This window comes from Nicotiana sylvestris, chromosome 4, assembly GCF_000393655.2.
Source record: "Nicotiana sylvestris chromosome 4, ASM39365v2, whole genome shotgun sequence".
NCBI lineage: Eukaryota > Viridiplantae > Streptophyta > Magnoliopsida > Solanales > Solanaceae > Nicotiana > Nicotiana sylvestris.
This window is the reverse complement of record NC_091060.1, coordinates 29,131,910-29,203,998: the sequence shown is the minus strand read 5'-3', so window position 1 is coordinate 29,203,998 and position 72,089 is coordinate 29,131,910. Positions and strand designations below refer to the sequence as shown.

Sequence of the window (72,089 nt, the reverse complement as noted above, 5' to 3'; positions counted from 1 at the left end):
TTCCCACCAAGTATGCCTGAAATTTTTCAAAGGCCCACACAACAGCTAACAACTCCTTCTTAGTGGTGGTGTAATTCAGCTGTGCATCATCAAGAGTCTTACTCGCATAGTAGATGGAATAAAACACCTTGCCTTTCTCTGGCCTAGCACTGCCCCAATATCATGGTCACTTGCATCACACATAAGTTCAAATGGTAAGGACTAATCGGGTGCCACAATAATGGGAGCAGACACCAACTTCTTTTTGAGTTCTTCAAATGCCTCGAGGCGGGTGTCATCAAAGTTGAAAGTTACATCTTTTTCAAGCAACCTGCACAAAGGAGTAGCAATTTTAGAAAAATCTTTAATAAAACGTCGATAGAAACCCGCATGTCCTAAGAAACTTCGGACACCCTTCACTGAAATAGGTGGAGGTAATTTTTCAACCGCCTCCACCTTCGCCTTATCAACTTCAATACCGCTCCTAGATACTCTGTGACCCAACACGATACCTTCTTGTACCATAAAATGACACTTTTCCCAATTCAGTACCAGATTTGTTTCTTCACAACGGGCCAGCACCTTGCTTAAATTCCTCAAGAAATCATCATAATAAGACCCAAAAACTGAAAAATCATCCATAAATACTTCCATGAATTTTTCCCCCATATCAGTGAAAATAACCATCATGCACCTCTGGAAAGTGGCTGGTGCATTGCAAAGACCAAACGGCATTCGCTTGAAGGCAAAAGTACCATACGGACAAGTAAAAGTGGTCTTCTCTTGATCCTCTAGGAATATGAAAATTTGATTGTATCCTGAATAACCATCAAGGAAGCAATAGTATTCATGCCCGGCTAATCTGTCTAGCATTTGGTCAATGAATGGAAGTGGGAAGTGGTCCTTGCGGCTTGCTTTGTTGAGCCGTTTATAATCAATGCAGACTCTCCACCCCATCATAGTGCGAGTAGGAATTAGCTCATTCTTAATCACAGTCATTCCTCCCTTTTTGGGCACATATTGAACTGGGCTTACCCAATTGCTGTCAGATAGGAAAAATGATACCTGCATCGAGCAACTTGATTACTTCCTTTTTCACCACCTCTTTCATAATGGGATTTAACCTCCTCTGCTGCTCCACACTATGGTGGTGTCCATCCTCCAAGAAGATTTTATGCATGCGAACCGATGGACTAATTCCCTTTATGTCAGCAATAGTCCACCCAATAGCCCTTTTATGCTCGTGGAGTACTTTGAGCAATTTTTCTTCTTGAGTGTTGGTCAAGCTGGATGAGATAATCACGGGCAATGTCTTAGAGTTCCCCAAATAAGCGTAGTGCAGATGTGTTGGAAGCGGCTTAAGTTCTAGCTTCAGAGCTTCTTCAATAGATGGCTTAGGAGGGGTCAGAGTGACAGGCCTGTCCAACTCCTCAAATTTTTCAAACCCATGGACATAACTGCAGGACATATCCAGTACTTACTCAATTTCTCCCATCATTTCATCTTCACTATCTTCTTCATCCCCAATCAACACTCGTTCAACAGGATCTACAGGGATCATATAAGGCACTAACGATGTGGCATCACTCTCACCACAAAGATCATGGATAACTCTTCATAGTGGGCTGGCAACCTGAGTGCTTTATAAACATTGAATACCTCCACTCGATCACCTACTCTCATTGTCATATTTCCTTCGCAAACATCAATAATATCTCGGCACGTGGCTAGGAATGGATGCCCCAAAATAAATGGGACTTCCTGATCAGGCTTGTAGTCCAAGATAATGAAATCAACAGGGAATATAAAAGACCCCACTTGAACTAGCACATCTTCAATCTCTATTTCAGGATGAGCAAGGGAGCGATCAACTAGCTATAAGATTACCGTTGTTGGGCGTGACTCACCCAACCCTAATTGTTTTGAACACAGATAGCGGCATCAAATTGATGCTCGCTCCAAGATCACATAAGGCTCGCCCAACTGCATGTTTATCAATCGAGATTTGGATAGTGAAACTACCTGGGTCCTTCAATTTCTGAGGTAACTTGCTTTGAATTCTTGAACTACACTCCTCAGTGAGTGCCACAGTTTCGAACTCGATTGGCCTTCTTTTATTTGCCACTATGTCCTTGATGTACTTTGCATATTTGGGCACTTCTTGTATGATGTCAACCAATGGAATATTAATTTGAGCCTGCTTCAAAATATCTAGAAACTTTTTATATGCGGCGTTATCTTTTACTTTCTGCAATCTTTAAGGGAATGGAGGTGGTGGCCTTGCAACCACTGGTGGGAGTTGCTCAGCCACTGCCTCTTCAGCTGGCTTCTCGGACTCCTTAGATTTTTCTGATGTTGATTCTATAATGGCTGGCCTCTCATTAATAGTCATATGTTTGCTCTTTTTCGACTAAACCTCTTCTAATTGTCTCTCATTCCTCAACGACACGGCATTAAGGGATGCCTTAGGATTAGCTTCAGTGTCACTTGGAAGAGCTCCAACGGGTCTAGTGTTTTGAGCGCTGGCAAGTTGTCCCATTTGGCGCTCCAAATTTTTGAAATCGGTCCTGAGCTGTTGATTGTCAAGCAATAACTTCTTCAACAAATCATTCGTATTCTCTTCTACCTATTGAGGTGGCTTCTGCGGTTGATTGAAGTTTCCTTGGGGTCTATAATGAGTCTGATTCGGCTAATTTCCACCCATGAGAAGTTGGGATGATTCTTCCAATTTGGGTTGTAAGTGTTCCCATCTGTTGCATTGTCATTCTATTCACCTAGTTTGCCAATTTCGCTATATCAGCTTTCATGGCCGAGAAGTCATCAAGCTCAATCAACCTGGCTGCTTTTTGTTTAATTGCCTTGCGTGAATCCCCATCTCCTTGCCAGTTATGATCATTAGCAGTGAAGTTATTTAGCAAGAGTTGGATTTCACTATACGGTTTCGCCATGCAACTACCCCTACAAGCTGAATCAAGTTCATCTTTGAGGTCTCATTTAGCCCGTCAACAAAAGTGTGTCCCAATACCTCATCAATCTGACAATGGTGCGGGCAATCTCTGAGTAGCTTCTTGTATCTTTCCCAAGCTTGACGAAGTGTCTTGCCTTCCCGTTGTTCGAACCCAAGAATTTGACTCCTCAATGACTTTATCTTCTTGGTGGGGAAAACTTGATTAAGAATTTCCTTTCTAGATCATCCTAAGTATGGATTGAGTTCTCGGGCTCTTTCTATAACAATTTCTTAGCTTCTCCCAGCAGTGAAAAGGGAAAAGGTTTCAGCCTAACATAGTCCTTGAAAATGTTCGGATAATTGTAGGTATCCGTAATTTTCAAGAAATTCTGAATGTGCCTCTGCGGATCTTCATGAGATAGACCCACATATTGCCCTGTGGACTAAATCAGCTATACCATGTACTGTTTGAGTTCAAAATGCCCTGTGATCTTAGGCTTCACAATAGCCTGAGTCATATTAGCAAGATTGGGCCTTGCGTCTTCTATCACCGCACGCTCTACATTACCTGTCATCTCTATTGGTTGTGGTTGAACTACGATGTCCAACTCTTTTTCTATTCTAGTTCTAGCTTCGACCTTTCTCCTCACTCTGTGAAGTGTCCGTTCAATTTCAGAATCAAGGGGAAGGAGATTGTTTGCGCTTTTACTCCTCCGCATTTAAGAGAAGAGCATGTGTTAACACAAACAAGGTAAACTGAAAATTAAAACTTGAACAAATAACTAATAAAAGCTTAAGTCAGCAAAGTAGCTAATTTTTAAGTCCCCGGCAACTGCGCCAAAAACTTGTTGCTCCCAAACGCACACGCAAGTATACATGATCGTACAAGTAATAAAATGTTAAGTCGAGTGTCGAACCCACAGAGACTTATATCAATTGCTCACTAACTCACCAATATGGTTATTCAAGTTCAAGAGTTTAATTATACTAAACTACAATTCTAAGTAATAACTAAATTATCAAGCAGTAGAATGATTGTTATGTATTCAATAAAGACAAATATTTCAGGGTTGTGATCGATTCACCAATCCTATTGTGTTCTAGTTAACTCTCCCTCTCATACAATTCACTCATGGTTGCTAATTAATCGATAATTTCTCTCATAGCCTTCTCCCAAAGTACTACTCGCCTATTCAAAATAGATTAACGTCTATATTCCTATGGAATCAATCTATTAAGAACACATTAAGATTACGATATTTAATTAAGCATGGTGACTAGGTATATTTCTATCCTAACCACAAATTCGCCCCCTAAGGGTTAAGATCATGCTCTCTTCAATTCTTCTCTAATCTAAACACGGCTTTCCCAAGCATAGCATACGTAGTAAATAGAACCTAATTGTTGGCCAGACAATTAAGCAATTAATCACAGAATTGAAGAAACAACCATATATTAGTGAATTATAATCGAGGTTAAGTCAACGTTAAACAACAATATTCATGGCTTAATCACAACCCCAGAACAATGGGGTTTTAGCCACTCATGATACTAGCAAACAATTGCATAAGTTTTGAATAATTGAAAATACTAGAAAAGATGAAGAAATCTGAGATGTTCTTGCTCCCGGATGTTTCTCGTGTGTATTTTTCCTCCAAAGTGGTATCCCCCCTTCAAAAATAAGCTTAGTCTTTCTTTTATACGTGTTGGGTAGGTTTAGGGACGAATAAACCGTGTCCTAGACAAAATAGGACAAAAATCACGTCAACGGCGCCCTGGACAGCGCCAGGCACCCACCAGGGCGCTGCCCAAAATTCAGCTTCTGTTTCCAGCGCCACAGGTGGTGCCAGGCGCTGCCTATGGCGCCCAAATGCCCAATTTTTTTGGTTTTGTTCGTTTTGGCTCTAATTTTGCGCGTTTCGCCCCCAATTGCTCCCGAATCATTCCTACACATGAAAACACTTTAAATTAATATAAATCATAGCATTTAACATCCCAAATTCACGAAACAAAAGTAAAATATGAGGTGATATACATAGAAATATATATGTTTTAAGCTAAACATCAACCAACAGCTAGAGCCGTACAATCTCGAAGACACTCAAGAAAGAGCGGGAATTTCTCAAGGACACGTGGGTCAGGGCATAAATTAAAGGATAAGATTTGTATGAAATGGTACAGGTCCGTACTAGGTTATTGTACACTTGTACCAATAGAATTCTTTACTACAATTAGGAATGTACTATATTGGGGTTTTTTCCTCCTATATAAAGGGGACCTCAATCATTTTGTAAGGATCATCTCACATTATTCACTGCAATAGAATATTCTACTATGCTTTTCTTGTTTAACGTGCTCAACATTTGTTCTTCGGCTTTATTGTCTTTACTTTATTGTTCATACTTTGTTGTTCTTAGCTGACCTCGAGGTCCCTAGGAATATCAAGCTCGAGGCTCCTTTTGGTTCAACAACATTAATTTGGTTCACCAACTTTTCTTACTTAAGCTTAATACTACTTTTATAATCACTAGTATTATAATATATCACATATCTTTAAAATCATAAATTATCTTTAATTGTTACTCGCATTTTTCGAGGTAAACAATCTTGTTGCACCTCTTTTATCGAACATCTGGACGTCATCTTCAATTACTTTAGTTCGGCTTTCAATTGTATGGAATCTGACAAAAAATACACCCCTGTGTACTTGTGCAATTTTTTCAATTCCCAATCCTCCCCAAATTTTCTTAAAGTATTCTTCAATGGCTGTTTGTGGGGGATTCGATCCCAGCACATAGCATGAACAACCCCTGTTTTTCAGTACTCCACTTCCTCAGGGATATCTTCCATTGTTATTCGTCATGTCCTCCCCCTTCAATGCTATTTTTTAGTTCCGTATTAAGGCAAAACATAATAATCGGCTAAAAAATAGAATTTTTCACAACAAATATGGGAAGCATTTTGTTTCCAAATTCTTGTTCATTCACTCATTACATGGAAACTCAAAGATGATAATATAGAAGATATTCCAGAAGTCACAAGTCCACCCCAAACAAATGCAGATGGGATGTACATCAGGTTCAGGAAATCATGATATTTTGAGTTATCGTCGTTGTAAACAATTTTCTGTAGATCCATTGTTGCACCTAATGCTGTACCGGCTCCTGTTGCTACTATGCCGAAGATAATCTGTATGAATTTCACGGAATTAAATTAAAATCAATATGATACTTATAGTATATATTATCATATAAAATAACTCCTTAATTTGTAGACCTTCAATTTTTCTGAATAATATAATGTAACGCTATATTATACTTCCCTTTTTCCATTTAAGGGAGATATAAATTACTAATTAAGAGTATACATTGTTGGACTATTTAAGAGAAAATTTAACGGTGAATCAAGAAAATAATCTTTATGGTGCTGACCAATCTTTTCTGTACCATTCCTTGTGAATACTTCGCACAAACCATTATACTTTTATTTAGGAATTATTGAACTATTTTTCTAATTTCCAAACTTTGAAAGAAAATAGAAAAAGAAGACTGAAAGAGAAGTTTTACTATATCCGATTATAAAAAAAAATACATAAAACATCATATAATAAGTGGAATTAGCAATTAACATAATTAAAAAAAAAAAGCAAGTAAAATTATGGTAGCAGTGTAAAAATTCTTTACGCCGACGAATAAGACACTCTTCATTTTCTTATGTTAATTTGTTGAAACATGGTGTATTACGGCAATCCATGGTCTGTTAGTGCCTAGTAGAAATATTTCACACAGAAGTTAGAGAAATTGACATAACTGTATCATCCGAGATTAGTCTCTCATGGTATCTTTCTTTAATTTGGGTCCCACCATAACGTGTTGACACGTACTATGATTTTTAATTAGAAAGGAAAATATTTTAGTGAAACCAATCAATTAACAGAAACAAAAAAATTATCACAAGACGAATATAGATCGATTTGACAAGAAGATAACAAAATATTATTATTTTAACTCTCAACATTATTTATTATTGAAGCTTGAAAATGATTAATTTGCATATTTAAAAAAGCAAGTGAACACCAGCTGTAAATGGCAAGGATTAATAATTGTGTTTAATATGTACACGGTATATATAAGACTAGATTTAGAGTACGCATTTTGTGCATGTACCCCATATCAATAAGTATAAATTTTTAAAAATTTATATAAATATTATTAAAGTATGTATATTTGACGTGCAATTGTTAAGTGTCATTTAAAAATCATTTCTAAAGTTTGATGTGAGTTAAAAAGGTATAAAAGTTATGGATATTGGGATAATTTATGTCTAATTGTAATATTTATTAGAATGCATATTTATATTTTGGCAATAAATTTTATAGAAGGATAGTTTGATTAAAAGATAATGGACATATTATTGTATACTTAAAGAATCAAAAATCATTTTTACGAAAAATCTTTCTCTACTTTTTTTTTTGTTAAGTACGATAGTTAAAATGCATATATAACTGATTGATTTTAATTCCATGAACGGTTATAAATCTATAACTAAGAACAAGAAAATTAAAGGAGTCCGCCCAATATTATCGACTTTAGTTATAATTTTTTACTTAGTCTTTCTCTATTTTATTACTAAGATAATAATTATATAGAATTAATTGGTTAGAATTCTATGACAAAAAATAATTCAATCTGCAATAAACAATATCAACATTCTTACTCCGTTCCTATGGATTTGCTATTGCCAGATTTATCTATTTGTGTAAATAATAAATCTAAATATTAGGATTTTCTACATAATATTTCCAACAAAAACATTGAGTAAGCAAAATTTTAGTTGATGTTAGAATTTCAGTTATTAGAGAAAATTAAATGATTTACAATATTATTTTTTATTTTAATAGTGTCAAGTTATTTGAACTGTCAACGAATATGACTGTAAAAAAGGGGGAAAAAGCATTCAAGTAGCATACATGAAGGTAAACTTTGCATAAGTTTTAAATCCAAGATGTTGTATCCAATTTCATCTTCACTAAGAAATTGTTTGTCCATATGTTGTCTTTGATAATTTGACGTACTTTTGTCAGTTTATTTTATTTTTAAAACATTTAACTATTGGCCGATTACATTTATTAGTATCGAATTTACTAGTTTGTTCAAATAATAAGATAGTTTATATAAGGTAAATTTTTAATTGACTTTAAAGTCATTAATATTAGGACGTACTATATAATAGTTCAAATAAAAAAAAAAGATTTAGTAAGTAAATTTTTAGTTAATTTCAATCTCCTAAATATTAGAAAATTAATTTAATTACGATTTTGTCCAATATGAAATTTATTTTTAAAGGGTAAAAATGGCGAATAACATTTTGCTAAGGACTTCGTGCTTTTACTATAGTATATATATATATATATAGATATAGATATAGATAGATATTGATTACCATTTGCCTCCTACGTCATTTAAATATCATACAGAGTGAAAGCAACAACGGATAAAAAATATATCAATAACGTTAGATTTCAAGCGTTTACTTGACCTTTATATTTCTTATTCTCAAACTTTTTCGACTAGAGATGCTTTGAATTTTGTATTCTCTTCATATCTTCTCTCTAGCAATCAAGAAGACACATGAGTTCAACACCAGCCATCAGGTACATCCTTTACTTTTGAATGAGATCCTTTTTATTTGACTTATTTTTTGTGTTTAAAAGGAGAAATTTCACATTTTAGCATCATCGGCGCCTTATGATTGAAAGTACAAGAGGGGTGAATTGTAGCCTTTTTAAATTTCTAGTCGACTACTCTTCAGATTTCGTCGACTTATGCGGAGATAGCCTGCACAGAACTGTTAGTCCTTTCGATTTAAACAAGTGTTAATCACAATAAACAGTAAATGAACAGAATATAGTATAAGAGCGATAAAGTAAATGACACCAGGAATTTTATACTGGTTTGAAACCAATGTGGTATCCTAATTCAGTCCTCTTGGGTTGTAAGAGTGTTGTTTTTTAGAGCTCTTCATAAATTGAATTGAGTACAGCCTTTGTGATTTTCAGCGATCACCACAACGCTGACAGGGTTGGTTTTCACTCGCTCACCAAAGAAACGAACAATGACACAACCTCTAGGACACACTGCCTCTCCAATATTTTTCTGCCTCTCTTCTCTCTTTTGGGTACACAGTAAATCTACTAAAGTGAATTACAATGCTTGTTAAGAGTAGAATAAAGAACTTGTAGTTGGATAGAAAATTGTATAAAAGCCTGCGTACTTTCTTCCTTCATCGAGCTTGTATATTTATAGCCCTTTCAACTTGTTATGGCTATTGCATGACCCAAGGGGATTTGACCGTTGCTCATTTATTTGTTTCCATAATTTGTAGCTCCAGCACTTGTATGATTAAGGATAATATGTTGACTTGGCACTCCTTTGAAGATGGATATCGGCAACTTTGCAATATTGATTTCCTTTCTTTGTTTGACTTCATGTACTTGGACAGATTCTAATTGTCTCCACTTTCCTTTCTTGAATATATAAATTCTTCATTAAGTACCAGCATGAGAATCCTTGTGTAGAGGATTCTTTTCCTTTTATGGTAGTAGAATATTTTCTCTTTATTTGCAAGCAATATCTTGGTTGATCTTCTTTACAGAACTTTGCATTTCATAACTCCATCTCCACGTGCATCTTCTTCAATCTTCTATAGTCTTGATGTATTTCCATAAGAGCAATAGTCATTCTTTATATGGAACTCAACCTTATTTCCATACATTATTTTCTTTCCATATCAAGGGGAAATGTAGTAAGAATATTTTTCCATAAATAATAGTAGCATCTTTGAACTCCTATTGAAAATACTCCTTTGATAATCTTCCATAATAAAATATATTCTTCTCCTATTATATTGAAAATATTCCTTTCTTGATCTTGGAAAATAATCTCTTTCCATAGTATAGATTGTACTATATCCATAATATATTTTCTTTCGATAGAAAATATATTCTTCCTTCCATAATATAGATTGTACTACATACATAATATATTTTCTTTCCATAGAAAATATATTCTTCCTTGGTCTTGTAGTATCTTTTCCATGTAGTATTTTTCTTCCACAGAATAATAGAATCTCTCCATGATTCTAGCAAGCCTCCTTCCATGAAATTGAGAAAATCTTTCCTTCAGTAGAGATTTCTACTAGAAGTGCAGTAAGCCATTTCACATTTGAAATTCAATTCAAATGTTTGAATCTTGAAAGTAATCATGGAATATTTTCCTTTCTAGATTTTCTAAATCATTGCCCTTGATATCTAGAAGATTCTTCTTTCCATATAATAAGAATCATCCCAATATATCTTTAATAGCATCCGTAGTAAATGCTTTCTTCTTCAACTTCATAGTAAATTAAGATTACCATGATTTCCACCAAGTACCTGTACACAAATAAGATTACCACAAGCGAATGTTATTTGATTATTAATTATGTTGGTTTGTTATCATCAAAATTAATTCGTGAAACTTGAAGCTAACAATAATTAAGGGTGTTCAAAATCGAACTGAAATCAAAAACCAAACCGAAACCGAAGCTTAATGGCTTATTGATATCGAGTTAACGGTTTAACGGATGGGGAACGAATTGAAATTTTTTTGGTGGCTGATTATTCAATTTTCTTAACGGATAATCCGTTAACCCTGGATCTTGTGTTAAAATACACAACAACGATAATGTATATTAGTGCTAACTTTTGAAGTAATCACTGTGAGGCTAATACAACTTGTCTTTCATGTATTGCATTTTCTAGGATTAAATTAGAATCCATCTGTGTTTCTAAGACTCTAACGGTGATATATAGGCGTTAACACTGGGCATATGTTAGGCGTTAATAGTAAGCGTTAATGTAGCCTACTTTGGGATGTAATGCACGCAATATAGATTAATGCACGCCGTATAGATTGAATTAGGCCAATAAATCGCCCGATAACCGTCCGATAAGAGCTAAACCGATATCAATCCGCCCTATATCTTATCGGGTGGATAGCAGATTAATACATTTAAAAGCCGATAACCGATAAGTCAAACCGTTAAGAGTAAATAACCGCTCAATCCGCCCGACAAGCAGCCCTACTTATGACATATGCTTATTCTTTTATTCGTTCTTCATAATTATTTCAAATCTTACCATATATATCAATAATCTGTTAAGCTGATCTTATAATGTGGAGTAGTTTCTTTTTCGTAATTTGGTCGAAACTCTTATTAATGTAACTCTTCTTTGCAACAAGTTTTAGTGTTAAAGAGAAAAGGAGAATTACTTAAGATGTTAGAGGTTTCTATTTTTAACAAAATTAAATTTTTAAAACTTCTAAGAGCTTCATCTAGTTTAATATAGGGATTTTTTCGTAGATATATATAAAAGTTCCTTTAAAATAGGGTAGTACTTAAGGAAAAATCTTATTCATTGTTGTTGTTTATTCAAGCCCAACAAATACATGACATGTGTCTTCATATACAAACATGGCCGGCGGAAAGTTTTCACCATAGGATCCATATACTTGAAACCTTCACGAAAAAAAATTTGTACTACTGATTTTCCCTCCTACCATATTTTATATCTGATTTAAAGATATTTCTAGGCTTCTAGCACCGTAGTACGTAGCGATATACAAGTAGCATATTAGATTGAAGTTCAGTTCTTAGCAATTCTACTAGTGTTATATTGACAATATAATGTAACATATTGGTAGTCTATAAATAATGCCAGACTTATTTCATTCCGCTGCATGTAGACTCAACATTAAAACCGAATAGTCAGATTGAATAAGTTTAGCTAGAGTAGTCTTTCTTTCCCTTTACCAATTGATCTTGTTTTTCTTTACTCATCCTCACGATTTAACATTGCTTTCTTTGTTCAATTAGGTAATATCAAGACAAAAGTATCTCTGCCCTCATCACCTCCAGACTTAGAAGTCTACCTAGCGGAAAAAAGATCGAAAGAAAAAGGAGATGGGTGAAACTATTCTTACTGCAATCATCAATAAATCTACTGAAATAGCTGGAAATCTACTCGTTCAAGAAGGGTCGCGCTTATATTGGTTGAAAGAGGACATCTATTGGCTCCGGAGAGAAATGAGACACATTCGATCTTACATAGATGACGCCACGACCAAGGTAGTTGAAGGCGATTCAAGGGTGAAAAACTTTATAAAAGATATTCAAGAACTAGCAGGTGATGTGGAGGACCTCTTGGACGAGTTCCTTCCAAAAATTCATGAATCTCACAAGAGTAAAGGCGCGATTGGTTTCCTTAAGCAAACGGCTTGCATCCCTTTTCATGCTTCCTTTGCGCATAAATTTGCTATGGAGATCGAGAAGATAAAAAGAAGGGTTGTAGAGTTTGATCGTGTGAGGACAACTTACAACATCATGGATACAAGTACCAATAATAATCTGTATGACAACATTCCAATGGACCGGAGAAGATTATTCCTTCATGCTGATGAAACAGAGGTCATTGGTTTGGATGATGACTTCAATATTCTACAAGCCAAACTACTTGATCAAGGGTTGCAGTATGGAGTAATTTCGATCGTTGGCATGCCTGGTTTGGGCAAAACAACTCTTGCCAAGAAACTTTATAGGCATGTTCGTAATCAATTCGTGCTGGTCTATGTTTCACAGCAGCCAAGAGTGGGAGAAATCTTACTTGACATAGCCAAACAAATTGGACTGAGGGAAGAGGAAAGGAAAGATAATTTGGAGAATAGCCTACGATCGTTCTTGAAAAGAAAAAGGTATGTTATACTACTGGATGACATTTGGAACATTGAAATTTGGGATGATCTGAAACTTTTTCTCTCTGTGTGTGAATCAAAAAATGACAGTAAGATAATTATCACATCTCGAAATAATTATGTAGGCAGATACATAGGAGGAGAAAGCTCGCTCCACGTGTTACAACCCTTATATTTCGAGAAAAGCTTTGAACTCTTTACCAAAAATATTTTTACTTTTGATGATAACAATTGGGTGAATGCTCCACTGACATTGAAAAATATTGGTAAAGAAATAGTTAAGAGATGTGCTGGTATACCACTAGCCATTGTGTTGACTGCAGGCATGTTAAGGACGAAGGAGAGGATTGAACATACATGGAACAAGGTACTTGAGAATATGAGTAATAAAATTCAAGATGGATGTGCTAAGATAATGACTTTGAGTTACAACAATTTGCCTAGTGCATTAAGGCCATGTTTCTTGTACTTTGGGCTTTTGCCTGAGGACTATGAAATTCTTGTTGCGGAAGCCAAATGTATAGAGTGTGAATAAGTCACAACTACTATACCAAAAATTATGACAACCACCAAATATTTTATTCCACTCCAAAAATACAAGTGAAATAATACTAAAGAGAGAAGATACAAATGCCTTAAACAGATGAGAAGGCAAATGAGAGGTGTATTTCAATCCTAAACATTAGGCCTTCTTTTATAGGGGAAAAATCCCCCCAAACTTAACTCCCAACCAATGTGGGACTTTGGCATTTTGCCAAACTTCAACAAATCTCCACCTTGGCAAAATTCCACATTTTCAATTCTCTCTCAATAACAAATTTTGGTTGTGTCTTCATCTTCAATCTTCAGTGTTCAACAATGTTGATCAAATCCAAACAATGTTGAAACTTGACCGCAGTCACCACCTTTGTCAGCATATCAGCAGGATTCTCTGTAGTATGAATTTTCTTCACCGTGACTCCACCTTCTTCTATGATTTCTCGTACGAAATGATACCGAACATCAATGTGCTTCGTCCTTGCATGATAAACTTGGTTCTTCGCTAATTGAATAGCACTTTGACTATCACAAAAAATTGTGATACCTTTTTGTTCAACACCAAGCTCCTTTAGCAATCCTTGAAGCCAAATTGCCTCTTTCACAGCATCTGTAATAGCCATGTACTCTGCCTCTGTTGTAGACAAAGCAACTGTTGACTGCAAAGTAGACTTCCAACTAACTGGTGCCTTTGCAAAAGTAAACACATAACCAGTAGTTGATCTTCGTTTGTCCATATCACCCGCAAAATCTGAGTCACAATATCCAACTACAAACTGATTGTCTTCCTGCTCAAAAACTAACCCGACATCTACAGTATTATGAATATACCGTAGAATCCACTTCACAGCTTGTCAATGCTCCTTCCCTGGATTGTGCATATATCTGCTAATAACTCCAACAGCTTGTGAAATGTCAGGCCTTGTGCAAACCATTGCATACATCAAGCTACCAACAGCATTTGCGTATGGTACCTTTGACATATACTCTCGTTCAGCTTCATCCATTGGCGACATAGTAGTACTTAGCTTAAAATGGGAAGCAAGTGGAGTACTAACTGGCTTAGTCTTGTCATCTATGCCAAAACGTTGAAGTACTCTCTTCAAATATTCCTTTTGAGATAAACAGAGTTTCTTTGAACGTCTATCTCTAATTATCTCCATGCCAAGAATTTTCTTTGCCTCACCCAAATCCTTCATCTCGAACTCCTTCTTCAGTTGAATCTTCAACTTATCAATTTCTTCCGAATTCTTGGAAGCTATCAACATATCATCAACATATAGGAGAAGATATACAAAGGAACCATCTTTAAGCTTGTGCAAATACACACAATGATCGTATTTGCTTCTCTTGTACCCTTGCCGCAACATAAACTCGTCAAATCGCTTGTACCATTGTCTAGAAGATTGTTTCAATCCGTACAACGATTTTTCAAGTTTGCACACCATATTTTCTTTTCCAGCAACTTTGAATCCTTCTGGCTGAGTCATGTAGATTTCCTCCTCCAAGTTTCCATGTAAAAACGCAGTTTTTACATCCATCTGAACTAGTTCCAAATCCAATTGTGCTACCAAAGCCAACATAATTCTAATGGAGGAATGTTTTACAACTGGAGAAAACACTTCATTGTAATCAATTCCCTCCTTTTGAGCATATCCTTTGGCCACCAATCTTGCTTTGTAGCGAACATCTACTTGGTTAGGAAATCCTTCCTTCTTTGCAAATACCCATTTGCACCCAATTGCTTTCTTTCCCTTCGGGAGATTGGCCAATCTCCATGTATGATTCTGATGAAGGGACTGTATTTCATCATTCATGGCAATCCTCCACTTATCTTCTTCTGAACTTTGGACAGCGTCTTTATAAGTAGTAGGAACATCATCAGCTACAATTGAGGTTGCACAAGCAACCGTCTCTATGAGACGAACAGGTTTCGTTATTGTTCTTTTTGGCCTGCTGGTTGCTATTGATTCAAGTTGTTGTTGAGGTTCCTGAGTTGGAATCTCCTCTACTGGCTCTCCTTCCAGAGGGTAATCTTCATTTGTTTCCTCCTCTGCTTCTTGTGTAGGAAAAATAAATTTTCCCTCAAACTCCACCTGCTTAGAAGCACCTTCATTTTGTTTGGTATCTTCTGTTACCTTATTTACCATAGCAAATTCATCAAAGGTAACATCTCTGCTGAATATTACTTTCTTTGTCATAGGGCACCATAAGCGATATCCTTTGACTCCAGAAGTAATTCCCATAAAAATAGCCTTCTTTGCCCTTGGATCCAATTTTGACTCCGTCACATGATAATATGCAGTTGAGCCAAACACGTGCAAAGAGTTATAATCTACAGCAGGTTTTCCGTACCATTTTTCAAATGGTGTTTTGCCATCAATAGCAGCAGATGGTAGACGATTAATGAGGTGACATGCATATGTAATTGCCTCAGCCCAAAATTCTTTGCCCAAGCCAGCATTGGACAACATACACCGTACCTTCTCCAGCAAGGTCCGGTTCATACGTTCTGCCACTCCATTCTGTTGTGGTGTATGTCTAACAGTGAAGTGTCGGACGATGCCATCATTTTCACAGACCTTATTGAAATGATCATTTTTGTATTCACCTCCATTGTCTGTGCGAATACACTTGATCCTCTTGCCTGTTTGATTCTCCACCATCGTCTTCCATTTGAGAAAAATTCCCAGCACTTCATCTTTGTTTTTCATTGTATACACCCACACTCTTCGAGAAAAATCATCAACAAAGGTTACAAAATAGTGTTTCCCACCCAATGAAGGTGTTTTGGAAGGACCCCAAACATCAGAGTGTACATAATCCAAAATGCCTTTAGTATTATGGATCGCTGTACCAAATTTAACCCTTGTCTGTTTCCCTTTGACACAATGCTCACAAAACTCCAAGTTGCAAGCCTTTACTCCTTTTAACAATCCTTGATCTGATAGAGTTTTCAAGGATTTTCCTCCAGCATGTCCCAAGCGCATGTGCCATAGCTTGGTTGCTTCTGCCTCTTTGTCGTCACTGGATGTTACTGTCGCTGTCCCAATAACTGTACTGCCACGATAGCGGTACATATTATTATTCTTCCGATTAGCCTTCATTACCACTAGTGCACCGGAGCATACTCTCATCACTCCATTTTCTGCAATGATTTTGAACCCTTTTGATTCTAGGGCTCCCACAGAGATGAGATTCTTCTTCAAATCCGGTACATATCGAACATCTATCAATGTTCTGATCATTCCATCATGGTTCCTTAATCGTATTGAACCAATGCCATATGAGGTAAGAGGGCTGTTATCCGCTGTGTGGATGACTCCATATTCTCCTTCTTGAAATTCCATGAACCAGTCCCTGTTGGGACACATATGATAGCTACAAGCCGAGTCCATCAACCATATGTCTGATGATGTTGATGACTCTGTTGTAACTAATGAGAAGTCTGAATCATCACAATCAGCTACATTTGAATCCATAATGGCCTTTCCATTGTTATGTTTGGCCTTATTCTTCAACTTCGGACAGTCTTTCTTCCAGTGCCCTTTTTCTCGACAAAAGGCACATTCATCTTTGCTGGGTCTGGATCTTGACTTGGATCTTCCCTTCTTTGTCCTCGTTTGATTTTGAGGACGACCCCTCACAAATAGTGCTTCTCCTTCTCCGCCCTTCTGTTTTTCTCGCTTTCTTTGTTCATAGCTGTACAAAGCCGAACAAACTTCTCTGAGAGAAACTTCGTCATTTCCATGGAGTAGAGTAGTTTCAAGGTGCTCGTACTCATCAGGAAGTGACGCCAACAACATCAAGGCCAAGTCACCATCATCATAAGTTGTATCCATATTTTGCAAATCTGTAACCAACTTATTGAAACTGGTGATATGTTCATTCATCGTGGTACCAGGAACATAGGTGAAGTGAAACAGTCTCTTCTTCATGTACAATTTATTTTGACTGTTTTTCTTCAAAAATTTATCCTCCAGTGCTTTCCATAATTTACTTGCAGAAGTTTCCTTTGTGTATGGATATTTCTGCTCTCTAGCAAGGTAGGATCGAATGGTACCGCAAGCAACACGGTTGATAATTCTCCAATCTTCTTCTCCAATAACATCTGGTTTCTTTTCTTCAATGGCCAGATCTAGCCCTTGTTGAAAAAGGACATCTAGAACCTCGCCTTGCCACATCCCAAAATGTCCGGACCCGTCAAATATTTCGACCGCAAATTTCGCATTTGACACAATTCTTGTCATAAGCGAAGATGCCAATGATGACGTATTGTTGACACTTGATGTAGATTCTTCTTGTTTATTGTCTCCCATCTTTGACACAAATATTATTTAATAGCTGACGACACAAATCAAGATTATTTCCTTTCTGGTGTGGAAGATCAGACTAAGCTGCAACCACAGAGCATACTCAGACAGAACCTTGACTCAGTTACCAAGATAAATCTTTTCTGATGTGGAAGATCAGACTATGCTGCAACCACAGAGCATACTTAGACAGTACCTTGGCTCTGATACCAATTGTTGCGGAAGCCAAATGTATAGAGTGTGAATAAGTCACAACTACTATACCAAAAATTATGACAACCACCAAATATTTTATTCCACTCCAAAAATACAAGTGAAATAATACTAAAGAGAGAAGATACAAATGCCTTAAACAGATGAGAAGGCAAATGAGAGGTGTATTTCAATCCTAAACATTAGGCCTTCTTTTATAGGGGAAAAATCCCCCCAAACTTAACTCCCAACCAATGTGGGACTTTGGCATTTTGCCAAACTTCAACAATTCTTGCATTTGATTTGACAAATATGTGGATTGCAGACAATGTAATAGTAGTAAGTAGTGGTAATAGGCAAGAGGCTGAAGATATGGCGGAGAATTTCCTAAACGATTTGGTTTCTAGAAACTTGATTCAAGTTGCCAGAAGGACATATGAGGGAAGAATTGCAAGTTGTCGTATACACGACTTGCTACATAATTTGTGTGTTATATTGGCCGAAGAAAATAATTTCTTCCACACCAAGAATAATACATGTAGTGATCCAGCCAGTGTAGCTAGATTGAGAAGGATGACATTCTACACTGATAATGCTGATGTATTCTTCTGTTCAAATGTCAAGCCTAAGAAGCTTCGTACGCTTTTCTGTTTTACAAATGACCCTTGCACATTATCCCTTATTGTTAGTCATGGCTTCAAATTATTGCATGTGTTGAGTGTAGTCATGCCTCCCGATTATATTGAGGAAGTCATTGTTCCAAACGAAATTGGGAACATTAGTTGCTTACGTTATCTCAAATTGGAGGGGCGTATCTATGGAAACTTGCCAAGTAATATTACAAAGCTCAAACATCTAGAGACCCTAGATGTTGAAAAGAGCTATGTCGGACCTCCTTCACGTATTTGGGAGTTGAAACAATTGAGGCATCTTTGTCATGGGAAATTTGATATATATGACGAATACTTTTGTATTGGTGCATTGTGTCGATATAACATGTCATCGCCCAATCTCCAAACTCTGTTATGTATAAATGACATTTATATTAAACCGAGATTGTGGCACGGCTTGACCAATTTAAGAAAACTGGGTTTAAAAGGAGTATCTGATTCTACCATCAAGATATTATCGAGCCCTATGTCAATACTGCCAAAGTTGGAGATTTTGAAGCTAGACTTTTCAGGTGATACGAGTGAGCCAATCAACTTGTCTTCCTATCAAAATCTTGTTAAGTTGTATATATGTGGGCCCAAAATATTGCCTATAAACTCTGAAGCATTTCCTCCAAATCTCGTCAAAATTACTCTTCGCTACCTTTCTATAGATGGTCATCCACCACCAGCTCTTAAGAAACTACCAAAATTAAGGATCCTCAAAATAATGAGGATTTCTCTGGTGTTGTCGATAGCTTTCCGCAGCTTGAAATTTTGCATATTCAGGAACCACAAGATTTTTTGTCTGAAATAACCGTGGATGATATTAGTATGCCAAAACTGAACAAGGTAATACTAAGAGTTGGTCACGAGATCAGGCTCTCAGAACGGCTTGCAAAACTAAGAATATGAATCCCATGAATGGTCTACAGGTTAGTTCCTTCTACATATTTTAGATTCAATTCTCCGTAATTATTGCTTACGGAAAAAATTCTCAGCAATCGATTTGGCAAATAAAAGTTCCTTTTCAATTATTTATGTCTTGACTTCTTGAATCAGCTTTTAATGACTGATAGATAAACGGAGTGTGTATTTTTGGACTGATAGATAAACGGAATGTGTAATTTTGGACTGATAGATGGACGAAGGGTATCTATAAACCATTTATCAAACACTAGGGGTAGTTTAGGCCCTTTTCCGTTTATTTTACCCAAAGCTCAGTAATGGGAAAAATATTTCAAAGGTTCTCTTAAATATGTTTCTTCCTATTCTACTCCGCCATTTAAGAAAAGACTCTGTCTGGCTAATATGAAAGATTCTTGTACCGATTTTAATATTGTCGTTAAGGTTATTAATTTTTCCATTGATACTCAGTTCATGAACTCATGTAATTTGTCTACAAAATATTGCAGGGATGCTTTAAAAAATGTGTACAAAATGTTTTGCTGGAGAACAGCTTCTCAGCTTTCTGATAATGAGGTCCACGCCTGTTTGTACTGCAACAAAATTTGAAAAGGTTTGCTTGCTTTTGTAAGTTAATGTAGTTATGGCTTGTGATTTGTAAAGAATACTGTCTATTTCTCTTACTTTGTTTTATCTACTTGTCTATATATTTACATTTGGGATTAGCGGTAGATTTAGATGTTCTTTTTTTTCTTTTCTTTTTCAAGAGTGATATTGAAATCAAGAGGGGAGAAATTTGCCTCTCTATTTAGCAAACAAAGTTGAGCCAAGACGACAATAGTGCGAGGCTTGCTCTCTTCTCAATTCTTTAAGTGCTAGAAGAAGTGCTTCTATATATAAGCACAAGAATTTTCCTCTTTCTATCCAATGAGGGACACAGTTACTTGTAAAAAGAACTAATTCAAATTTCATTTTCCTTCATTTTTTTCCCACTATTTTCTATTCACACCTTTTTTTGTTTTAATTTAAAAAACCAACCGTGATTTTTTATATTTTCGACTCTAGAAGTGGTAAGAAACTAAGAATTGATGATATGAGTGATCAGATATCACTACAATAAGTCTAGTGGGATGATTGCGATTCCCCAACGTTTAACTAGAGGTATCAAGTTCTAGCTCTGAAAATGAAGAATCTTTCGGCAAAGAGCATTTTATTCCCTTATTGTACCTACTGATCGAAACTTAAAATAAATATGTCGGATCGGTATTTTTGAATACTCAATGCTTAGATTGAAAAACAAAATTTGGTGAGATGCCATTGTCACATGAGCTATACAAGACTACATGCATTTTGAGCATACCAATATTCATCCTAGAAAGAAAAGACCAATTCACGAGCAAGGAAACAACATATTAATGGGTTTATGCTTAAGGGTTTGATTGTTGTCGAAGCAACTGGATTCTACCCGTTCAATTAGTTCGGAAAATTTTGTATATTATACCTGAAATGGTTCCATATATTGTTAGCTATAGCCTCTCGCCATATATTCTTTAATTACTTAATAATTTTAAGTAATTATATAAGTTTACTTGTATTTGGTTCAATTTCATGCATTTATAAGCTTTTATTTAGTGTTAACTGTTAAATTTTAAGACATAACTGCTTATTGCTAAATTCAGCTCCAACACTTTAAAAAGTATTTGTAAGCACTTGGTGCGTAAAAGCAGCTTAAATTCAGTTCATCCAAAATTATAGACTGCGCAAAAGCTACTGGGTACTTTAGCTTATACTCTAGATTCGTCGTTGTATCTAATGTGAATTTTTTGTAATTCTTCCTCCTTAGCATGTATAACAATATAGAAACTCTAGAAGGAAATTGAAAGAGTAACCTGATATATTAAGCTCCCAATTATATATGAAATCCGAAGATGGGTCGGACCACATTGAATTTAATTTATTGTAAGCAATCTTCTCTTGCATTTCTATATGAAACTCTAGAAAGGAAACAAAAGAAAATTCAGAATGTTAAACTATTGTTTCTGAGTGCTGCTTATCATAGCAATGATATTTAGACTACTAGAAATCTGTCAAAATTCGTTCACACTGTACTGTAAAATTCATTTAGAGTCCAGAGTAAAAAAAATCCTTTTAATTTTGCCTCTAAAATTATTTCAGCATGTTATAAAATCAATTGGAAGAGAAAACCGACCGAAATCGGTCGTAAAATATCTAAATTGGTCGAAAAAGTCAAATAAATTTTTTAACAAAAGATACCGACCACTTTCAGTCGTAAAAAGTGGTCCCACAATAAATAAACACTGCTATTTGGCACATATAAAAATTACGACCGATGTAGATCGGAAATTGGTAAAATTTTTACCAAGACATGGTTAGACTTGCATATTATCTACAAAAAAATTGAATATACCGAATCGGAAACTTTGACTTATTTTTTCCCGCTTAGGCTCAATTATTCTTTTCCATAATAAAAATAATTTTTTAAAATTATTATGAATATACCGACCGATTTCGGTACGTATTAGTGGTAAAAAATGGTTAACCACTTATAAATTATTGTTATTTACATTATATATATATATATATATATATATATATATATATGTTGTACACACACATATCAACATCCAACATCTGTACGCAAGATGCAGAAGTGTAATATGAGTACAACCGACCCCATGTGCTCAATAAATAACAAACTTTACCTTAAGGTTGAAAGTAGTGACGAGCTTAGACAAGGGCCAAAGTCCAACTCCAATAACCAACAACATTTCATAACAATATAGTAAAGATGGTGCAAGAAATAACTCAATAAATAAATGCTCAGCTCGTATAAAACCCCGAAAAATAAATGTTTCTTTTCAAGTATAAAGTAAAACTCAAATCCTTTGCCGAATCACCAAAATATGAGTAGGTTTGTAAAACTGTGATTTTTCCCAAAACTTTTCAACAATACTTAATATGTTTCATTTTTTCAGATAACATGAGGAAAGTACATCTATATGCCTACATATCACTATGCAGGTGAAATCATGAATGATGCAATGTCGTACAACATGAGAAAAACTGCATCTTTATGCATGTATGTCAAGTGTGCATGTCGAAGGCAATGTATCTGTCACGCCCCAACCTTGGGAGGCGTGGCTGGCACCCGGTACCGCAGTGGCCCGAGCGAACCACTTTGTAACTAATTCATTCTTTTTGTAACTATCATAGGCCAACATGGCCACAACTCGTAATGTATAATTGTAAGTACACAACATTATATTACTAAACCATTTTTCTTAAAATATGAATACATATGGGTCATCAAGGCCTCTGACATACTGTACAAATTGAACCTCTGTCTACAAAGCCTCTAAGATTGTTTGACATCAAATGAGATATGGTACCGGCCTACCCATAAGTCTGTAAAAAAACTCTGACACGATGACTCATAGACTCGGTTGCACTCCGAATGAGGTGGAGTCTTACCGATCCTTCGCTAAATGCAAACCTCGTCTACTGTGAGGGCTTGTCAATCTGATTATCTATACGTGCAGGCATGAATGTAGCGTCCCCAACAAAAGGACGTCAGTACGAATAATGTATTGAGTATGTAAGGCAGAACTGAAACATAACAATAAGTCAACATCAATTAAAGACATATAAGAATCAACCTAAATCTCTGAAGTGCCACCTTATCTGCATACTTATCATACTTATATATATAATGCTTCTCTTTGAGACTATTTCTATTATCCATATCGTATGATGCATGACTGGCCAATTGATCAGTGGTAACTGTCCGACCGGCCGTCACACGGTAGTAAATGTATGACTGCCCAACCGGTGGTAAATAATGATACATAACTGCCCAACCGGTGGTAACTGCCCCACCGGCCGTAGCCCGATGGTAAATGCATGTCTGCCCAACCGGCTGTAGCACGATGGTAAATATGTAACTGCCCAACCGACCGTAGTTCGGTGGTAAATGCATGACTGTCCGACCGACCGTAACTCGGTGGTCAATGCATATGCATGAAGATGCATGTATTACTGTATTATAAACACTAATATCTAGTCACATTCATTTTCTTCCAAAAATCAGTTAATTGAGGGAGCCACAAAGTTAAGCTATTAGAAATTTCAACTAGTCACACCGCTAGACAAACCAAATAGGAACTCAATATCCCATCTAGTGTTACTTTTAGCAGTCTGCAAAAATTTTATGACTTTAAGTTTAAATCATACCTTTTGGAATCAGAATGCAGTAAGAACATTACAAGAAAAAGGGTTTTTAGTGGCAGGTATCAGCGGCGACTCTACTAATTGCCACAAAGGTTAAGGATTTAGTGGCGACTCTAACAAATAAAATTATTTGTGGCGACTATTAATACGTCGCCACTAAAAAGACAACTTTACCTAGTCGCAACAAATATTTTCAGCTACGGGACAAAATTTTTCTTTCCCGGCAAAAGAGAAAATTTGGCTCCAAAAAATTAGCTGGTTGACTTTTGTGGCAATTTGATCGCCACTGTTCTTTTCATTTTAAAGTTTTAAGGATAAATTAAAATACAAACACTTCAGAAATACTTATATAAAGTTATTTATTCTACTTTTTAAAGTTACAAGAATCTGTTCTCAATTCTCAAAAATCTCTCACGCTCAAAAAGGGAAGAGAACTCAAAAGGTTAGAGATCTGCTCAAGAGATCAATCGTAATCTCAAAACACAAATGGAAATTCTCTCTTCAAAAAAGCCCTAAGCCAGAAGGTGATTTTTACCCTGCTGCGCTGAAGAACCCAACGAAGGTGTCTTGTTTCTTTGATTTCCTGAGGTTTTAACAAAGAATATCAGTAAGCTATTTCTTCTCAATCAGTTTAGGAATTATTTGTTGCTTGAGTTCAACTTTATTGTTGAACTTGACTGTAGAACTATCATCAGTTTTACCCGTTCGGATTCGTTCAAAGTATTCTGTCAACTAGAAATCATGACAGGCATAGCCAAATAGGTAATAAATTTATGTATGTGCATATGTTTGGCTAAAGTTTAGTACATATTTGAGTTTTTGTATTTCACTTAGAACAACATGCCCTTAGGACCAAAAGATTAATTTGGTACTTCTTTAAATGAAAAGATTCTGCCCAAAAGATATATGCTTGCTCTCTGTGATTTGATCTTGTTACCAATGCCATATTTAGGTTCGAACTAATGAATTTTGAGTTGGTGGATTCCAGGTGTAGTGAGATAACTCATGAATTTTGCCCAAATTTTGCTTAGAATCTTCCTTGCTATTGTAAAATCTCTGCTACCTGAACATGCCTCAATGTCTAACTAAGTTTAGATATCATGTAATTAGGATACTTATTAACTTAAGAGTGTCTTATATATTTTTCCTAACGTCTTGAGAGTCAGTAATTATAAGTCAGTGCTACGTTTGTGTTCTGTAATTGATATAAGCCAAATTTAATCAGATATCATGCTTTTAGAAAATAAAAAAAGTTAGTCTGATTTTTGTGGTGAATCTCTCCGAGATGCCTGTTTCTTTGGTATGTCTTTGTGTGTTCTTGGTTTTGCTTAAACTGGATATCTGGCTAATGGTGCTTTAACGATGCTGCTGTTGGGAATAAACCCCTTACCAAAATAATATTCACGGTAATAAAGCGGAATAATAATGTAGCACCGAGATACGGTAATTAACAAGAATAAAAGAGTAACAATGACACCAAGATTTTTACGTGGAAAACCCTTCTGAATAAGGGAAAAAAAACCACGACCCCGAGAGGAGCAACTGATATCACTATAGTAAGGAATTTTACACTTTGTAGGTCGGAGGTAAATACTCCAAAGACCACTACAACACTCAAAAGAAATAACCCTCTTTTGATATTCCCACCTCACTACAATATCGCTCACTCTCTATTTTCCTCACAGACTATTTTCTTATACCTTGTCTGTGAAACCTCACTCTTTCTTTCTCTCTTTGTTGGTGTGTAGAAATGAGAGTTGAAGCTCTCCTTTTATAGCCAAAGCTTCACCCTCTAAAGCCTACAATATTTGACAATTTACACACATTTTTCACAATTCAACAAAGTTGGCTACCAAACCAAAGAAATTCAACAAGGTTGGCTACCAACCAAACCAAGTCAACAAGGTTGGCTACCAAACCAAAGAAAACTCTTATTAGGCACATGCCTAATACTTCTTCAATGAGATGGACATCATCAGCTGCGGACATAGTGTTTGTTTTAGTAGATTTTGCAGTCCTCAGATGTATCTGGTGTTAGGATTACTAACTGGTAGTTAGTAAGATAAGTTTGATTAGATTTTGTAGGTCGGTTAGAAACAGAACCATTGAATTGATTGCGAAGTTATTGATTCCATTTACAAGTCTTGTATTCCATTTTTGGAAGTTATTATATGTGAGAGGGTATTATGTGATTATTTTGGGGTGCAGTGTCATGATGGATCATGTGCCCATGCCCATATGTGCTGTTAATTGGCATTGCCAGTTCTCCTTCTTCGTTTGGAACTTCCATTTCTAACCTCTCAAATTTCTTTAGTATTCTCGTTTTCTGTTTGGCGACAGAAAAAAAAGGAAGAAACAGGACAATGGATAGACCAAATGATTAAATTAAAAGTGGTGGCTGACTTAAGAAGAAAAAAAAAGAAGGAAAAAAGATCTCTTTAAAACAAGAAGCTCATAACTAGGAAACAATATTGCATTCTTGACTCCACATACTCTACTTTCTTTTACAATCTCTAAAGAAATGGTGGCTAATTCATTATGTAGATGAAGAATGCTTTGGCACTATTATTTTTAAGTGAAATTTTCTTATGTTATGGAGTCTGAATGCTTTAACTTTGGACCTAAACTGAAAGAGCAGATCCAAAAAGTGAAACTTTCAGATGTCAAGATGAACAAGAACTACCCTTGAGAATAAAGCCAAAATATGAAAAAATAAACAGTTTTCTATCTCTATCCCTTGAAAAGGAAACATAGCGAGAGAAATGGTTGAAACTAGAACTTAGATCTGCATTGAAGGAGGAAAAAAAGTCAAATGGACAAGAAAAGAAAACTGCTAAATCACCAGCTAGGTATATTTTTCAAAGAATAAAATGAACTTTAGCTCAAGTAAGCTTCTTTAGCTCTTAGATAAATATGGAACTTAAAACAGCAACTTCCATAAATATAAAAATAAATAAACTTGTATTCCGGGGATGATGTTTGGTAGTATTTGATACAGAGAGAAATCACTCATGTAAAAAGCCTGAATAGCTTCAGATAAAAGAACAGATTGCCCAATTAAATCATTGTGTTCATCTACATTAGTACGTGTACTCATCGCAACAATTAGTTCTCTTTTCAGGTTTGCCTTTTTTTAGAGGAAAAGAAACTGTGTGCATCAGACAACTCTTGGATACTGTTATAGTTGTGTCTGGAAATAATCCAATGAGGATGATAAAGTTACTAAAATGGTGGAAGGTTTCAGATTTCTTGTGATCTTACTTCTGTGATAGGTGTAAATTTTACATATTTGGGAGAATCTATATGTTTCAAACTACGTAGCTCTTACAAAGTTGGTCTTAATGAGTGTTCAGTCATGACATTAAAGTTAGACCAGAGGTTCTTTACTTTTTGAGAAGGGGAAAATAAACTTAGTCTAACCTTACATGACAATTGAATTGATTTTTTTTTTTGGGACTTGTCTTCTATAAGATCATTTTATGGTATTTAATTATTTTTTAGCATATCTAATGTATTCTCATGATTATAAAAAAATTGATGTCTTATATCCTAGTGTGTACGTGTGTAGAATTATTCAGTTCAAACATTATTTATATAGCTTGTGTTTCCATTGTTGATTTCTACTTGTATAGAATCATTGAGTTCAATACTTGCTTATAATTGGTTTGTTTTGATTATTGATTCCCTTTAATTGGTTAATTGATTGCATTTCTTTTTGTAGAAAAGATATGGATAAAAGTTGGTTGAATATTAGGGATGGATGTGACAGAAGGTATATTAAAGGAATAGATGACTTTCTTGGTTGGGCATACAGTCAACCAAATGTGAGCTTTGTAATTCGGTGTCCTTGTAAAGGGGGTAGAAATACTGCGTTCAAGACAAGAATCCAAGTAAGAAGAGACTTGGTGGGGAAAGGTTTTTGGGACAATTATAAAGTGTGGGACTTGCATGGAGAAGTATTAGTAAGAGTTGAAAATTCTAATGATGTATGCAATGTCGAAGTAGATGATGATACTATTGAAATAGATGATATTCCAGAAATGATTCATGAATTACAAATTTGGAGAATATGAATAATTATCAAGAGGAAAATGAAGAGCCAAATGTGCATGCGAAAAAGTTCTACAAATTGTTGGAAGATTCGGAGAAAGAACTTATCCTGGCTGTAAAAAAGTGTCAAAGTTGTCTTTTGTAGTTAGACTACTTCACTTGAAGAGCCTTAATCATTGGAGCAACAAATCGATGGATGCATTGTTGAAATTCTTTAAAGAAGTTCTTCGTGAGGGGTCATTTGTACCAAATTCTTTTTATGAAGCGAAGAAGGTACTTCAAGACTTAGGCTTGGGTTATACTAAAATAGATGCATGTGAGAATGATTGTATCTTATATTGGAGAGAGTATGCCAATGCCGAATCATGTCCTAAGTGCAGTAAGTCTAGATGGAAGTCAAAAGATACTGGAGGCAAGAAAGTAGCTCATAAAGTCTTGCGACATTTTCCAATCAAACCAAGACTGCAGAGATTGTACATGGCAAAAGAGACAGCAAAAAAAATGAGGTGGCACAAGGAGCAAAATATTGATAATGGTGTATTGCAACATCTATCTGATGGCATGGCTTGGAAATCTTTTGATGAGCTCCATCCAACCTTTTCAGCTAAATCAAGAAATGTTCGATTAGGTTTAGCAAGTGACGGCTTCCAGCCTTATGGGAACATGAGTACTAGTCATAGCATTTGGCTAGTCATATTAGTTCCATACAATTTGCCACCATGGGATTGCATGAAAGATCCATATTTCATGATGACACTTCTTATTTCAGGTCCTAAGTCTCCAGGCCATGATATAGATGTATACTTGCAACCAATGATTGAAGAGTCAAAAGAATTATGGGAGGGGGTGGAGACTTATGATGCATACTCAAAAACTAATTTTATGATGCGTGTGGCTATCATGTGGGCGATTAATGATTTTCCTGCATATGGGAACCTTTCGGGATGGTCAACCAAAGGTAAACTTGCATGTCCTTGTTGCCATAAAGATGCACAATCAATTTCTTTACGTAATAAGTTGTGTTATATGGGTCATCGTCGCTTTCTTCCGATGGACCACCCATGGCGTAAAAATAGGAGGTTAGTTGATGGAAAAATAGAGATGGGTGTTGCACCTAATCCCTTAACAGGTGATGAAGCACTTGAGCAATTACAAAGTTTGAGAAATGTGACTTATGGTAAAGGGCAAAAGCGAAAGCGTAATGTTCCCAATGATGCTTACAATTGGCGGAAGAAAAGTATTTTTTTCGAATTGCCTTATTGGAAGACTCTTATGCTACGACATAACTTGGATGTAATGCACATAGAAAGAAATGTGTTGATAATATTGCATCTATTGTGATGAATATGACTTGGAAAGACGAAGGACACGGTGAAAAGTAGATATGACTTGGTGAATCTTGGAATCAGGCAAGGGTTGCACCCAGTTGAGGATGGGAAAAATGTTTTATTACCGGCAGCATGCTATGCATTATCCCCTGATGAGAAGTTGAAGGCATGCACTTTCTTAGCTAATTTGAAGGTTCCTGATGCCTTTTCATCAAACATTTCAAGGTGCGTCAACATACAAGACAAAAGGATACATGAATTGAAAAGTCATGATCACCACGTATTGTTGCAAGATATTTTTCTAGTAGCTATACGTGGCTTGTTGCCTAAAGAAGTGTGTGAACCAATTATAGCATTAGGAAATTTTTTCAAGAATCTATGCTCTAAGTGCTTGACAATTGAAGATCTTGATATCCTAGAGGCTGAAATTCCTATCATATTATGCAAACTTCAAATTGTTTTTCTTCCGGCGTTCTTTGATGTTATGGTTCATTTGCCAATTCACTTGGCAAGAGAGGCAAAGCTTGGTGGACCAGTTCAAACTCGATGGATGTACCCTTTTGAGGGGTAATGTATTTTTCATATAAATTTCAATACTAAAGTTTTAGAATGACACATTAATTATATTATCTAATCATTTGCATATAGGTATATGGGAACACTTAAGTCATATGTTCGAAACCAAAATTGTCCAGAAGGTTCAATTGCAGAAGGTTATTTGGCAGAAGAAAGCCTCACATTTTGCTCACGATACTTAAAGAATATCTCAACCAAGTTTAATAGACCGGCTAGGAATGGTGATGAATCCGTGTCAAATGCTGAAATGTCCATCTTTAAAAATAGTGGGCAAAAAAAAAGGTGGTTCAAAAACCATCACACTATCTCATGATGAGTTTAAACAAGCATGTATGTATGTTCTTCAAAATTGTGAAGAGGTTTGGTCATTCATGGAGTAAGTTTCTATTTTTTAGTCAATTCTGAGATAGTTTCGGATTTGATTTCAGATTTGAATAATTCATTCACTCTCTTAACTAATTCTATCTAAAATGTAGGGAACATACAAAAGAGATTGAAAGACAAAGTTCAAGAAGAGATGAAAGGCATAACAATGACTTTCTTGTTTGGTTTCGTGCACATGTAAGTGTTAAATCAACTCTCATTTTAAAAACTTTTTGATTATCCTATTATATTATTGGTTAAGAGGGAGTTATTTGTCTTACTTTGTAGATCTTGCAATTAGCTGCCCAAGGAAATGCTAATGATGAGCTCATAAGCTTAGCAATCGGTCCTGGACCAGTGGTGCATCGATATTCCACATTGATGGTGAATGGATTTAGATTCCAAACAAAAGATCTTGAATCAAGAAGAAAAACGCAGAACAATGGAGTTCTTGTGAGAGGAGATGATTCAGACTCTAAGGAGTACTATGGTGTATTAGAGGACATTTACGAGTTGTTGTATTTGGGAAATAGAAAAGTTTACCTCTTCAGGTGTCATTGGTGGGATGTGGCTCACTTAGGAAAAGGATATGACAAGTATGGTTTCACAAGTGTGAATACTCGATGTGCCTTGAATACAAATGAGCCATTTGTGTTGGCATCTCAATCTGAACAAGTTTTCTATGTCAACGACATGGTTGATAAAGATTGGCTTGTTGTTTTAAAGACAAGTCCTCGCAACCTTTTTAATATGCCTGAAGAGGATGATAAATGCACAAATGTTGAAGATGAAGCATTACAGAATGGAGAAGCTTACCAACAAAATGAAGTTGAATTTAATATGGAGCGTAATGGTGATCAAGAAAATGATATTTTAGTGTCTTTACACAGGGATGATGTTGAACCTCACATCATTAATTATGATCATGCAATAGAACAAGCTGGGACAAGTGGGCATACTGAAGAAGATGGTTTCATTAATGATAATGATATAGATATGACCGAAGATGAAGAAAGCGAAGAAGAGATATTTGATGATAATGAAGGAGAGGATAGTGATATGGAGTGATCAAAGAAATAGCTTCCCATCTGTAGCTTTTTTGTGCTTTTTTAAGCAAGGCTTCTTATGCCTTTCTAGCCTCTGTTATTTTGCCATTAATATGAATTTTTGAATGGGGTACATATAACTTTAAAGCATACTCAATTTTTTATAAATAAGTGCATATGCAACGTCCTTTGATATTCTTTTCTCTCTTGCATTACAACTATCATGCCACTTTATTTTCTATTCCTGTTAAAGGTTTGTCCTTTGGTTCAAGGTCATTGAAGGATTGTGTCCTGCTTGGTTTGTTGTAACTTGGTTCGATTTGTTTTTAGTTTAGAATTGAGAGGATATGATATAAACACTGTAGAGAAAGACAAAAGTTTCTATGGTGCATTAAGCAGATTCTAACCAAGAATTCTAAAATGTAAACCTTTATTTATATTTTTATGTGATGCTGCAGGAAATGACAGGAATTGGACGAGGTAAAGGTAGGCGAGGTGGGAAGAGTCGTGGATGCAGCAATGTAGGAGTACTACATGATAATTCTAGTGCGACGTCATCCTTTAGGCCTAATCCACAAACACAACCATCTCCAGATATGGGACAATCGAGTAACCCTCATCAAGTACAATCTATGGACTCATTATCATCAAGGGATTTTGTAGAAAGTGTGCATCCCACTCCAGAGACTGAAAATAGTGGTGCAGGTTAGTTCTTTATTGGATCGGAATCATGTATTTCAGTTGGCATTTTTTAGTTATTTTTGGTTATTTGTATTGAACATACAAAGTTTATTCTGTTTGTTCAGTCTATATGTTATAGGACCAAATAATAAACCTAAACTTTTGAAGGGGAAAACAAATAACTAAGCACTCTTGTGGCTCAAAATCATTTGCCGAAGTGGAGGAATCGACGGTAAATGCATTTACCACAATCACTATAAAATTATTCGTCATTAATTTATAACATATTATGTGTTTATAAATATTTTTCTCTACTGAAATATATTTTAGAGAGATCCTGTTAGTGGAAACAAAGCAGCACCAGATCGAGTTTGGGAGCTCTAACATACTCGTAAGGATGACAAAGGAGAAATTGTGTGGTCGGATCCACAGTCGCAACAAATACATGTAATTTCTTAGCATCATTATTATTTTATTATCTGTTTCCTATTTTATACTATAACTTCATACATATTTGTAGGGCCAACTCAATGAAATTGTAACTCAACAACAATCTGAAGAAAATGAGACACTGTACTTGGCGAACGAACTGGCTATGTTCGTGGAAAAGGGTATGGAAAAAAGCCTACCAAAAGAAGCAGTTTGCAGCATGTAGACTTAGAGGCGAGTATGTCTTCTCAAATGGAAAGAATGCGTCAAGAGATGCAAGAGGAAATGGATAGAAAATTACAAGAAGAACGTGAGCAAATGGCTGCCGAGTTGAAAAGCAAGCTAGAAGAAGAAATGACTGCTGAGTTGCAAAGTAAGCTAGAAGAACAAATGGTTGCTGGGCGTGCACGGACGGATTTACAAGTTGACAAAAAGTTTGAAGAAAAGATGAATGCATGGCTGATCAGAATGCAACAGGTAGGGATTTCGCTTGAAATCAGTTTAGTGTATATTCATAAATCATAAGCTTTATATAGGTATTTCTCTTGAAATCAGTTTTACTCTGTATTTATTAAAACTGAATGAGTTGTTAGTGCTTAATTGAAGAGGCTTTGCAAAGGCAAAAACTAGATCTCCATTTCTATTCCTAACAATCCCTCCCATCCCTGCTGTCTTCATATTACTGTTGCTACTGCCATCTGTGTTTACTTTCAGTCAGTTATCATCGGGCCTTGCCCATGTGATGGGAGTAGAAGTTAATCTTATCCTTAATTGTTCCAGTTCAATAGCAATTCTATTCCAGGACCAGCTATTGTTTATCTGCATGCCTTCTCTGCCCAAATGTACCTTTACATGAAATAAAATCTCCTGAAAGATCTTATATCTAGAGATTTTTTTATTTCCATATCTGGGACTGCACCTTGCCTTCCAAAGTTTACAAATGTATATAGGCAGGATTTGAATTAGAGCCCTGTGTGCATAGTTATTACCTTTCATCTTCCAGAAGGTTTGTAACATATGCATGAGATTTTGAGGACTTCGGTTAATGCCTAAAGGATCACAGAAGCTTTTCCAAATTGCTGAGGCATTTTCTCCAAGAATAAAAATGTGGTCAATAGTTTCCTCTTGAGGATTTTTGCAACAGCTACATTTGGACATAGTTATTTGACCAAACCTGGAGAGGAATTCCTCTTAAGTTTCCAGTTGCTTGATCACTGTTTTTGGAGGTGATATAGCTGCTAGAGTATGCAAAGTTTTCCAGTAAAGAACTACTTCATCAAACTTGAACCAGAGGAAATTGTTTGTTTGGCAATGTTAGGAACTCCTCATTAGGCCATGTCGATAATTGGCAACTATCAACAACAGAATATTCATATCTTATATGACACCAAAAGGTCAAGGCTGGGATTTGTACCAATAAGATGTGTTGATGCCTGATAGTGTTGTTTAGCTTTTTTGGGTTGAAGGTGGAAAACTGTAAACATAGTTGGGGGTTAAGGTTTGTGCTTATTCTTTTGCTGATTTTTGAACTAGTATAGATACAATATGTAGGTTATATCTTTTTCTCCCCTTTAATTTTAGGTGTTTAGATGATTATATGATTATACATTGTTGGACATAAACTGATTATAATTTATATAAGGGAACTTTTAAGAGATTTTCCCATATCTGAATGAATGCTTTTACAATTCACTACTACACTTTTCCAATCTAAACTTGGTTATTCTAGTTAGGAATGTCTCCAAAAATTAACTTGCATTTAATTGCTGTTGAGTTGTACCCCAGAGATTGAATGGTCAATTCAGAAATCTTAGAATTAAAAGTTATTGCTTGTGAAACTTTAAAAGGTTATTGCTTGTGGGATTTTAAAAGTTTTCCAGAAATACCTTTCTTTGCTTTACTTCTTCTCGCTCTTTTCGGCTAATTTTCTCTTCAAACTTACAGTCTTTTAATTTTTTGTACATATGCGTATATTAATGATGTTTATCTTTATTTCTTAATAGCAAGGACAAGATACTTCAAGAACGAAAAAGTGAAGCTGCTCAAGGTGTAGTTTGAAGATATTTTTATGGTAATTTTGTTTATCGTAGAAGACATTAGAGTACGTCTTGAAGACTATTCCTTTTTGTTAGTATCGTGAAATGGCAATGTATACACATTGACTACTTTTGACTGTGTAGACTTTTAACATTAAAAAGACTACAATTCTATTTTGAGAATTGTTATCGGGTTGTACAAATATTTGTAGTTTTATATTTTCTTTTATGGAAAACTTGTGATCTGATGAAAAATAAGAGCTTTTGTGATTATAACCTACTGCCACTAAAAGAAAATATAATTAGTAGCGACATTTTAATGCCACAAAAAATGGAGATTTGGTGGCAATACCAAGTTGTCACTAAAATGTAATTTTTAGTAGCGACAAAAGTAGCCACCAAAGTCAGGCTTTGGTTGCACCCATAGTCGCCGCCAACGATTTGTGGCGATATGCGTCGCCACCAAAGGCTAGCATTTAGTGGCGATAGATTCTCTAAAGTGAATTCTAGTGGCAATCCAAAATAAGTTTGTGACGATAAATGTCGCTACGAAAGGTGGACCTTTGTGACGACCATTATAAATCGCTACCAATAAGTATCTGCCACTTAGTATAATCAACGACCACTTGGTCGCCACGTCATCGCCGCGAAAGGTATTATGTGGCGACAATTAAACTTTCTGTGGCAACTTTTATCGCCACTAAAAGCCCTTTTTCTTGTAGTAGAAACCTCTTCATGAGGGACATTATGGGAGTCCATACCTATTTTCTTTTCTTAATAACTATAACCACTAACAATATAAGGACATGACCAGCCCTGTTGAAAAATTAATTGTGCCATTCAAGAAACTAGCTAACATAGTATGTAGCCTATGGATGTATATCAATGTCCAGTCTCTGTCCAAATGAAGATATAAATTTAAAATATCTACTAATACGTGATTTCCACATCAATGGGAACTTCAAGACCATTTAGATGAAAATGTTGTGCTTGATTTCCCAGCATATGATAAGACAACAGGAAAACCTTAATTTGTCCATAATATGATCCTTTCACATGGGTGACCTGGGTATTTTGAGCTCTGAAAGCTACCCCTTTAATTTTTAAAAGAGAATCAAACTAAACAAAACATACTTATACATGCTTGAATATCACTTTATGGAAATGAATAATATAGATATTCTTAACTGCTAAGAGTAGAACAACTTATGGAATATCATTATGTTTACGTATCGTTACTTGGATCATGCCAACAAGGAAAGAAGGATTAACCTTAACATACCTGGAATAGGAAAAAATCTATATAATGTTCTTGAGAGAAATTTCACTGTACTCCTTTAGAATCACAAAATCCTATTGCTAATTTTCCTAAGAAGTTTCGTATGATCTTAAGTAACTTACGTTACTATTAAGTGCATAAGTAGGTGATGAGTGGAAATGGAAACAATTCGTATGCTATCAAAATAATAATAGCCTTGGCAAGCTTTTACATATTATCTAATAGGGTGATGACTTGGCCATAATTCTCTTGAATTGTTCCACCTTAATACATGACTCTAAAAGAGTCATTATTTGAAAGGCATGGGGCTGCCACGTAATTCCCTTGGTGGGGAATTTTAAACTTTATCCAATAATAAATTTGGTAATATCCCGTTATCCGGTAATTAACCAATTACCCGCATAATTAAAAATTATCTCAACTTACTTAAAATTCTACTTATTTTTAATACTTTTTATACACCGTACTATTACGGTCATGTGGTACCATATAAAATAAATTCATACACTATTATTTCATTAAAATATTCATGTAAAAATACATATATTTTTTCAACTTATAATTTTCTTAATCTCATATAAAGAGTACAAATTTTCGTACACTTAATTCTTAAAATGGTAAAAAGATAACCTTCTTTTCTTGTGAGAAAATAATTTCTATCTTTACAATAAAGAAAATCTCATAAACTTTCTGATATTATGTGTATAATTTAAAGCATGTTTGAAAGTAGTAATATTAATATAAAATCATATTTTTCAAACTATTTTTTTCTTCTTTTTTTTTCGAAAAAAAGTTCCACTCAAAATACCATATCAAATATATATACCGATATCAATGTTGTTAAACTTACGGGGTGTAACATCCTTCCCCCGTTTAGAACATTCGTCCTCGAATGTTAACTCTTGGAGATTTGCAAAATTTTCACTAGGGTAAATTAAACTTAAAATCCAAACGATATCATAAGTCTTGACTATTCACAACCTTTTGTACTCGAGTATGTCGTATCTTTTTCACCTTTACCTTACTTACCTTTCAATCTTGCATCGTATCTGTTGTTTTTTGCATAACCTCCCTTCCACATTACGCCTTAAAGCTCTACTGTGATATCTGCACCTCTGGTGCATACAAAATCTGACAAAAGCTTCATACTGACTTCTTACAACTCAGCTCCATGGCACAATTTGGAACCAAAAGAAGGGTAACATTTCCTAAAGGCCCTATAACCTCTCAATTATAAATGTGGCGCGCAACACACCCATAGACTCTACTAGGCACGGCTTTGTAGACTCCCTAGGACACGACCCGCTCTGATACCACTTTGTCACGCTCCAACCTTGGGAGGCGTGGCTGTCACCCGGTATCGCACTGGCCCGAGCGAACCACTCTGTAACTCATTTATTCTTTTTGTAACTATCATGGGCCAACATAGCCACAACTCGTAATGTATAATTGTAAGTGTACAACATTATATTACTGAACCATTTTTCTTAAAACATGAATACATATAGGCCATCAAGGCCTCTAACATACTGTACAAACTGAACCTCTGTCTACAAAACCTCTAAGATTGTTTGACATCAAATGGGATAGGGTACCGGCCTACCCATAAGTCTGTAGAAACAGGCTGACACGATAACTCATAGACTCGGCTGCACTCCGAATGAGGTGGAGTCCTACCGATCCTTCGCTGAATGCAAACCTCGTCTACTGTGTGAGGACTTGTCAATCTGATTATCTATACCTGCAGGCATGAATGCAACGTCCCCAACAAAAGGACGTCAGTACGAATAATGTGCTGAGCATGTAAGGCAGAACTGACACATAACAATAAGTCAACATCAATTAAAGACATATAAGAATCAACCTAAATCTAGAAGTGCCACCTTATCTGCATACTTATAATACCTATATATATAATGCTTCTCTTTAAGACTATTTCTATTATCCATATCGTATGATGCATGACTGCCCAACTGATCAGTGATAACTGTCCGATCGGCCGTCGCACGGTGGTAAATGTATGACTGCCCAACCGGTGGTAAATAATGATACATAACTGCCTAACCGGTGGTAACTGCCCCACCGGCCGTAGCCCGGTGGTAAATGCATGTCTGCCCAACCGGCTGTAGCACTGTGGTAAATATGTAACTGCCCAATCGACCGTAGCTCGGTGGTAAATGCATGACTGCCCGATCGGCCGTAACTCGGGGGTCAATGCATATGCATGAAGATGCATGTATTACTGTATTATAAAAATTAACATCTAGTCACATTCATTTTCTTCCAAAAATCAGTTAATTGAGGGAGCCACAAAGTTAAGCTATTAGAAATTTCAACTAGTCACACCGCTAGACAAACCAAATAGGAACTCAATATCCTATCTAGTGTTACTTTTAGCAGTCTGCAAAATTTTTATGACTTTAAGTTTAAATCATACCTTTTGGAATCAGAATGCAGTAAGAAACCTCTTCATGAGGGACATTATGGGAGTCCATACCTATTTTCTTTTCTTAATAACTATAACCACTAACAATATAAGGACATGACCTGCCCTGTTGAAAAATTAATTGCGCCATTCAAGAAACTAGCTAACATATTATGTAGCCTATGGATGTATATCAATGTCCAGTCTCTGTCCAAATGAAGATATAAATTTAAAATATCTACTAATACGTGATTTCCACATCAATGGGAACTTCAAGACCATTTAGATGAAAATGTTGTGCTTGATTTCCCAGCATATGATAAGACAACAGGAAAACCTTAATTTGTCCATAATATGATCCTTTCACATGGGTGACCTGGGTATTTTGAGCTCTGAAAGCTACCCCTTTGATTTTTAAAAGAGAATCAAAGTAAACAAAACATACTTAGACATGCTTGAATATCACTTTACGGAAATGAATAGCATAGACATTTTTAACTGCTAAGAGTAGAACAACTTATGGAATATTATTATGTTTACGTATCGTTACTTCGATCATGCCAACAAGGAAAGAAGGATTAACCTTAACATACCTGAAATAAGAAAAAATCCGTATGATGTTCTTAAAAAAGATTGCACTGTACTCCTTTAAAATCGAAAATTCGTGTTGCTAATTTTCCTAAGAAGTTCGGAGGAAACGTTGCTGAACCTTTCCATCAAGTGAATAAGTAGGTGATGAGTGGAAATGGAAACAATTCGTACGCTATCAAAATGATAGCCTTGGCAAGCTTTTAGATATTATTTAATAGGGTGATGACTTGGCCATAATTCTCTTGAATTGTGCCACCTTAATACATGACTCTAAGAGTCATTATTTGAAAGGCATGGGGCTGCCACGTAATTCTTTTGGTGGGGAATTTTAAACTTTATCCAATAATTAATTTGGTAATATCCCGCTACCCGGTAATTAACTAATTATCCGTATAATTAAAAATTATCTCAACTTACTTAAAATTCTACTTATTTTTAATACTTTTTATACACCGTACTATTATGGTCATGTGGTACCATGTAAAATAAATTCATGCACTATTATTTCATTAAAATTTTCATGTAAAAATACATATATTTTTTCAACTTATAGTTTTCTTAATCTCAAATAAAGAGTACAAATTTTCGTACACTTAATTCTTAAAATGGTAAAAAGATAACCTTCTTTTCTTGTGAGAAAATAATTTCTATCTTTACAATAAAGAAAATCTCATAAACTTTCTGATATTATGTGTATAATTTAAAGCATGTTTGAAAGTAGTAATATTAATATAAAATCATATTTTTCAAACTATTTTTTTCTTCTTTTTTTTTTTCGAAAAAAGTTCCACTCAAAATACTATATCAAATACATATATGTATATATATATATATATATATATATATATATATATATATATATATATATATATGTATATATATATCAATGCTGTTAAACTTACGAGGTATAACCGTATCTCAGAGATGAACTTATGTACTCACACTCTCAGAGTATTCAATCACACTATCTCACACTTTCCACTCATCATGATCAATCACTCAGTAGTGTATATGGCCAATCCAGCCAAGGGAAGATCCATCCAGGAATATATACATCAACTAACCATTAGTCACTTAGTACTGGGGTAGGACCAATCTAGCCTGTGGGGAAGATTCATCCCTCAATATAAATCAACTGCGCTCACTGGGGGTGTGTACAGATTCCGGAGGGGCTCCTTCAGCCCAAGCGCTATATCAAGCCAATCATGGCATAAATCATTGACACACGTTGTAGCGTGCAACCCGATCTCATAAATATATATAGTCATAAGGCTCGTTGCTGTGTGAAACCCGATACACATATATATACAGCCACAAGACTCGTTGCGGCGTACAACCCGATCCACATATATACATATATCACTCACATCTCGGCACTCAGGCCCCAACTCAGTCACATATATACATATAATAATCTATAGTTAATAATTTTCTACCTTCCAAATAAAGGGTCGCTACAAGAATACTGTAGAGGAGTAGCGTCAGAGCTTGCCACCAAATGAGCAAGGCAAGTGACCTTCCATTTCAGACGAAAAAGCGCAGAAGATATGGCTGGATGTTGTCGGTGGTCCTAAAAATGGGATCGCATATGACCTTTCAGAGAGATCATTTCGGCGCTACATGGCTGAATTGCAAGGTCTAAGGACTTTCGCCCGAGGCAAGGCACTTGATAAGTCGATTCTCTCGGCTATAGATGTCACGAACCTAAAACTAGCCCGGTTGTGATAGCGCCTATCATGAAACTAGGCCAGCCGACACAATCCTAAAACAATTCGATATTTCATAATAAAGATAATTTCAAGCCATTAACTTAATAAAACTTCATAGCATGAGTCTAAATAACAAGTGTGGAAAGAAACATAAGCCCGACATCGGGGTGTCACAAGTCACGAGCATCTACTAAGGACTGTCAGAATTCAACTAAGACTATCACAGTTTGAAAAATACTAATATAGTCTAAGGAAGATAAGAGGGAGAAGAGCAAGGCTGTAATCACAATGGAGCTACCTTGCCGACTTCGGATATACGCGACGGATAAAGGATAAATGCTCACTATCATGACCCGCAACTCTTGGATCTGCACACAAGGTGCAGGGAGTAATGTGAGTACGTCAACTCAGTAAGTAATAAAAGTAAACAGAGACTGAACAGTAAGAAACATATAAATCCACGTTATAAAATCACAGTAAGTATAGTATGCCTTCAAAACAGTATATAAATCAAATCATCTCGTAAAAATCTAATTTCAGTAAAGTCATTTAAAGATATTTGTTTCAACAGTTTCAGCAGAGGTTCAATGAAGTTTTAGAGTAGAAGTGATGAAAATCATAATCAGCTCCTCGGGCAAAGCATGTATCATAAATCGTCATTCGGGCATAACAACACTCAGAATCAGCCCCTCGGACACAACCTCACAAGCCATCTTGTGGCATCATAAATCAGGCCCTCGACCTCTCATATATCACAAATCAAGTACAACATGCTGCAGCGCGCAACCCGATCCCATGATATCCTCACAATATAGGCCTTCGGCCTCACTCAATCAGAAACCTCTCAAACCACTCGAGCTATCAATAAAAATAGGGTGTCAGCCCAAAAATATCATTTTATGCATCAAAACGGAATAAATAAGACGGAGTTATGAAATCGGTAAAATATAGCATGACTGAGTACAAATCTTAAACCAAAACAGTGATGAAACAGAAGTAAAAAGCCCCTAAGGTCCAACAGCTTGGCACGAGGCCCAAATATGGCATTCAACCCAAAACATAGTAACACTTTCCAAAGCACATAAGTATCAAATAGTTTTCAATCAAATACACAACTTAATAGTCGCTACGGGATGAACCAAATCACAATCACCAATGGTGTGCGCCCTCACGCTCGCCATCTAGCATGTGCATTACCTCAAAATAGTGAAACGATGTGAAATTCGGGGCTTCATACTCTCAGGACAAGATTTACAATCATTACTTACCTCAAATCGGATAAACTCTAATCCACAATGCCCTTGCCTCTCGATTCGCCCTCCAAATGCTTTGAATCCAAACAAAATCAGTATATTATCATCAATATACTCTAAAGGAATGAATTCTGATCACGCCCAACTATGCCTTATAAAAAGGACAATGCGGTCATTGCAAATATAATCCGGTTTACAAGTCCGGAGTCGAATCCCACAGAGAACTAAGGCTTAGCTACAGCTGTTCACTATCACCAAGAAAACAAGCTTGAACAGTTCCTAACTTATAGATATTTAGATTCTTGTGTTTAACTAATTGATTAACAAATTAAAATAATAAATTAACAACTAAAAATACTAAGAGTTAGAGATAAGATTAAGGAGGTCTAGAGTTATGATTTCCCCAATTGTCGGAATCCTTCCCGCTATGTCTTCTATAATTTCGCCTAAGTATTCTCTACCGATCATGAGCACTCTTATTACCGTAAATCTCTCCCGAGTAATCACGACAATTTACTAGACGCACTCTCCCGAGCTACGCTAGCTGGCTTTTGATACAGCTCACTTCAGATCGCACCCAAGGCTTCGTTATCCCTAATCCCGCCTTTAAACCCTCGGTTATTGATCCCTCATATACTCTGGGAGTGGTGTTGTTCAACAATTACCTAAATATGCACTCTCTCCCGAGTTATGCACACTAAATAGGCACAGCTAATTGAGAGCTCTTCAATTAACTACAATAAGAACGTAGTTGAATAAATAGAGATTATACTATGACTCAATTATATAAAAACATAACAAGAATTTATCCTACAAAAGGTTCTATCAAAACTCTAGATAACAAATTAGCTATTCATAATAGTATGTAAAACTACAATACTAAAAGTCATAACTAACAATGAAAAATAGGAAGAGGAAGGAAAAAAACTCGTGGAAGAATTCTCAAGCCTTGCTCCTATTGTGTCTCTGCCTCCTTAGGTCAAATCTATGTCAAAAATATGTCCTCTTTAGGTCAAAAATATGTCCTCCAATTCTTGGCCGGCTTCCTTGGTTTAATATAGGGTTTAGGGCTTAAAATCCCATGTTTTGCACTTTGGTCCCTTAAAATCCCGTGTCCTGTCGTGGTTCCACCGCGGTCGCGCCGGAACCGCGGCCAAACACCCTCTCAGATTCTTCAGTTGTCCGCGACTGACCTCTGCCACGGTTCTGCCGCGGTCGCGGGTTTTGACCATGTTCCATTTGGAATTTGGAAAAACATAAAACATGAAAGTTGTAGTCCTTTGAGTTAGATTTCCAACAATATATTGTGGATCTCAAATGGAGTTCTGAGTAAAAGGTTATGTCTATTTTACTAGACAGTGCGCAATATGCCTCTTCGAGTTTTTGTTTTGTTGTTTTATCATCCGTTGATCCCCGAACGCGATCCCGGCTTAATTCCTTGAGCTATTACTCAGACTTCAAAGCTCCAAACCACTTAAATTCATTACATAACATATATATAGCTCGGAATCACACCTACAAGGCATAAAACACACAATTAGTGCAAAACACTAGCGATTAAAGCGCGAACTCAACTAAAGTGCAGTAAATTAGAGTGTAATAATCGACTAAAATACGTAATTATAGCCTATCATCAAATTCCACACGAAAATAATCAAATTAGACCAAAAATCCCGAATTCGACTATAACCCGGCCTCCGGGCCCACGTCTCGGAATCCAACAAAAATCACAAAGCTAGAAACTCCTTTCACTCCCGAGTCTATGCATACCAAAATAATCAAAATCGGACGTCAAATGATCCCTCAAATCTCCAATCAAAGCTCTCCAAAACTTAAGCCCTAACCCTTCACTTCTCTCTAAATTCCCACTAAATTCCATGATTAAACAGTGAAAAAATCATCAAAAACATAGTTAATAAAGCCCAAGTAGCTTACCTCACTGATACTCCTTGATTCCCTCTTGAAATCACAGCTCTAAGCTCCAAACTCGTCCAAAAATGGTGAAGAATGGACTGAAATTCGTGAAGGAGAACTTATATACTTTCTGCCCCAGAATTTCCGCACCTGCGGTCCTAGTCTCGCACCTGCACAACCGCTTCTGCAGCCCAACCAACCGCACCTGCGGTTTCCACTTAAACGCCCAGGACCGCATCTGCGCCCCAGGAATCGCACCTGCGGTGTCGCAGATGCGTCCAACACACTGCATCTGCTGTTCTTCCCCTGACGGCCAAATTACGCACTTGCGATCTCCATATCGCATCTACGACCTTGCACCTGCGGTCCCCAATCCGCAGGTGCGGAGATGACAGAAGCAGCAAATTCAGCAGCATCAACTCAATGCCAATCTTTCTGTCAACCACCCAAATTTATCAGGAGGCCCTCGGAACCTCAACCAAACATGCCAACAAGTCACATAATACCATTCAATAATATGATATTGCTACAATAATTTATTTATTTGCTCTCTTCTTAAAATAGTGACACCGCTTATAAAAAATTCTGCGTACGCCACTGTTGATATCTACGTACCTAAGTGTACAAACACTTGAGTCTTGACTGTACCTTAAAAGCTACTCTTTTCATTCCAATTTATGTGGCGAGTTCAAAAATTTTTTACGTAATTTTTTTACATGCATTTTATATATTTTGAATTGTTAACTAAAGTGACTTATAGTACTTTATAAGCAGTTTTCAAATGTATAATTTTACTTCAAAACTTAAAGATTCTTTATCCAAATTCGCGATCAACTTAGAATATGTAACTCTCAAAATTCGAGTTCCGCGATAAACATTGGGACAAATGGAGTATATATATTTATATTTTCCCTGATTTAGATTCCTTGGGCTATAGAATATACACCTCTCTTCGTTATTTGGGATGTCGTATTGCATAAAAACTATATCAATAACTAATTAAAAGAAATTGCTAATAATAACATAAATGAAATGGATACCTGCATACCAACAAACATGTAAAAAGGGATACACTATATTATTTAAAACTATAATTGTCACTACAAATAGGGGAAGCATTTTGTTTCCATAATATTCTTGTTCATTCACTCTTTATGGAAACTCAAACATGATAATATAGAAGATATTCCACAAGTCACAAATCCAGCCCAAACAAATGCAGATGGGACGTACATCAAGTTCAAAAAGTCATGATATTTTGAGTTATCGTCGTCGTAAACAGTTTTTTGTAGATCCATTGTTGCACCTAATGCTGTACCAGCTCCTGTTGCTACTATGCCGAAGATAATCTGCATGAATTTCAAGAAATTAATTTAAAATCAATACGATACTTGTAGTATATATATAAATACGCTAATGGTCTAAAAATTCTTTATGCTATCAGTATATATAAATTAAGTCTTTTAGGAGAACATGAATAAGACCCACTTTTCATTTTCTTATTTCTTGATAGCTACATAGAGATGAACGAAATTAGTGGAAATTGTTGTTAACCTTGTCACCATAGAGTTCAATCTGGCGAAAAACCTTGTGGTTTATCAATGGCTTCTTTCTTATGAGGAAATATACTGCAAAAGGAATGTGCAATACATTGTAGATAGCTCCTGCTATCACAGCAAAAAGCGTATAACTGCAAAAGAAAAAGAAAAATGAAAAAGAGGAAGAATAATATACTAGTAAGTACTTGTCTAATTGCTATACTATAAAAGATATAATACTATACGAATTAATGATACGTCCTCAAATAGTTCCAAATATCCCAACTTTAATACCATAATGGGAGAGAGGGAATTTTTATGTTTTACTCGGAGAGACAAATGATTGAATTTAAGTGGATAAAGACACTCTACTAATTAAAATACTCCATCGCGTATTATATTTAAATTGTTCGAAAATTGATGAAAATTTTACTTTAAAGTTGTCATAAAGAGAGGAGAGGGGGAATTTACCTGTATGAGCGATAATAATCGTAGGTAAGTCTGGCTCCATTGTCAAAAGTCACTTCACTAGTCTGCAACACACCCCATGATACCAGAAGAGTAGCTAGACTTACCACCCTAGCACCTAATGTAATCAATGGTATTTTTGATGAAGAGGAAGGCTTTTCATCAAAGTTATACTGGGGATAATTAGACATTTTCCTAAACTCAAAGCCTTTCTGTCTTAGCCTTTTCTTTTCTGATGGTCCTTATATACTCTCTAAAAAGAATCCCAATATTGAGTGTTTTATATGTTACTTTTTCCCAATAGAGTAACATATTGTTATTTGAATGTACGTACCGTCTTTTTTGTTATTTTTGCTTTCTTAGTCCTTTTGTTGTTGGATTCTTGGATAATACAAAATAGATAGCTTTCAAATACTATGTTATTTTATTTTCTTTGCCGGCCAATTGGAGCAAAAGTTATATGAACCTTCCAAAGTGTAGAGACTAGGGGTATTCAACACTTTCTTATCATGGATGTAGTATTTAGCCGATAAATATTAGATAGGAGACTTAAGCGTTTTTCCTCAACGGAAGTGGATTTGCAAAAATCACTACTTTACAGCCTATGCCCCTCTTTAAGCTGCATGCTGAGAATCTAACCCTAGCCGTCGTTTGTTCACATAAGAAACATTAGGGAAAAGCCTGTTTTTTTCTACACCAGTAATAGTGTATTTACCAGTTATATATAAGTAGACTTATTAATAAGCTTAATTATGAGTAATGGTGTATACCGGTTATAAGTAAACTTATTAATAAGCTAATGAGTCATCCCGACGCAATAATATTTTCCAACAATGAACATAATGTAATCGCTGATATGCCCCTAAACCGTTCGTACATATTAGTGTACACGAAATTTGACTCCTTTATTGCAACAATCTCAATTATGGTTATGTAGCCAGCCATTTCCATAATCGTGATTCTACGAGGGCATGATAGGATATGTCTTGTATTTCTTTTTTATTCTTCCGTACGTGTGTGGCGATTAGGGTTAAATAATTGAATCTGTCATCATTATTCTTTTCTTGTATTACTCAGATCAATCACCCGATAATAGAATTTGACTATAGGTTCAAGGACATCAAATGTTGCCACTAGATAGGCAATCGTCTCCTAACAAAGAAAATTGGCAGTAGTAGACAAGGCCAACGAAAGACCTGTTTTTCGGCACAAGTATTGTGAGTAGTAATCTTACCACAATTTGTGTTTTCATAACTTGCATGATTTACATGATTTTTAAGATGAATATGTTACCGATTATTCTGAGTTGCATGTGGGACAAGTGTTTTACTCGATATGATACCGAAATAGTTATTTGAGATGGTTACCGTAGTTTTAAATATTTCCGTTGTCACTAGATCTGTTTTACTGTTATCGAAATGAAATTATATGATTTAATAAGAACCGAAATGCCATGTATTGTTTTAGAATATTTTCTACGAGTATATATACGGATTACAGAGACATGTATAAATGGGAGTAGACATTGAAGGATCCCGTAGCTAACGACGGGTTCGTTAGACCTGGTGCACCTTGTAATTACAGACTACCGTTATAGCCCTCGCTAGTGGGAAGGTAGAACTAGTATACCGTTACCGATTTCCCTCGAGTAGGGACTACCATTATATTTGACTTCTTGCGAAGAAGTCCACAGTTATACCGATTACATGATCCGTTCATTGAAGCCTCCCAAAATATGAATATTGATATTATACAGTGGTTACCGAGTTTATTACAGAATTGTCAATCGTATTATACTACAATAAAAACATGATGAGACTGAAAATTATTTATTATTTCTGAAAGGGGCATTTTTATGATAATTTCTGTTTATATACTAGCGTGTTTTCTGACTTGTCCCCAAATAAAAACGGTTGTGGTTAAGTGTTATTACTCACTGAGCTAGCAACTCCTTCCCCGCTAATTTTTTTTTTACAGAGACAACATTTGACGTGGGCGAGGATTTTGTTAATTAGAGCGCACAGGTTGATAGTTCTTGGTGAGCCTCGCACTTGATAAAAATAAAGTGATAGTGTGAATTTTGTTAAAATAATATGAACTAATGTGCTCAGACAAGACAAATCACAATATGACATGTTTAGTATTCTTTAAAATCGACAGCGGAACAAAATACAAGTACTAAAATCAAGGGGTTAGGTTGCTACAAATATATATTAAAAAGATTGGTTGTCTACTACGAGATTTAAACAATAATTTCATATTCTGCTTCATAATTAAATTCTCATGTTATATAATTTGTATCTGAAAAGTTTATATTTTAAGGTTATTTGTACATGATTCAAATAATCTACATCGCAATTTGAAATAATTTGTCCGTATATCACGCGGGTACTAATACTAGTGAACATAATGTAATCGCTTCCAACAATGAACATAATGTAATCGCTGATATGCCCCTAAACCGTTCGTACATATTTATATTGCAAGTTGCAACTGCATAATTACATAAGCTCAGACTCCATCTTAAGTTCAATTCTTCACATCTCATAAGCAATTTCGTCATCACTATTTTATTTCTTTATTTTTTCCAATTCCGAGATTCCTAGTCCAATTTCTTATGTGTCTTGTTCTTAGTCTTGGTTTTTTCAACTTGGACAAAAGAAAAATATGAAAATCGGGAAAAGAAAAAATATGATTCTGGAAAGCGTGTGCGAGTGTGTAGCTTGGTTTAATTGAATTTATTACTACCGTTCAGATTATGCGTGCGTATATAAAGAGAAAAAAAATGTACATATATAATAAGACTGCATTACTCTGATGGAAAATGTACATATATATATATATAAACGTACAACGGCTTAATTAGCCTAGCGATTTCACCACCCAAAATCCAGCCTTACGTTCTCGTAATGACACCTAATCTCTAAGACAAGGTAAGTCGGACACTTACAACAATTAAACCAGTTTAACAATAATGTTTTAAAATAGAGTTTACTATAAATACCGAAATAAAGGCGAAACAAGCCTACGCGGCAATAATCACAAAAATCTCCCAAGACTAGGTAATACAGAGTCACAAACTCTAGCTGAATACATAGAAATATTTCAAAAATTGAAATACAATACCGTTCGGATAACAAATTGAAAGTACAATAAAACAGGAAAGGACTCCAAGGGACTACGACGACCAAACAACTCAACCTTGAATCCCCGCGATCAAGAAGCTAACTCTGCGAGTCTGATATCTCCAATACCCGAATCTACACAAAAATGTGTAGAAGTCTAGTATGAGTACATCATGGTCGGTACCCATTAAGTATCAAGACTAACCTCAATGGAGTAATGACGACGTACAAGTCAAGACACCTACTAGTTATAATAACCTATGAAATAAATAAGTATAAAGCTAATAATGGAAACAATAACAGTAAATGACAACAAGGAATAAACATGTGATATAACCCTAAAGTAAACTGAACACCGTTAAGTACTAGTGAAACCAATTAAGGAAAAACAATGAAAACCGAATACTCAAACCATTCTAACATAAGTTTCACAATAGAATTGCTTCAAGATACCTCATCTCATAAACACAAGTTACGAGTCTCAAACCACAAATCATATGCTCATGGCACCTTGTGCCCACATTATTAATCACAATCGCACGGACAACTCAAGTGTCAATATCTCAATCCGCCCGGCGTGATCACGGGCTCACAATCACAATTCGCTCGCCGTGGTCATATGCTCAACACCAAATAGAAGCAAATAATACAAGAATATATGGGCATGAGTAATGAATATCAAGTCTCATACTCATGAACTGGTATAAGTGGTATGCTACGATCTATGCTTGTGCTGTTATACTACTACAGTCTAAGTCAACAAGTAATATCAATGACATCGAGTAGCTCATTGAAAGCAACACAACAAGTCACGTAAGGTGCACGATATACACAAGGAAAATCAAACCATCACAAGAATATCATCAACATAATGCCCCTACCATCACATATCATCCCTGACAGAGCCACCCTTATCTTTCCGTATGTATAACATCATAATAGAGACCCTTATAGCTCCGCCGTGACATTTAACATAATAGCCACCTATATCACTTTGATCGCCATATCACTCTGCCCTGACACTATCAGTAGCTACCCATATCACTCTATTAGACATTTGTATCACTCCACCCTAACAATATCATTAGCCACCCGTATCACTCCTCATAATTATTAATAGTGAGATGCCACCCTTATGTTCCTCATAACGAAAACAGTGAGATGCCACCCTTATGCGTACATTATGATCCGTATAACAAGAATGATCAACTCACACAACAAATTCACGTATGCTAACATCACAACAACACGACATATCAACTCGTACCACAAGTTCCCATAGGCCACAACCTCTTAACAACAACAATACCAATATTACCATAACACATAGCCCACGTCTCAAACACGATGTGTACAAAATCTCAGTAGCAACAAAATGAGCGGGGAAAGTAACTCAACAAGGAATAATACCCCATTAAATAACAACTCCAACTAAAATAGGTTAACGACTTTCAATGACTTCAACTTCAATTAATTGCTTAAGAATAAACTCAATAATGAAAATATTTCCATGAAATGGCAAACTTCGAATTTTAGTATATAACATAAACGAACAATGAAATAAATGGCATGAACTAGCAACTATGTCTAAATGCATGAGAATAATCCGACAATAAAAGGATATCATGTATTAACAATTTCAATTAAGAATAACTCAATAATAAAGGAGGTTACATTACAATAAAAGAGGTAACAACTTCAAATAAAACATATAAGAGTAAATTTGACAAATAAAAGATATAACATGTGTGAACAATTTCAAATAAATACATGAAAGAAGCCTAAGAATCTAAACCGGTCAATTTCCACATATAAGCCCGAGCTCGCCACCTCGCGTACACGTCGTTCACATAATTTAAATAATACAATCAACCCAAATCCTAAGGGGTAGTTCCCCCCTCCCCCCATACACACAAAGTTAGGCAATATACTTACCTCAAAGAAGCTAAGTCAATACTCTAAAATGACCTTCTCGTGTAAAATAACCTCCACACAGCTTGAATATAGCCAAAATAATTTAATATCACAAATAAAATCCATAGAAAATAATTTCAAATAATAAAGTTTCAATTTTTAATGAAAACAAAAAAGTCAACCTAAAAAGTCAACCTCAGGCTTGCACCTCGGAACCCGACAAAACTAACAAAATCCGAACACTCATTCCGATACGAGTCTAACCATACAAAAATTATCCAATTCCGCAATCAAATTGGCCTTCAAATCATCATCTTATATTTTAGAAAGTTTTTACAAAAATCCTCAATTTCTCCAATTCAAATCACTAATTTAAACCAAAAACCCCTAAAATTGCATGAGGAGAGAGCTCTGGCGACAGGTGATTTGCGAGGACTCAAGCACAAAGCTCTTGCAGACCATTAATGGCTTCTCCGGCCACTAGCCAGTCGTCCCTACCATCCCCACATCCCCAAACAACATCTACCTACCCTAATCTACTCCAAAACTACGCACAATTACTACTACCCAAAGCATTTTAAATGCGCCCATGCAAGCCCTAGCTAAAATACTAATCAAACCTGTTAAGTTTCTACATGGTGAACCTATAATCTAGTGGAAGAAGCAAGAAGTTAAACAATCAATCGTTTAACAAGGTCTACAACTGCAGTTCTTGGAAAATTTTCTTATGGGAAGCCTGTGATTAATGAACTACGTAAAGTAATTCCCATTCAATGTGAACTTAAGAGAGCCTATTCAATAGGCTTAATCGAAGATAATCATGTGTTGATAAGGCTGTTATTAACGAAGGATTATGTTCATCTTCTATCAAAGCCTGCATTCTACTTGAAAACTCAAGGAGAGATGTGGAAAATAAGGTGCACGAAGTGAAATCCATGGTAGAAGCCTAAGGAGGAAACTCCTATTGCATTAGCTTAGATTAACTTTCCCAAGTTGCCACCCAACTTCTTTGGTAAGGAATTTATATTCTCACTGGCAAGTGCAATCCCTTACATGTTAATCTTGCAACTCAAAATGGTACTAGTCCTACTTGTGCAAAGGTTAAGGTTGAGGTTAATTTGTTAGCTATGTTTCCTCAACAAATTAAAATAGTAGAAGAGGAAGATGAATCTAGGCCTGAGGAATTTAAGTGGATCAAGATTAAATATGATTACATGCCAAAGTATTGTAAGACTTGTAAGAAGCAAAGGCATAATGAATTGGATTGTTGGGTAATTCATCCTAAGTTACACAAGAAGTTTGATGAAGTTGATGAAAGTAGTAAAGGCAAAGAGGTGGTGTGTAACGACTTGGCCGGTTGTTTCATGAGTTACCGCTCCGTTTCCCCCATTTCTACTTTTTATTATCTTTTTCAGCTGTATTATGTATTATCAGGTTGGTTGGCTCGAGCTCGGAGAGGTTCTGGTAAGGTTTGAGACACTTAGCCTTTTTTGAGTAAGCTCAAGTTGGAAAGGTCAATCGGATGTTGACTTATGTAAAAAAAGGGCTCGGTTGTGAATTCTAATGGTTCGGATAGCTTCGAGTGGTGATTTGGGACTTAGGAGTATGATCAGAATGTGTTTTGGAGGTCCGGAGTAGATTTAGGCTTGAATTGGCGAAATTGAAATTTTGGCGTTTTTCAGTTGATAGGTGAGATTTTGATATAAGGGTCGGAATGGAATTTCAAAAGTTGTTGTAGGTCCATTGTGTCATGTGTGTGCAAAATTTCAGGTCATTCGGACATAGTTTGATAGACTTTTTGATCAAAAGAGGAATTCAGAAGATGTTTGGAATCTTAGGCTTGAATCCGATGTTTTGGGTTGATTCGATATTGTTTGAGGTGTTTTGAAGATTGGTATAAGTTTGGATAGTGGTATATGACTTGTTCGTGCTTTTGGTTGAGGTCTCGGGGGCCTCGGGGTGATTTCGGGTGGTTGACGAGAGATTTTGGAGTTGAGTTTGGCAGCTGAAGTTTATTGTTGCTGTCATAACCGTACCTGCGGTTAGGAGGCTGCAGGTGCGATGCCCGCAGAAGCGGAAGATAAGCCGCAGAAGCGGCCAAGAGGGAGCTCAGCTGGAACCACAAAAGCAGCTATTGGAGCGCACCTGCGATAGCGCAGGTGCGGGCGTTCGGTCGCAGATGCGAAGAAGGGAGGATAAGTGAAAACCACAGTTGCGATGCTTTGGCCGCAGATGCGATCACGTAGGTGCATGTTTGGGACCGCAGGTGGGGTATTCCTAGGCCAGAAAGTATATAAACCCTCCTTCGCGATTTTCAGCCTTTCTTCACCATTTCTAAATTGATTTTGGAGATTTTTGGTGGATTTTGAAGAGGGAATCAAATGGAACTTCATTGAGGTAAGATTTTTGAGCATAAAACTCATTCCTATGGTGATATTTCATTGATTAGGCTTGAAATGTATGGAAATTTGTGGGTTAATATTGAAGAAACTAGGGCTTGAGATTGGAGACCTTTGATTAAGGATTTGAGGGGTCATTTGTGGTCAGATTTTAGTACTTTTGATATAGATGCACTCGTGGGAGGATAAGGAGCTTATTGATGTAATTTTTATTGGATTTCGAGATGTGGGCCCAAGGGTTGGGTTTGGTTAATTTTGGGATTTGTGTTGTAATTTTATTATTATCGCATGGGCTTCGTTCCTTTGATATATTTTGACGTCATGATTCTGATTTTGGATAGATTCGACGCGAGTTAAGGCTGATTTGAGAGGCAAAGGCATCACTGCTAGAGTTTGGACCGGATAGAGGTAAGTAATGATTGTAAATGCTGTCCTGAGGGTCGAAACCCCGGATTTCATATCGATATGCTATTTTGAGTTGACGCACATGCTAGAAGGCGAGCGTGGGGTCGTGCACCGTTGGGGATTGTGACTCCATCCCGTATGATTGTTTAACCGCGTATTTGATTGAAAATTATTTGCTATCATCATATTTTGGGCCGAATGCCATATTTGGGCTCCGTGCTAACTGTTTTGAACCCTTAGGGGATTTTTACTACTATTCCTTACTGTTTGACTTCATATTTGTACTCAGTCATGCTATATTCTACTGTTTCACAACTCAGCCATCTTTACTTGTTTTTGATATTTTAAATGATATTTTGGGCTGAGCATCATTGCCTGAGTGGCTTGTGAGATTCTGACCAAGTAAAGTCGAAGGCCTATGTTGTGAGGGATACTATGGGATCGGGTTATATGCCACAGCAGTATTATACTGATTCATGATTATGAGGCCGAGGGCCTGATTTGATTATGCTACGAGATGGCTTGATATGAGGCCGAGAGCTTGTTGATTATGCCACGAGATGGCTTGTTATTACTCTTGAGCCGTAAGGGTCCCCTCTCAGAGTCTGTACACCCCCAGTGAGCGCTGGTACCTAGTTTGTGATGTGATATAGCCCGAGGGGCTGATATGAGTGATTGTGAGATAGCTCGAGGGGCTGGTTCTAATGGTATTTTGCCCGAGGGGCTGATTTGTGTTTCTATCTTTTATCCATGTTTTCATTCACTCATTTGAACTGTTAAAAGATGTTTTAAAAAGGTTTTACTGAACTAAGAAGTTTTTATGAGCTTTTACTGTTTTATTGTATTGTTCTAGTTTTACACTGCCTCGTTATAGCATTTTGTTGTGTTTTTACGTGTTTTGTTATCGCTCAGCTGCCTTTACTTTTATTACTTACTGAGTTGGCGTACTCAAACATTACTCTTGTCGTGCGAATTTGTTGAAATTCTTGTCGTGCGAATATGTTGATCCGAGTACTAAACTTCTGTTATTCTGTTCTCTCACAGATGGTGAGAACACGAGCGACTGGTTAGGATGGACGACCACCAGTACCACTAGCTATGGCCTCTAGAGGCCGAGGACGCGGTCGAAGCCGTGGTACGAGCAGGGGTGTAGCCCGCACAGCAGCTAGGGCAACACCTGCAGATCCACCAGCCGTCCCAGTTCAGGATCAGGTCCCAATTGTGGACGCTCCAGTAGCACCAGCTGTGCCCATTGTGATTCCGGGTCTTCAAGAGGCCCTGGCTCAAATTCTATCAATATGCAATGGCCTAGCTCAGGCGGTCTTAGTTACTACAGCTGCAACTACTTCTTAGGCCGGGGGAGGCACTCAGACTCCCGCTGCTCTCACACCTGTGCAGGTCGTCCAGGGACTTCAGACACGGGGGGCACATCTAGCCCAGCCGGTTGCAGCTGCTCAGGACTATATAGCTCTTTCTATGCCAGAGGATGAGCATCGCAGGTTGGAAAGGTTTGGTAGACTTCAGTCTCCGACTTTTAGTGGTGCAGAGGGCGAGGATGCCCAGGGTTTCTTAGACAAGTGTCATAGGATTCTTCGTACAGTGGTATTCTGGAGACCAGCAGGGTTGCATTTACTACTTTTCAGTTTTTCGGAGCTGCCTTCACTTGGTGAGAGGCTTATGAGAGGTGTATGCCTGTTGGTGCAGCAATCCTTACCTGGAAGAAGTTCTCCGTTATCTTTTTGGAGAAATATGTGCCACAGCCTCGTAGAGAGGAGCTGCGCAGGCAGTTCGAGTGGTTGCGTCAGGGAGATATGACTGTGACACAGTATGAGATGAGGTTCTCGAAGTTAGCTCGTCATGCTGTTTGGTTGGTTCCTACGGAGAGAGAGAGGATTAGGAGGTTCATTGATGGCATCATATATCGGCTTCGGATTCTCATGACCAGGGAGAGGGTGTCTGGTGCTACCTTTGAGGAAGTTGTTGACATTGCTTGTGAGATTGAGTCAGTTCGTTGCTAGGAGCGAGATGAAAGGGAGGCCAAGAGGTCTCGGGGATCTGGTAGTTAAGGTGGTGCTCCTTCGAGAGGTCAGTTTCAGCATGGCAGAGGTCGTCCATTCAGGCATGCTGCGTCAGCTCGCCCAACTTATCGTGGGGCATCATAGAATCATGGTTCTCACAGTTCTCATCAGGGCTAGTCATCACTCAGTGTCCTTCCAGCCTAGAGTTTATCCCGTGCTCCGTCAGTTTAGGGCCCTTCTATGCCAGATGCATCTTCTAGTCATTCCGGTGCTAGGGGTTCCCTTCACTCTCCGTCTCCAGCACTAGGGAGTTGCTATGAGTGTGGATAGTTAGGTCATATGTGGAGGCAATGTCCTCGTCGTCTTAGGGGTTCATCTTAGCAGAGGAGTCAGCCATCGGCTTCATCGCCAGTCACTTCACCACCACCCACCCAGCCAGCTAGGGGTCACCCTAGAGGGGGAGGTCGATCAGGTGGCGGTCAGGCCCATTTCTATGCACTCCCAGCTAGACCCGATGCTATTGCTTTAGATGTTGTGATCACAGGTATTGTTTCAGTTTGCCGCAGAGATGCCTCTGTGTTATTTGATCCTGGTTCCACTTTTTCATATGTGTCATCATATTTTTCTCGTTATTTGGATATGGCCCGTGAGTCTCTTGTTTCGTCTGTTCGTGTATCTACTCCAGTGGGCGATACTATTGTTGTGGACCGTGTGTACTGGTTGTGTGTGGTGACTATTGGGGGTCTAGAGACCCGAGTAGACATGTTATTGCTTTGTATGGTGGACTTTGATGTGATATTGGAAATGGATTGGTTATCTCCGTGTCATGCTATTTTGGACTGTCATGAAAAGACAGTGACATTGGCTATGCCTGGTGTGCCACGGATTGAGTGGCGAGGTTCGACTGATTATGTTCCCAGTAGGGTAATTTCATTTTTGAAGGCCCAGCTTATGGTTGGGAAGGGTTGTCTTTCATACTTAGCCTTTGTGAGGGATGTCGGTGTAGAGACTCCTAGTATTGTTTTTGTCCCTGTTGTGAGGGATTTTCCCGATGTGTTTCCTGCAGACCAGCCGGGCATGCCACTGGATATGGATATTTATTTTGGTATTGATCTGGTGCCAGGCACTCAACCCATTTCTATTCCATCGTATCGTATGGCACCAGCGGAGTTGAATGAGTTGAAGAAGCAGCTTCAAGAACTCCTTGATAAGGGGTTTATTCGGCTTAGTGTGTCGCCTTGGGGTGCGCCTGTTCTATTTGTGAAGAATAAGGATAACACGATGAGGATGTGCATTGATTACAGGCAGTTTAACAAATTAACAATCCAGAACAAGTATCCTTTGCCTCGTATCTATGATTTGTTTGACCAGCTTCAGGGAGCGAGAGTATTACCCAAGATTGATCTCCGTTCAGGTTATCACCAGTTGAAGATCAGGGACTCGAACATTCTTAAGACAACTTTCAGGACCCGATATGGTCATTATGAGTTCCTGGTGATGTCTTTTGGACTGACCAATGCCTAGCAGCGTTCATGCATTTGATGAACACCATGTTTCGGCCTTATCTCCACTCGTTTGTCAAAGTTTTCATTGATGATATTCTGGTATACTCGCGTAGTCAGGAGGAGTACGCGGAGCATTTGAGAGTTGTGTTGCAGAGATTAAGGGAGGAGAAGTTTTATGCAAAGTTCTCCAAGTGTGAGTTTTGGCTCAGTTCAGTGGCTTTCTTGGGGCACGTGGTGTCCAGCGAGGGTATTCAGGTTGATCCAATAAAGATAGAAGTGGTTCAGAGTTGGCCCAGACCGTCCTCAGCCACAGCGATTCACAGCTTTCTTGGTTTGGCGGGTTATTACAGTCGATTTGTTCAGGGATTTTCATCTATCACATCACCCTTGACCAAGTTGACTCAAAAGGGTGCTCCATTTATGTGGTCGGATGAGTGTGAGGAGAGCTTTCAGAAGCTCAAGACTGCCTTGACCACAGCTTCAGTGTTAGTTTTGCCATTAGCTTTAGGTTCATATACCGTGTATTGTGATGCTTCGAGAGTTGGTATTGGGTATGTGTTGATACAGGAGGGTAGAGTTTTTGCGTATGCTTCTCGCCAGTTGAATCCCCATGAGAAGAACTACCCTATTCATAATTTGGAGTTGGCTGCCATTGTTCACGCGTTGAAGATTTGGAGGCATCATTTGTATGATGTGTCTTGTGAGGTGTTTACTGATCATCGTAGCCTCCAACAGTTGTTCAAGCAGAAGGATCTCAATTTGAGGCAACGACGATGGTTAGAGCTGCTAAAGGACTATGATATTACTATTTTGTACCATCCGGGGAAGGCCAATGTGGTGGCTGATGCCTTGAGTATGAAGGCGGTGAGTATGGGGAGTTTGGAATATATTCTAGTTGCGGAGAGACCTTTTGCAGTTGATGTTCAGGGCTTGGCCAATCGGTTCGTGAGGTTAGATATTTCGTAGCACAGTCGGGTATTGGCTTGTGTGATTTCTCGGTCTTCCTTATTTGATCATGTGATGATCCTCATTTGCTTGTCCTTAAGGATAGAGTTCAGCACGATGATGCCAAAGATGTGACTATTGGTAATGACGTGGTGTTGAGTATGCATGGCCGGATATGTGTGCCCAATGTAGATGGGATTCGGGAAAGGATTTTAGAGGAGGCCCATAGCTCCCGGTATTCCATTCATCTGGGTTCCGCGGAGATGTATCAGGATCTGAGACAACATTATTAGTAGAGGATAATGAAGAAGGATATTGTGGGATTTGTAGCTCGATGTCTCAATTGTCAGCAGGTAAAATATGAGCATCAGAGACCGGGTGGCTTGCTTCAGCAGATGAATATTCCAGAGTGGAAGTGAGAGCGGATCACCATGGACTTTGAAGTTGGGCTCCCACGGACTTTGAAAAGGTTCGATGCTATTTGGGTGATTATGGATCGGCTGACCAAGTCCGCGCACTTCATTCCTATGTGTACTACCTATTCTTCAGAGTGGTTGACATAGATCTATATCCGAGAGATTGTTCGTTTGCATGGTGTCCCAGTTTCCATCATTTCAGATAGGGACACTCAGTTTACTTTACAATATTGGAGGTCTGTGCAACGAGAGTTGGGTACTCAGGTTGAGTTGAACACAACTTTTCACCCTCAGACGGACGGGCAGTCCGAGATCCCTATTTAGATATTGGAGGACATATTGCGTGCTTGTGTTATTGATTTCGGAGGGTCATGAGATCAGTTTCTACCGCTCGCAGAGTTTGCTTACAACAACAATTATTAGTCGAGTATTCAGATGGCTCCTTATGAGGCTTTGTCTGGGAAGCGGTGTAGATCTCCAGTTGGTTGGTTTGAGCCGGGTGTGTCACACCCCTTTTTTTCCTCTTCACTAACCCATTTAAAGTAGATAAAGTATTTTGTAAAGCTCAAAAGGGTTTTTAATTAGAAAAGTGACAAAATATTATATTCAAAAAGACTTTTCAAAATCGCCACCTGACATTTGATTTCGGTGTGTCAGGTCACCATTTTTCTAGAAATTGTTTTTCCTTTTAAAAATACTTTGGACTCCAAAACAGAGTTTGCACCAGAGATTTGGGTAAGGGGGTTCATTTGGCTCAGGGAGAAGATGTTAGGCATTCCCCGAGTCCCGTAAAAATCACTACCCGATCTAGTTGGCTCTTAAAATATTCAAGTTGAGGAAAAAACACATAAAAGAAGAAAAACACAAGAAGGTTCGAGGTTGTCCCCGCCTAAAAGAAAAATTAAAACAAAAATAAGAATAAAAATAAAATACTACACCATGCTTCCTTCACAAACTCGTCACGACCTCCAGAATATTTACAAAGTACTACGGGGCATCCCCTGGATAATATAATCAACTAAAGGGACAACCTCTCGCCTCGACGAAACTAAAACACAAACACCCTAAAGATTTGCCTGCCCAAATATGGTCTGCCTAAGCATGCTCCTAGCAGACAAGATAATAAAAGTAAAAGAAATAAAAAAGCAATTTCATGCTCATTCACTTTGTTTTATCTTCTTATTTAATGTATTTGACTAAGCCTGATCCTAAAACATGAAACGATTACTTACTAATGGGTCTTGGTCATTCCCACTCCCACGTCCCAACAGTCTTTCAAAATAATTCATTCAAGACAAACTTATGTCAAGTTAAATAACATGGAAGGGTAGATTAAAAAGTAAACAGTGGCGCAACGAAACAAATTAAGGAGATAGATGGATTAAAGTATGATAGAGCCTTGTCACCTCATGTACCCCCATTTTCATTTTTAATCAATTATCCTAAACATTCAACATCCTTGCTGAGAAACTAACTCCTAATTCCCATCGACTATACAACATTGTCAATCCCATAGCCAGTAAATACTTCACCAAAATGCGAATTCCCCTTGAATCTTAATTAACTTCCTGGACGAACACACTTACATTATCGCTAACCTGTGCGCTTCTATTCGCATCCAAGGCCAACTAATTCGAACTAAGAATCCACACTAACATTGATATATGTCACACCTTCTTTTTTAATACCCCGAAAGGGAGTATAAGGAAGTTTGTTCCAATTTAAGTGACAATCGAAATGTGATTATTATTTTTTTAAGAGTCGCCACTTGAAATATTTTAATTGGTGTTCCAAGTCACCGGTTTATTTTAGATCCCAAATCGAGGAAATTTCAACTTTCCTTTTGAAGTCTGCGAACCAGAAATTCTGAATAAGATATTCTGTTAACCCGAGGGAAGGTGTTAGACACCTCCGGATTCCGTGGTTCTAGCACGGTCGCTTAAACTATCATAATTGGCCTATTATGTGACTTACTACATGTTTTAAACCTATTGTGCATTTTTAACTTATTAACCGCTTTCAATTATTTTGAAACGCTTTTAGGAAGATTCAACATTATTTAAAATACACCTTGAACCACGCCACATGAAATGCACCCGCGATTCATGACATATTTTATTTAACGTTGTTGAGGATTGGAGTTGGGTCACATGAAATGCACACCCGAGTTTAAGGAAATTAATTTAAATTACGCACCTAAAGCAACTACGCACTTTCAAGTGTGCGAGGGCCATGAAAAATTCAACTAAATGGCACACCTCGATTTCTAAAGGATTAACATTAATTAAGTAAGGGCCATGGGTTGTGGAAGTCAATTGTAAATGAAATATAAAATCTAATTAAAGAGAATTAGCATGACTCTTTTAATACCAATTTCACTAACAACCATGCTCAAGCACCCCAAGATCATATATTGACACAAATAAAGTCCGAATGCTCAAAAGAATTCCACTTGTTGCCACTATTCATAATGAAACTAAAACTGACCATCTCACAAATGAACAATCATAGCAATTCACAATAATGACACCAAAGACTAAATAAAGGAACCTTTTCACGAGGAAGTTAATTATATTAATCTTGTCAATCATGAAGATCATACACAAATAGTCATAACTTCCAAATCATTGCATATTTTAGGCAATAGATTAAGTTTCAACTAGGACCCAATTCATGGCTTAAGAGTGCTGACACAAGTCACAAAAGTTTGAGTAATTATAATGTCTCCAAATTTAATATAACCAACAGTAATCAAAATGAACATGCCGATTCGTAATTACCAGTTTTTCGAACTTTCATGATTAGCTTCACATAGATTAGTACTTTCTTTTGTCAGTTTGAGCATAAAAAAACTTAAAACACAACCAACATGAGACTAGTATTTCAATCAGTGACCAAGTAAAATGAGGGAAGACCAGTGAAAGCAAGCATCAAATGTCGATGAAGATACCTCAGCGAACCAATTCCAAAATCGAAGAAAACAGATCCAAATTACTATTACCACATAAACACAAGTAAATCAAAATCAGTTATGACCCATTAAATACAAGAAATAAAAGGCGAGAAATGGACCTTTGAAATGAATCTGTTCCTTGATCAATGGACAACCTTAACACTCAAAATGGACAGGGCCATGAACAGGATCTCAAATGGAAAGCATCGACAATGACCTCGACCGGATTCAACTCAACCGAGCTTGGACAGAAATAGGACGGCGAAACTCTTTTGTCGAATCTCTGAAGTGTTTGTTGAAATTTGCGAAGAAGAAGTGGTGTTTGGTGATCTTTTTAGGCGTTTTTGGACAGATTTTTAAAGGCTAGAGAGGCTGGATTTAAGCTGGAACTGGCAGCAGCTTTAGCTACTATTTCATGACATTTTAGCTTGATTCGAAAATCAGAGAGGAGGATGTTGTTGTTTTAAGAAGATGTAGAAAACTTAGCTTCCATCCATGGAAATCGGCTGAAGATTCAAGATTTGTGTGTCGTTGGATGCTCTTTGTTGAAGAAGAAATTCAAGTTTCAGGGAGCGGGGGGGGGGGGGGGTCGTTTTTGTGTTCTGTGGCGCTTTTTATTAGTGTATAGGTCGGATGTGTATTGTTTGTGTCTCTTTTCAGCTCCTCCTCTTAGCTCTAGGGGTCTAGGCATTTGTAGGGTTTTCTAGGTTATGGGGTATGGGCCTAGAAATTATAGGCTTGAAAATTATGGGCCTTTATGATTAGCTATGCTTAAAATTAGTTTAATTATCTAAAAATCTATCCATATAGAAATATTAATTAGCTCTATTTAAGTAAAAATAATTATTAAAATAAGACTGGCTATTAAAACAAAACTATTTTTGGGTATTTTTCAAGATTAAAAATGACTACAAAACATTAATGAAACTATTTTTTTTGTAGTTTTTGTTTTCTTGTAATAAAATAAAGTAAAAGAGTAAAAATTAATTGAAATAGTTATATTAGGCCTAAATTAAATATTTACGTGCTAAAATATGAAAAATCTTGGGGAGGGTCAAAAATCACATGTCTACAGCTGCCCCTCTTTGATTGGAAACGCGAAGAGTTTTCAGACAAAAATTACTAGACATGTTTTTTGACCCGACCCTTATTTGGAGAGACTAAAGCTAAGAGAAAAGGGGAATGTGACCGAGCCCTGGTATCTGAGCTGCCTACATATCCTTGGCTATAAAAGAATCAGGCCACGTGTAGTTCAGTGGTGAGTGGGATGATAGAGTATACCGAGGTGGAGAGTCAGTCGAGGTGCCGTTCCGTCGAGGTTCCGGTCCGCGGTCCTGTTATTACATCAAAAATCAAAACATGAAAAAGACTAGCTAAGCCTGTCAACTACGAGTTACAAGATTCCTATCTATAAGTCTTCTGAAGCTTGATCTTGAGTCTTGAGTGGTTCTTCATGCAGACTTTAGATTTGAACCTTGACGCTTGCTAGTTGCAGGTACTCGTTCTCCTTCTTCTGCTTTTCGGATCAAGACCAGGCATGCAGTGCTTGTGACCTCGGCCATGTCTTGAGCAGCCCACATTTTTCATCAACTTTTACATTTGGATTAACCTCTTGCCTTTCTCTTTTTTTTCCCTTTATTGTGACTAACTTCTGTTGATCACCTCGGACTGTTGAATCGCATGCTTGCCGCAAGCTGCTTTTGTTGCTAACTTGAATTGTATTTTGAAGTGAATTCTCTTATTCTCCAGGTAGACGCCTGATTGCTGAACTTGAACCATCTTCCTTTGACCACTATTTCCTTCCCTTTGTTCTCCAGGTGGGCTCCTGATTTCAAGCATTTGAATTATCTTCCTTTCCTCCGAAACTTGCCTTATTCTCCCTTTGTTCTCCAGGTGGGCTCCTGATTGCCGAACTTCTTTTGAACCTTGCTGCTTCCCTTTGTTCTCCAGGCGGGCTCCTGATTGCTATCTTCCTTTGAACATTGCTGCTTCCCTTCGTTCTCCAGGTGGGCTCCTGATTACCAACACTTGCACTGCTTTTCCTCGAAATTTGAACTGCTTCCCTTTGTTCTTCAGGTGGGCTCCTAATTGTTGAACTCCTTTGAACCTCGTTGCTTCCCTTCGTTCTCCAGGTGGGCTCCTAATTGTTGTCTTCCTTTGAACATTGCTACGTCCCTTCGTTCTTCAGGTGGGCTCCTGATTGCTGTCTTCCTTTGAACATTGCTGCTTCCCTTCGTTCTCCAGGTGGGCTCCTGATTGCTATCTTCCTTTGATCATTGCTGCTTCCCTTCGTTCTCCAAGTGGGATCTTGATTACCAACACTTACGCTGCTTTTCCTCGAAACTTGAACTGCTTCCCTTTGTTCTTTAGGTGGGCTCCTAATTGCTGAACTCCTTTGAACCTTGTTGCTTCCCTTCATTCTCCAGGTGGGCTCCTGATTGCTGTCTTCCTTTGAACACTAATGCCTCCCTTCGTTCTTCAGGTGGGCTCCTGATTGCTGTCTTCCTTTGAACATTGCTGCTTCCATTTGTTCTCCGGGTGGGCTCCTGATTACCAATACTTGCGCTGCTTTTCCTCGAAACTTGAACTGCTTCCCTTTGTTCTTCATGTGGGCTCCTGATTGCTGAACACTTGCATTGCTTTTCCTTGAAACTTGAATTGCTTCCCTTGAAACTTGAACTGTTTCCCTTTGTTCTCCAGGTGGGCTCCTGATTTCTAACACTTGAACTGACCCCTCTGAAACTGTTGTTTATGAACCTGATTACAACAAAACAAACAAACAAAAGAAATTTTTCCGCCCCAGTTTGATATTGGGAACATCTGTGAGTGTTAATCGAATCATAGTACCCAAAAGCTCTAAGAATTTAAAAGCTAAATCCCATTATCTAGGAGGGTCCTGAAAATTAAAAATTAAATCTCATCTCAATAGTGACAACTTCAAAGCTAATCTATTTCCTAAAGGTAAAACTTACGCTAAATCTTATTGTCTATGAAGGTCTTAAAAACTTAAAACTAAATCCCATTATCCAGGAGGGTCCTGAGAACTTTATATTAAATCTCATTATCTATGAGGGTCCTGAAAATTTTGAAATTAAGTCCCATTATCCAGGGGGGTCCTGAAAATTTTAAATTAGCTCCCATTATTCAGGAGGGTCCTGAAAAGCCGAGAACGAACTTACCTGAGCTGCGCTCTCTTCCTGGAGGATCTTTGTAGACTGAACAAAATTCCTTGCTCCTGAACCACGCTTTTCCTTATGGAGGGTTCCTGTAGATCGAACAAATTTTTCTTTCCCCTTCTCAAATCGCCTTTGTGCTGACAAAATTTGGGCATGACACTTAAAAAAATTCAAAATTCCAAGCTTTGATTTGGACACAATTTCGTCCCTGTTTCAAACAAAGAGAACTTGTGAGTTTATAAATATAGTGGTTGGTTTGTGGCCTTGACTTTGAGGGCTATTGCTCCTTCACTTCCCATGATAACTTTGATTTCCATTCGAAAGAACTTGCTTGTTTATTGACTAACTACTTTCTCTGTCACCCTTATCACGGAAATACCTCTGATCCGTTCAAACCCAATACCATTCATCTGTTGCATTGTGCTCTTGCATTGACATGTACTGAACCTTTGTGTTTCACATGAATTCCAAAGCACATCAATTGTCATCCACTCAGTGCGCATGCTGTTCTTTCCTGACTTAAAACACTGGCCTTGGCCTTGAGCTCTATTGCTCCTTCACTTGCCATGATAACTTTGATTTTCGCTTGGAAGTCCTTGCTTGTCATTGGTTAATCACTTTCTTTGTCAATCTTATCATAGAAAATACCTTTGATCTGTTCCAACCCAACTCCCTCTATCTGTTGCATTGTTCATGAATTGACATATACCGGTCCTTTGTATTTCACATGAATCTCAAAGCACATTGATTATTACCAACTCAGTGCGCTTGCTGTTCTTTACTGACTTATGACACTTTGATGTGCTAGCCAAATCCCGTTTTGTGTACTTGGAAAGCTGGTGGAAAATTTTGTAGTCATTTCTCACTTGTTCTGACAAAACAGACTCAGGAAGAGGAAGTAAACAACACAAAAGGACCAAAGTAAAGGACAATGGAAAGGGATAATTCCTAACAAGAAACTACAAGTAAAAACCTATCAGATGTGGATCCCAACTCTAATGACCATGACATGCACCTTTGGGTTAAGTGGCCTAATCTGTCAAGCAAGTCTGATGTGCAACTCTTGTTATACCCCCTAAGCCGTGAAACTAGGCTTCAATACTCCGATTATCCAATCCGATTCCCGATCCTTATTCGACTTGTAGTGCCCAAAGGGTTTTCACCATCAAGCCTCTCTCATTTTGTTCTTTCTCTCAACTCACCGACGCCTTATGGTGCCTGTGAAGGTTTTCACCAATAAGAATCTCTCATTTTGTTCTTTTCTTCTTATTTTCTCTGATTCCGCAGACGATAAGGCATTACCCGCAGTAAAGACATCATGTGTTCCTGGCATGTCTAACTCAGCACTCTCTTAGATTATCCGGGAGGTCTTTTTTTGGATTGTAATGTGGCTTTTGGACAGGGGTAGAAAGAAAGAATATCATAAAGGATCAAAATATCTAAGACAACGGGGTTGATTTATTTACAACTTTTGGAATCCATTCTAAAAACTTTGCCCCAATTTCTAAAACAAGGGAATTTGATTCTCTTTTTTCTTTTTCTTTTTCTTTTTATTAAGAAAGACTGTCCCACTTTTGTCTTCGTGGGATTATGAAATATTTTATTTAGTATGACCGAACCGTAAGGCTGCCTACGTATCTTGTGGTGACAAGAATCAGGTCAAACGTAGTTCACAAGACTACTTTTTGTTACTATTTTCCTTTTCTCTTTTTTTTTCTCTTCTTTTTCCCCTTTTCTCTTTTTTTAATCTCTATTTTTCTCTTCTTCCTTCTTTTTTTTTGAATTTTCCTTTTGGAATGAACCTCTTAAAATAAACCTATAGGGACATAAATTTTTTTTTCTTCGTATGACTCTAACTTGATTCCAAAAGAGGGGAGGTCAAAGAAATCAGTACAGGATCAAAAGGGTATCGAATGGTATAAGTGTTTGGGTAGCTGAAAAAGGGCTTCTCAATCCCAGAAAATGCCAAGTACAACACATGCAACTTGAAATGAAAATTAAAGATCATGCACAATATTTCCTTTGTGGCTTCGACATTGATATCACTGATATGCCTTCCATTTTTCTTTAGTGCCTTGTCAAGTACAGAACCCTCATTGGGTGATTCCCGCTTCACAATGGATATCCTCCGTCAATTCGGAAAAAACTTTCTTGACTTTATCTTGTAACTTGAGATGCACTTGAACTCAAAGTTGCTTGCTTCAAATTGTCCGGGATGCACTCTCCTTAATGAATTCTTGTCATCCTATTAACTTCCCAAATTATCTGCCCCAATTTCACACAGTTCAGGCTTCAAATGATCTCAAGATATCCAAATCTGTACTTATTTCCCTCAAGTGTTCATCTTCAAAACTTGTTTCATTGCTTCATAATTAAACTAACTTTTGAGGCCAGGCCTAGAATTATGCGTACATGCCATGTCACTAGGGTCATCAGGAAAAGAACTATAAAATAAAAAGAGAACTAAACAAAAATGACTGGAAATATCAGTAAACAAAAAATTGCATTAGACAGACGGTGAAAGGATTTGAACAACAAAACAAACAAAACACACTAGGGTTACAACCTTGAATAAACCTAACTAACACTAAAAAGGGTACTACGACTCATTGAACAAGGAAAAATAAAAAGATAGAAGAGTTTGAGTCACAAGACAATATCTGGATTACAACCCTGAAATAACCTAGACAACAAAAATGACAACAAAATAAACCACCAGGACTCCTCCCCGGCTAGCCAAGAAAGGAACATCTTTCCAATTACTAAGCTCGGCATCTTAGCCACTGAGTTCCACATCAATATTACCAAGACCATTACCAATTTCAAATATCATTCACTTTAGTCAACAAATTCTCAAGAGGATTCGCATGCTCCTTGTCACTGTCCTTGATCACAATTACCCCTTCTCGAATCATTCTTTCTATTTCAAAGAACGACAATCTTCAATGCTATGCCCTTAGACGTTAGAGTGGTACCTGCATCGTACAGTAGGATCAAATCCTTTTGCATATGGGTCCGGCGTACAGCCGAGGAGCGGCTCAATCAGGCCAGAATGCTTTAAATTTTGGAACAAGCTTGTGCAGGACTCCCCGATTGGCGTGAAAATATTTCTTTGCCATTGTTCCCCTCTCTGCCCCTGTTTTCTAGGGTTGTTGGATGCTCGAAAATGTTGTGAAGGTAAAAGTGCATTATGCGGTGCTGGCACTCGCCGTGAGGAGTGACTCGGTGGTTGGACAGATGACCGGACATTATTCGGAGAATGATATTGAGGTGGATTATGTGGAGCTCGGGGATAGATTTGGGGTGGTATTGAGGCTGAAAGCGTTTAGCAGGAATGTCCACTGGATCCTATCATTGGCGGGGCTCAACAACATCTTTTCTATCAATGAGAGGACTATCCCGATCAACTTGTTCGTTCCATCTGAACCAAAATTTCCTAAAACTTTCTTTGGTTTTCTTTTCCATCTGAGATAGGGAGGAGCGGTCTGGGACAATGTCTATATTGTACTGAAAGTGTCACACAAAATCTTGAGCCATGTCGCCCAGTGTATGCCACTTACCGACATCTTGACGATTATGCCATTCCAAAGCTGCCTCAGTCAAGCTCTCACTGAAATACGCCATCAACAAATCATCTTTCTTTCCAACACTTCTCATTTCCCTTTAGTAACTCCTCATATGGGCTACCGGATCTCCACGCCCCTCATACAAATAGAATTTTGACACTTTAAACCCTGTAGGAAGGTGAACATCAGGGAACATATGAATCTAATTTCTCATCCCTTGCATGCTCCTTAAGGACTGTTCTATACCTTTCAGCTTCCTGGATATTTCATCTCGCCCTTCTTTTCCTGTGACCTTTTCATTTTCAGCATGAGGCTCATTTCGAGTGCTTTGCTTGTACGAGTCAAGAACCTTGTGGGAAATCTCTGAGGGGTAATATTGGGCATCATGAGCTTTGAGTGGGTGTTTATTGTTGGATCTATGAAGGGAAGATTGTTGAGAAGTTGTGATCATGGGGATAGTGGATATGATAGGAGGGCAATTTTGGGGAGAGGTAATCGGAAGATGAGTGATGGAGCTACTAGGGTGGTTGGGAAAGCTGTGATAAGCGGGTGGATCTGGAGAGTATGGGGGATTATCTGTCACTATGACCTGAGTTTGGGTAAGGGTAGCATCTAAGAAGTTAGGTGGTGGCGGGGGTGGTGTCTCCCCAGTCATCCGAGCCTGATACATGTTCGCAATGTGTTGTCTTAACATCCTCACCTTTTCAACCAACCCATTGTCCTGTTCAACCAATTGCTTTTGGGCACCCGTATCAACCAACTCAGTTCTGTTGTCATCTGCCATCGCCTTTCAACTTTATGTTGTAGAGAAGAGTTACCACTTTAAGAACCACAAACCAACCACCTTTATGCTATAATGAAGATAACAAAAGGAACAAAATGAAGTCATCATGTTAGCGTTAGGACATTTAACAACTAAAAATATCACATTTCGTGCAATGCACCTAGCAACAATTAACGGTTCAAGAATGACTTCGAGGGTCACAAAGTCACTTGGCATCATCCCAATTTGTTCATTTCAATCTTCTCTTTTCTTTCTTTTCTAGCACTTCATGGCTTGCTCATTTTTCTTTCTTTTTTTTCCTAATTATCACTCTTTTCTTTCCTCTCATTTCTCACATCCCATAATTTCATCTCTTTTTTTTTTCTTTTTTTCTTTTAATAATAAAAACAATGATTTGATCGAACCCTATGTAGGTTGCCTACGTATCATGACGCCCCATGAATCGGATCTTTGCGTAGTTCGGGAAGATCGGGAATAAAGTAAACAAACTAACGTTCCCTTTTCTTTTTTTTACTACCTTAATGACTATTCTTATGAAAAAGAAAAACAAAAGAAGCAAATCTTTTTTTTTTTTGAATTTTATAGACTTAGTGTTCTATAATCTATTCTAAACTCAAGCTTAAACGGGCATATATCTTTTTTTTTGAAACAAATACTCTATGGAAAATTATTAAGGAATATCCCTAGAAGAGAAAAATATTTTTTGATTCTCTTTTTTTAGGAAGGAAATCTAAATAATAAACCACAGAAAAATATTTTGAATTTTCATTTGATATCCTGACGCAATATTTCGAAACAAGTAATGAAAAAGTAAAACAAAATATTTTTGGATTTCAATTTTGATTACATAAAGGAGAAATTCTAATGATAAACAAAAGATAAGGTATGTTTTTTTTCCTTCTATGTACAATGCCCTAAAATTCTAGTGAAAAATAGAAAGAAAATATATATATATATATATATATATATATATATATATATTATTTTATTAATTTCCGAAAGAAGAACCTCAAATAAAATCTTTTGGCTTTTGGAATTAATATTTTAAAGAAAACTTGTAAAGAGATATCAAAAGAGAAAAATCCCATTTTTTGAGTTTTTAGTCCTAGTATCCTAAAGGAAATATAAAAGCAATTTTTTTGTTTGTTTTTGAGTTCTAGATATTAATTTTCTAAAGGAAAAACCACCTCAAATTTTATTTTTTTTTAAATTTCTAGGAGTAGTATTTCTAAAGAAAAATCCTAACGGAAATATAAAAAACGCAAAATATCTTTCTTTCTTTTGGGATTTTTGATTTATGATACATTTTCAAATACAAAATACGAAGTAATAACAAAAGACTCGACAAACTTAACTAGACTACGACAGACTCTAGCATCGACTAAATGACTGAAATGAACAATAGACTAAAAAAAAAAACTCTTCAGGCAGCTCCTGAATGCAGTGGTCCTGGGGTATCTGTCATGCTCAAACTCCGGTAAGTGGGTCCACACCTGTATGAGAACACTTTAAACCAACACTATGTGAGACACTAACACTCCCTACTGGACACATGCAAGACATGATTGAGGCTATTTTTGCAAAATGACTTATTTGGCCAAAAGGTGGCTAGAAGTGCAAAATTTAGCTAAGACCTCGCAAAGCCAAGAATGTAAGGTTTACTAGGAATACCGGACCCTATGTAGGTTGCCTACGTATCCCGCCCCAAGAGACGAGAATCAAATGTGCGTAGCTCGGGCAGATTGGATACCGGCGAGAAATAAAAATAACAACTAATTCAGAGAAAAAAATTATTTTTTGTCTTTTGTTTTGAAAAAAAATGATGAAACACGTTTCATCTTTTGGATTTTATTTTTTTCTTTTTCCCTTTTTTTTTTAAAAAAAAATGACGGTGAAAATGCAAACTTTTTTTTTTCATTTTCGAATGTTTTTGGTTTTTATTTGGAAAGGTGCGCAAGAAAATTATAACTGGCCCCCACTTGCTTCATTTTTATACTTCAACCTCTTTTCTTTCTCATTTTTTTCTTTTTTCATTTGCCCTCAACTATCATTGGTCCGCCAAATGACCATTTTACCCTTGAAGAAATGCAACATATAGCACATAGGATGCATCAAGATGGTCTGTTATTTTGGGCACACCTGTCCTAGACGGACCCAACCCCTGTGTTGAGTCCCTAAAGTCAAATGCACATGATGCAAACAAGCGTTCCTACTAGGGATCCGGCATGAGGCTGTGTTATACTATGTTTAAAAACCTGGGTTTGTTTGTTCAAGACCTGGCTTACCCGAACGGACAGCTCGAGCCGGGGGGGGGGGCAGCGTACCAGGAATACAAAAGCTTCACCGGCTTTGCAACTTGTCCGAACCTCGTTCTAAAATTGGGATATGACTCTAATAGAAAAGAAGTCACACGAAGTGCACACTTCCCAGATAATTTAGAAAACTCAGAGAGAAGATGGTTTCGTAACAATTTATATACAATTCAACAATATCAAAGCGGTAAAAGCAACATTTAGCATATTAGGTCCAAACATGTAAATAAAGCCAGATAATAAATAAAGCCAAATATAACAATTATTCTAAGATCGAATTCTTGAACCCTAAACCAGAGATTATGGGTTCTTGATCCCCAGTAGAGTCGCCAGAGCTGTCACACCTCCTTTTTCACTACCCCGGAAAGGAGTATAAAGGAGTTTGTTCTAACTTAAGTGACAATCGAAACGGGATAATTATTTTTTTAAGAGTCGCCACTTGGAATATTTTATTTGGTGTTCCAAGTTACCGATTTATTTTAATTCTCAAATCGAGGAAATTTCAACTTTCCTTTTGAAGTTTGCGAACCAGAAATTCTGAATAAGGAATTCTGTTAACCCGAGGGAAGGTGTTAGGCACTCAAGGATTCCGTGGTTCTATCACGGTCGCTTAAACTATCATAATTGTCCTATTATCTGACTTACTACATATTTTAAACCTATTGTGCATTTTTAACTTATTAACCGCTTTCAATTATTTTGAAACACTTTTAGGAAGATTCAACGTTATTTAAAACACGCCTTGAACCATGCCACATGAAATGCACCCGCGATTCACAACATACTTTATTTAACGTTGTTGAGGATTGGAGTTGGGTCACATGAAATGCACACCCGAGTTTAAGGAAATTAATTTAAATTACGCGCCTAAAGCAACTACGCACTTTCAAGTGTGCGAGGGCCATGAAAAATTCAACTAAATGGCACACCTCGATTTCTAAAGGATTAACATTAATTAAGTAAGGGCCATGGGTTGTGGAAGTCAATTGTAGATGAAATATAAAATCTAATTAAAGAGAATTAACATGACTCTTTTAATACCAATTTCACTGACAACCATGCTCAGGCACCCCAAGATCATATATTGACACAAATAAAGTTCGAATGCTCAAAAGAATTCTACTTGTTGCCACTATTCATAATGAAACTAAAACTGGCCATCTCACAAATGAACAGTCCTAGCAATTCACAGTAATGACACCAAAGACTAAATAAGGCACCTTTTCATGAAGAAGTTAATTATATTAATCTTGTCAATCATGAAGATCATACACAAATAGTCATAACTTCCAAATCACTGCATATTTTAGGCAATAGATTAA

General features: G+C 37.0%; 3 protein-coding genes and 1 long non-coding RNA gene across 11 annotated transcripts in view; 2 read left to right on the top strand and 2 right to left on the bottom strand.

Moving 5' to 3' along the window:
- Positions 1–11,908: 11,908 nt before the first annotated feature.
- On the top strand, positions 11,909–19,818 carry LOC104233982 (toMV resistance protein Tm-2(2)-like). The gene is given in 3 exon segments (XM_070171866.1): positions 11,909–13,212; positions 18,047–19,140; positions 19,143–19,818. Coding segments are annotated over 3 exon segments (2,559 nt in total). The 5' UTR covers positions 11,909–11,929; the 3' UTR covers positions 19,325–19,818.
- Positions 19,819–23,925: 4,107 nt separating this feature from the next.
- Positions 23,926–34,255, top strand: LOC104233981 (uncharacterized). Of its 8 annotated transcripts, XM_070171865.1 has the most exons (10): positions 23,926–24,170; positions 27,285–29,508; positions 29,590–29,893; positions 29,994–30,078; positions 30,169–31,056; positions 31,385–31,631; positions 31,733–31,839; positions 31,938–32,054; positions 32,128–32,513; positions 34,040–34,255. In XM_070171865.1, exons 3-5 carry the CDS (start codon positions 29,736–29,738, stop codon positions 30,946–30,948), a joined length of 1,023 nt encoding a protein of 340 aa, XP_070027966.1. In that variant the 5' UTR covers positions 23,926–24,170; positions 27,285–29,508; positions 29,590–29,735; the 3' UTR covers positions 30,949–31,056; positions 31,385–31,631; positions 31,733–31,839; positions 31,938–32,054; positions 32,128–32,513; positions 34,040–34,255. The 8 variants fall into 8 exon arrangements, with proteins under 8 accessions (XP_070027966.1, XP_009785767.1, XP_009785766.1 ...); XM_009787465.2 differs by having other exon boundaries at positions 30,169–31,631; positions 31,776–31,839; XM_009787464.2 differs by having other exon boundaries at positions 30,169–31,631.
- A 10,108-nt stretch (positions 34,256–44,363) lies between these two features.
- Positions 44,364–45,440, bottom strand: LOC104233978 (CASP-like protein PIMP1). Its single transcript, XM_009787457.2, has 3 exons — positions 45,253–45,440; positions 44,798–44,933; positions 44,364–44,592 (listed from the first exon to the last, which is right to left on the bottom strand). The coding sequence occupies exons 1-3, from the start codon at positions 45,438–45,440 to the stop codon at positions 44,389–44,391; spliced, it is 528 nt and encodes a 175-aa protein (XP_009785759.1). The 3' UTR covers positions 44,364–44,388.
- Positions 45,441–69,708: 24,268 nt separating this feature from the next.
- Positions 69,709–72,089, bottom strand: part of LOC138888988 (uncharacterized) — a 3,263-nt gene continuing 882 nt past the window's right edge. The window contains exon 2 of the long non-coding RNA XR_011406516.1: positions 69,709–69,948. This is a non-coding gene — a long non-coding RNA (uncharacterized lncRNA). The remainder of the gene's footprint in view (positions 69,949–72,089) is intronic.

Coding starts and splice junctions, on each gene's coding strand:
- LOC104233981 (XM_070171863.1), top strand. CDS start 27,806: ATGGATGCATTGTTGAAATTCTTTAAAGAAGTTCTTCGTGAGGGGTCA.
- LOC104233978 (XM_009787457.2), bottom strand. CDS start 45,440: ATGTCTAATTATCCCCAGTATAACTTTGATGAAAAGCCTTCCTCTTCA. Junction 44,934..45,252: donor GATTATTATCGCTCATACAG/GTAAATTCCCCC, acceptor TTTCTTTTGCAG/TTATACGCTTTTTGCTGTGA. Junction 44,593..44,797: donor TTGAACTCTATGGTGACAAG/GTTAACAACAAT, acceptor AAATTCATGCAG/ATTATCTTCGGCATAGTAGC.